Source organism: Amphiprion ocellaris, chromosome 19, assembly GCF_022539595.1.
Source record: "Amphiprion ocellaris isolate individual 3 ecotype Okinawa chromosome 19, ASM2253959v1, whole genome shotgun sequence".
Taxonomy (NCBI): Eukaryota; Metazoa; Chordata; class Actinopteri; family Pomacentridae; genus Amphiprion; species Amphiprion ocellaris.
Genome location: NC_072784.1, coordinates 23,367,337 through 23,439,425, shown reverse-complemented (window position 1 = coordinate 23,439,425; position 72,089 = coordinate 23,367,337). Strand labels below are relative to the sequence as shown.

At 39.8% G+C, this 72,089-nt stretch overlaps 4 protein-coding genes across 7 annotated transcripts; 2 read left to right on the top strand and 2 right to left on the bottom strand.

Moving 5' to 3' along the window:
• Window positions 1-901: 901 nt before the first annotated feature.
• Window positions 902-2,309, top strand: LOC111579447 (dexamethasone-induced Ras-related protein 1-like). Its single transcript, XM_023286744.3, has 2 exons — window positions 902-1,275; window positions 1,369-2,309. Exons 1-2 carry the CDS (start codon window positions 1,005-1,007, stop codon window positions 1,890-1,892), a joined length of 795 nt encoding a protein of 264 aa, XP_023142512.1. The 5' UTR covers window positions 902-1,004; the 3' UTR covers window positions 1,893-2,309.
• A 362-nt stretch (window positions 2,310-2,671) lies between these two features.
• med9 (mediator complex subunit 9) lies at window positions 2,672-4,257 on the bottom strand. The gene is made up of 2 exons (XM_023286731.3): window positions 4,142-4,257; window positions 2,672-3,948 (listed from the first exon to the last, which is right to left on the bottom strand). Exons 1-2 carry the CDS (start codon window positions 4,219-4,221, stop codon window positions 3,729-3,731), a joined length of 300 nt encoding a protein of 99 aa, XP_023142499.1. The 5' UTR covers window positions 4,222-4,257; the 3' UTR covers window positions 2,672-3,728.
• An 8,267-nt stretch (window positions 4,258-12,524) lies between these two features.
• On the top strand, window positions 12,525-54,369 carry LOC111579432 (ubiquitin carboxyl-terminal hydrolase 22-like). Of its 2 annotated transcripts, XM_023286729.3 has the most exons (14): window positions 12,525-12,987; window positions 13,841-13,873; window positions 28,152-28,284; window positions 36,263-36,376; window positions 36,475-36,576; window positions 44,900-45,066; window positions 46,505-46,664; window positions 47,288-47,393; window positions 48,543-48,701; window positions 49,698-49,824; window positions 51,098-51,189; window positions 51,638-51,700; window positions 52,193-52,342; window positions 52,427-54,369. In XM_023286729.3, the coding sequence occupies exons 1-14, from the start codon at window positions 12,868-12,870 to the stop codon at window positions 52,467-52,469; spliced, it is 1,569 nt and encodes a 522-aa protein (XP_023142497.1). In that variant the 5' UTR covers window positions 12,525-12,867; the 3' UTR covers window positions 52,470-54,369. The 2 variants fall into 2 exon arrangements, with proteins under 2 accessions (XP_023142497.1, XP_023142498.1); XM_023286730.3 differs by lacking the exon at window positions 13,841-13,873 and having other exon boundaries at window positions 12,526-12,987.
• A 3,674-nt stretch (window positions 54,370-58,043) lies between these two features.
• On the bottom strand, window positions 58,044-62,226 carry LOC111579434 (somatostatin receptor type 2-like). 3 transcript variants are annotated; one of them, XM_035955641.2, is made up of 2 exons: window positions 62,013-62,226; window positions 58,044-59,935 (listed from the first exon to the last, which is right to left on the bottom strand). In XM_035955641.2, exons 1-2 carry the CDS (start codon window positions 62,061-62,063, stop codon window positions 58,778-58,780), a joined length of 1,209 nt encoding a protein of 402 aa, XP_035811534.1. In that variant the 5' UTR covers window positions 62,064-62,226; the 3' UTR covers window positions 58,044-58,777. The 3 variants fall into 3 exon arrangements, with proteins under 3 accessions (XP_035811534.1, XP_023142500.1, XP_035811535.1); XM_023286732.3 differs by having other exon boundaries at window positions 61,710-62,224; XM_035955642.2 differs by having other exon boundaries at window positions 61,794-62,224.
• Window positions 62,227-72,089: the final 9,863 nt, after the last annotated feature.

Sequence of the window (72,089 nt, the reverse complement as noted above, 5' to 3'; positions counted from 1 at the left end):
TTATCTCTGTCTTTGATCAATCCATTAAAAAAAAATCTGTGATTACCTATACTTAATCAAAACACTTGACAAAAAAAAGTAAAACGTACTTAGATGGGCAAAGATGTGTCTCTCTATTTAAGATGAGAGTATTTTCTATCTTAAGCCACATTGATTAATACATATGAGATACAAATCGGATTGGACGTCTTGCAGGCACCAGTGTGGGTTTATTTATTTCTTTATTCTCCATTGTGACGTGATTACTCTCGAGGCAATCCGAGATTTCAACCGTTATGTCTTACTTGAACATAGACTAACAAAAATGAACATATAGCATGATATGCCAACACATAAAGTCTTGCGTATTGAGGAAACACGATGGCAGTATGAGGACTTTGAAAACTCACTTTCCTCGCTTTTAACATGTCTGGTGTGGCATGCGTTTGCAGCTGCGCCCCCCTCTGTTCCTCTATACCTGACATATACAATTATTTTCTCCTGTCTGCAATAACTAAAGACTGTTTTTGCTGCATGCATATAAGAGATTTATGCTTTTAATGCCATTTAATTCAATTAAAGCCATTTGGTTTATTATAGTGCATGCACTATAAGAAAACATGCCTGTTAAGTAGCTATGCCACTTTTTTTTTGTTTTACATTATTGCCATTTCATTTGTCATTATTGTGCAGAAAAATACGACGTTACAACCTTAAAACAATGAAGCATTACATTTAATAAAACAAATTCGTATCTTTACTGTTTTTCTGAGGGGTGGTCAGGGGTGACGCACAAAAACAGTCTTTGTAGGAACATTATAATTCCAGGTCTTGCTTCAGCTCCACAGGCTGGAGAGTGACGCATAACGCATTGGAGGCGCGGCAAATATCCACTATAAATTGTTCAGCCTGCTCTCCTCTGGCTTCAGAAAGAGGACGAGGTTAGATCCCTCACGTTGCTGAAAAGGATTTAAAACCAGCCCTTGACATAGCACCGTCAGCCACCGGGTGCATTTGCTGCAAGTATGATTAAGAAAATGCCAGCATGCGAAAGTGACTTCGATATACCAGCTAAGAACTGCCACAGGATGGTGATTCTGGGCTCCACCAAAGTTGGGAAGACAGCCATCATCTCTCGGTTTCTGAACGAGAGGTTTGACGACCAGTACACGCCCACTATTGAGGACTTCCACAGGAAATTCTACAGCATCAGGGGGGACGTTTACCAGTTGGACATTCTGGACACATCTGGGAATCATCCCTTCCCTGCGATGAGGAGGCTTTCAATTCTTACTGGTAAGATGAGTTTTGAAACCACTTTAAGCCTCTGTCATGCATCTCGTTAAAATGATATATGAAATTAAACGTGTCATTTCCTGTGTTTTCCAGGTGATGTCTTCATCTTGGTATTCAGTCTAGATAACAGAGACTCCTTCCAAGAGGTGCAGCGTCTCAAGCGCCAGATATATGAGACCAAGTCCTGCCTGCGAAACAAAACCAAGGAAAACGTGGAAGTCCCGCTTGTCATCTGCGGCAACAAGTGTGACCGGGACTTTTACCGCGAGGTTCAGGAGGACGAGATCGGGCAGCTGGTTGGTGGAGACGAGCATTGCGCTTACTTCGAGATCTCGGCAAAGAAAAACACTAACGTAGACCAAATGTTTCAGACTCTCTTTACCATGGCCAAGCTGCCAAACGAAATGAGCCCCGACCGGCACTGCAAAGTTTCCTTGCAGTATTGCGATGTCCTGCACAGAAAGTCCTTCAGGAGCAAGAAGTGCAAAGATGGGAACGCATATGGGATTGTGGCACAATTTGCACGAAGACCAAGCGTTCACAGTGACTTGATGTACATAAAGGAGAAAGCTGTAGGGGGCAGCCAGGCCAAAGAGAAAGGCTGCATCATATGCTAAAACTTTCTTTGCCATTGTGCAAGAGACATTTTGTGAGGCTTTCCAGAACTGTGATGGCAGCCAGCTTGCCAACAGAGAATATTAGCCAACAATAAACTGTGGACTTGAGCACCCCAGGGTATACTGAAACATCATGATCCAAACTGAGCTGAAAGGTGGGTGAAGTAGCTCAGCTCTTAGGCCCAGGCTATCCCTGAGTAGTGCAGTAGATGCTCTGAAAATAAATGCTGTCAGTCTGTCTCTTCATTAGCTTTGTGAGAGCAGCACTTAAGAAAAAACATGTTTACATTTTATTTTTTCAGACATGGTGGAATTGGAATGTTTGTTGCATTATGAACAAATTCTAAATGTGTATTTATTATGTCTATGTCAATTTTTGCATAACAAAGAAAATAAAACCACTTGTTACTTTTTATAGTCTGTCTTCCTCTTGTCTTTCCTGTCAGGCAAAACACATTGAAGTTGCAATACAAAACAGATCTGCCTAAAATGTATGTACACTCTCTTGAACACTTCATTCAGCAATTTCTCTCGTGGAAAATATCCGTGATTTGTTATAATATATAATTTGTTGCATCATTCTGTCACTTTACACACAAGCAGATGTTAAAACTACAACATGCTGAACTGAAAATTGATGAGACCCTAAAGCTGCTCATTACACTCTGGCTTCCTCATTGAATCTCCAGATTTTATATATAAAGAATAGAATGCCCACTGTGCATATTGATGGCTCAGTTGCATCAAAAAGACGCTTAAATAATTATGAAGAATGCAGATTGTAGCTCTTAAAGAAGTAATTTAATTACAAAATAGGAATAATGCAAGACAAGAAATGTCATACATTAAATCTGAATGTAGCATGTACATAGTCTTCTTTACTGACTGAGAAATTTAAAAATCTAAATTCTATTGGTAGAACTTGAAAACAGGGTGAATTTAGCCCATTGTGCTCAAATTATTTTTTAGCTGCTCAAGTGGTAACAAATTCTTGACCATTGACTTAATCCACAACCTATGCAGGTGCAGCTTTAAAGGACAATGATCAGACAGCATGACCAGTACACAAACATTCCTCTGACCAATAATTTTAAAAAGCTACCTTAAAATGCAGCTTTATTCAAGTGACAAAATGCCAAAGATGACAGGACAAAAATGAGAACAGGCTGCTGGTATTCCGGATACTGTCATGTTAGTTGAGGTTGTAGCCAGGCACTTGAATGTTCACAAATCTATGATTTGCTATCTCAGAGTTCATTTCAGACACCCAAGTATGACAGAAACTGAAACCTAATGTTTTGGATGGACATACAACAACGCGATCCTGTCCCCGAAAATATGTCAGCTTCACCAAGCTCCACAGGAGGAGTAGGACAGCAATGTTGTTAACTCTGCATTTCATATGTGTGGCACAGTACTGACTTCTGGTCTATGACTCCACTTTCCATTAGTACATTATCAATTCCTACGTATTGCATACGTGGTTGTTTCATGACGTCCATTTTATTGCAGAGATGTCTCGGAACAACAAATCACTTCCCCCACCTCATTTTAAAACAGATATAATTAAATAAATTATTACATTACGTGTGTATGTTCAGTAGAAAAACACTACAAACCCAAATTCGCATTCTCGCAATGAAAAACAACAACAAAAAACAAGGACAAAATAGAACACTGTCTGACATATAAAAACATCCCGCAGTATGATGCATCTGAGAAAATAAAAAGCAGCTCCTTTTCATTAACCGTCCATCCCGTGCTCTTAAAAGTCTTATCTGCATTTGGACTGTCCCTCGGCTTCCTCCAAGCAGCGTAGTAATCCAGTCCTGTGTCTCAAGATGCTTTCGGCACATCAAACATGCACAGACTTCTGTATTTCTGCAGCAGCTGGTTCTTGGTGCGGACCTGCTCCCGCAGCGTGGCCAGCTGCTGCTGCTGCTCCAGTGGACTGCTGTCTGTCCCGGGCATGTTGGAGATCTGCTCCCGAGCCTCCTGAATCTTTGCCTTCAGTTTAGCCAATTCCTGATGGACATCCTGATTGTCCTTGTCCATGCTTAAAAATAAAGGTAAAAAAAACAGCACGTTATTTTTGACACTTACCGATACACTGCCAGCTACAGTTATTAGCTTTAGCTAACATACCAACAAGAAAAGCTGCTCCACTAAGCGACCGTTTCAGACAAATAGATGTTGAACCATAAACACACAAGTAATACTTGCACACGTAAAATGGTATATAGTCTTACCATTTGATAATATCATGAACTAAAGGTAGCAAAGAACAATCCTCGCCCTCTTTTTCGAGCTTTGTTTGAGGTCCCGCCATTGCTCTGCTTGCTTCCCGGCGCAGAGTGCTTACGTTAGGCACCAATCTGATGACATCACTTCATAGCGACTGCAAATGGCCTAAATAGGTGAATAACAATTATTTGAATTTTCGCCTGTAGACTGCATTGACAAAGGGATAAAACACGTTTAAAACGCCAACATGAGATTACTATTTTATATTTGGTGTCAATCTTTGCACATTTTATTTGGCACAATTCAAAATTCATATTCCATAATTGAGCTGGATGTTCGTAGCAAATTCTTGGAGAGCAGTTGTATTCAGTAGTCACTACCAATTGTATTTAAATGGTATCACAAAATAAATTATCCGAAAGTACTAAACTCTTACCATGCTTGTTACTCTTTGCCCAAATCATAGATATTACAGTTTGAGGTAAGCCAGGTAAGATACAACCCCTTGACAAAAATGTCTATTTGTGTATGTGTTCAATATCAATATAATATGCGCACAAGATGTATTCTTTAATTAACAAATTTAAAGGGTAATTAAATCATGAACATCAACTTTGTTAGAATAAAAGTAAGTGCATACATATTGCCTAAGACATGTACATATATTGCCTTAAAAAGATGTTAACTTCTTTTGTAGGCAACCTCAGAACCTTTTTTTTGTTTGAGTTTGTATTTATATTATTCTATTTAAGTAAGACTTTCCTTAAAGTGAATTTCTGTATTTGAATGAAACCCCTGATAACCTATATTTCTGCCGAAATAGGCCACAGATAATCTATTAATACAGAAAACCAACAAACCTGACCTGTGTTGACTGTGAATAAATACTTCACATCCCACTGCCTAGCAACCTTGAGCACCTATACCTAAATTCAACCCACTTTGTCTGCAAATGTGACACATGATGTGCATATAGACTGAAACATGGCAACCTGTGTAAACATTACTGTGCATGACACGGCTCAAACATCGTCTAATGGACTATAATGTGTCATACTACATGTGTATTATACAGATAATTGAAGTGCCGTATGCAGGTCATACACTTCTGTCTGGGTATCCCGTTTGCTTGTTTGCACACATAGATTGTTCATATTGAAACTAGATTAAGGATATGAGATAAAAGAAATACCTAGCAAATATTGGGCAGCTTCTATACTGCTTCTTGTCTACCATATATCTGCCTCTCAAAGGAAGCTAAGATGCACAAATTCAGTAGCATAATACACTGGGTTTCCGAAAACATGGACCCGGCCTCGTCCATCTTTGTCTTCCATGTTCATTGACCCATATTCCTTTGCTATCAGGCCTCTGTCACCCACAGGTCTCAGGCATCTGACTACTGATCATAAGCCTCATTAGCCTGACAGTTTAAATGATTTCACAAGCAGCTGACTTAGTGTTTGACTTGATAAGGGTGATTTGATAACAACGCTTGATGAACAGCTTCACGGATTACACACTGTGTATATGATACAATTAAGAATCAAAAGAAGATTTTCTTTCAAACACCACAAAACCACATGGCAGGGTCACTTATCTCTGCTGTTGAAATGTGAGGGTTATATTTTTAGAGATTTTATTTTGTCCTGATCTTTTAAACCTGGCTGACCTATATATTTTCACAGCTATGTTCTCATCAAAGGATAGATTCAGTGGTTGATCCTCTCAGTCTCCTAACACTCATTACCCACACTGTGGTAAAGACTGCAGGAACAAATTCTCATTAGCCAACACAGCAGAGAGACCACCTCCATTACACATCCAGAGAGCATGTAGTGAGACTTAAATTCACATTAAGATGTGAGGCTAATTGAACACTTTCTCTGGTGATGCCTCCAACTGAGTGGTAGTGTCAAGATTATTATATGGCACTCAGTGCTTGCAGGAATTGGCAATGTGACTTTCAGTGTTACATACTGCTTAACCTGACTTAACTTGAGCTTGTACAGGTGACCTAGATTTGCGATAGTAGGGCATTGTGTTTCCCAAGCATTTTTTTTTTTTTACCATTTGGGCAATGGGGAAAGCTCTGACACATTGCATATATGAGTTCTTAAAAGTGGATCAGTTTTATCCTACGCAAACAATTGAATATATTCTACGGAAATGAAATGCACACTGTCGCTGTGAGTGGAATGATATTATAATTTGTCACAGAATAAAATGTTTGTCAGTCGTAAAGACAGTAAGACATCCCATCTAGAATGAATTGTTTGACCTTTGTTCGTCTGAACATTTTATTTTCAGTCAAATTCAGACTTTAAGTAGTTCACAATGTTTGAACAACATTGATAAAGTTAATGACACTGACGAAAATGACAATGTGAAAGTCTTTTTTCGTTTGCTTCAACTTGATATTCAAGCCACGTGGCCCCACCATTTTCTTAACTGTTCAAAAACAGATAATAAAATAATATTTTTCTTTTTCTTAGATGGTGATAACTGCTTATAGGATACATGTGAAGTTAAAAGCAGCTCTTCTTAGTGCTCTTCTTGGATAAGTTATTAAACACTGTTTTACATGTTATATTTGCAAGCATTACATTCGCCTTTCTTATGTCTTGTTTGTCAAGCAAACATCATGATTTACATCTTCTGCACACAATTTTTTAAGAAGAATTAATTCTGCCGTAGGCCTTTACTCATGAACTAATATGAGTTCTTGAGATGGGAACATTAGTCATCTCATGCCCTGGCTCTCCACACTATTCCATACTTTGCTCATCTCAACAGCAACAGAAGGAGGAAGGGGGAGTTAACTTTCCCTGTATAGAAGTAGCTGAAATTTATTGTTTGTCATTATGCTCTGTGAGAATATTTATCCCACAAAATTTTTACATACATACTGAATCACCAGTGACATCAATATATATCATTTCGTATTTCTACTTTCCATACATTGTAATGATAAGCCACATGCAAAAATGTACAGTAGATGCAGTAGATGAACATTCTTTATTCTGACTAAGTGTCTGAACTGAAGAATTCTAGATTTACACACAGTCTTGAGAAATATTAATCTGAGAATTAGTCTTGTTTTTCAACAAAAAAACAATAACAAGTAATTTGTCTCTTTTCACCATACTCCTCACAACTAACAGTGATTTGAAGCTAATTCTGTTTCCTTGCAGAAATTCCTATGTATGAACTCCAGTGCTAAAATACTGGCTTCCTTCTCTTTCTTATGCACAGCTCAGAGTAAATTTATGATTTATGGCTAACAAGGGAGTTGTTGATGCCTTTTGGGCCTGGGTGATTTCAGGATGCATCCAGCTGAACCCCTGCATAGTACTCCCTAAGTGACTTGCCATGCTCCACGGGCCTATCCCCTGCAATGACGTGAAAGGAAAGCCCACAGTTTCATGCAGATGTCTCTCCTTTCAACCTCTCTGGCAGGATGCAGATGTCTTGTCTGCTGATCTGTGGTCTTATCTAAGCATTGCAATATAAAGTACACAATCACTCAAGCTGCATTTCAGTAAAATAGATATTTTCCCAATAACACAAACGTGTCTTGTCTCACTAAATAACTAAATACAGTGAGTTTATTATATCTAAAAAATATTGGACATCAAGGCTGTACATTAGATTGCCTCTTGCTAAAGAAGAGTATCATTTGACAGGAACTTTATTCCCATCGTGTGAATCCTGAATCAAGGGAAAGTTCTCAGAAAGAGACTTTTACCCGTGTACTAAAACTAAAGTACCCATTCACCCTTTTTATTTTGTTCCAAAGTTGCCTTTAATTTGATTTAATAATCAGTGCTTCCGGGTCATAACAGGATCTTCTGTGGGTTTCTGTGCTTAGTTTTTCTCAGAACTGACGCTGGAGCTGTTAGATTATTAACATAGAATTAGCTCAGTGTCTGTTGTGTACTCATATTTCTTAGAAAGCTGAAGCTCAGTTCTGTGGAACTTTGACAACCTCCTGGTTTTTAACAGACATCTTTGGTGTCATAATTGCATTACAGCTTGTGTTACTGCTGCATAGCTGTGCAAGCATTGGACAAACAGTTGTGTTCCTGCTTGTTAAAATTAATAAACTGAGCACAGCAGGAAAAAGGCTATGACTGTTTGCAACCTAAGTGCTTAATTTGTTTGTGTGTGTGTGTTTGAATAAGAAAATATCCCTTCTCAGATGAAGGGCATTGGTATGGTTGTTAAATGCTATACATCTTTAAGTCATGAAAAATGTACCTTTTATGATATATTTTCTCCTAATCCTACATCCTGTGGACAGTTGAGTAGATTTCAAACAGTGCTGATAAGCACCTAACTGATTTAACTTTATGAGATATGCACCATTATGCCAAGGACCTGTCACGAAAAGTTCCTGGAGAAGAATATACTTTTCCTTTACTTAGTCCATGACAAACAGCTGCATACAAAACATATGAACTCTTCTAAAGCCTAAAACATTCCTGTTGCGTCACTTCTCTGCTCTGAATTCACAAGGGACCATTACTGATTAAAATATTTAATCTCTAGTTGTTCCTGTCTATTGTTGTTAGCCATCTGTTAATTTCTTTGTACAGACAAAAGTAAGAATGTGAAATTTGATGGGGAAACAGTAGTGCATGCAGGAAAGCCAGAGGCGTGTACAGACTTCTCCAAAACTCACTTCTCATTATGTAGAACATTCTTAAAACAAGACATATTAAATTATCTTTTAAGTTAGTAAACTGATATTTTAGCAATTAGAATATCTTATTTAAAAACTATAAAAAACTGGGGTGGGAGGTGGGGGAATTTTCACATAAAATCTCAAAATTTAAACTGTTCAAATAAATAGATCTACACTGCCCCCAAGTGACAAATTAGGGAAATAACACTTGGACCACTCCACAGTCATCGGTTTTTACATTTCTTGTCTTCTTTCATCTTTCTCTCTCTCAGTTCTGTTAGGTTCAATATATTTTATAGGCATGAATGTCAGGAAAATGAAATTGCCCACACATTGAGGATAATGCAATTAAAGAAGTGAGAAGGAGTGAGAAGAGAAAAGAAAAAACAATTTATTGAATAGGATGAAACCAGAACTGATGCTTCACAGAAATGACATAGAAGAACCATTCGTAGTTCCACAAACAACCTAATAGCAAGAGGATTCCAAAGAGAAAAAAACACTTCTTTAAATGTTTCAAAATAATTAATTGTGTTCCCACTTGGTTCTGTATTGTTAACATAACTTACAAATTGTTTACATATTTTTTAAGCATTAAAGCATCTCTGGGTTCCCGAAGATTATTACATATTTAACATTTGAGGTTCTAGACTGTTGGTCAGACAGAGCAACATATTACAAAATACCAGCTTAGGATTTGGGAAATTGTGATGGGTGTTTCTTCTTACTGTTTTCTGAGGTCTTATAGACCGAAGGATTAATCAATGATGAAAAGAAATATTAGTTGCAGCTCTAATTTTATGCTATTACCTGCTACCAAGCAAAATGACTCCAGTAAAAATGGAGAACATTTTGTACTTTAAGGAACCACATGATGTCATTGAAGAACCTCTTCCTAAACAGAGAGGTTCCTTGATAGGTGATGGTGCTTTGAAAAACCAAAAAGCCTTATTCTAAAACCATTTAAGAACCATTATTTTTCTGAGAGTAGGTAAAAAGCACAAGAAAATGGGACAAAAGGACAGAACGGTAATGTTTCCTGTGTTTCACATAAACTATGACTAGATAATTGTTTTTAACATTTAGTGAAATTGAACTATGTGTCCCTCAGTTTGTGATATGCAGTGTACATGTTGAGCAGAACTACATTCTCTGTCACCCTTAAAATTTTAAATCCTGAAAACTTAATTGTAAATGTAAATCATGTTTGCCAGATATCTATAAGTCAGCCTTTGTGCAGTAATTAGTGCTTAGATAATTGTGATGGAGTAAGTTTATACCTGTCAAGAAAATGCAGAATAAACTCAGAGTAGCTGTTTTCTCTTGATTGTTTTCCTCTCAGATACAGATTTAGCCTATAACAGATTCCTCTACCACCTTTCCCACCACCAGAAAAACATGAATATGAGAAGACCCTCTAAAGTTGTGAGGCAACAGAATATTCTCTATAATGTTCTACATGTTCTATATTTTCAGCCTGTTACCACAAATCTGATCCATGTGAAAATGTCATTTACGTTCCATGTATAAGGCACCCTAATATCTCATTATTGTTTTATTCATAAGGTCTGTACTGCAGTATGATCCTTGTAGTTAGAAGTGGACACTGCATTTGAGTGAAGGCTGCCATACAAACCTCATTAAATGTGATATGTTTTCTCAGCTTCAGCTAGTCAGGAGTTTGGACCTCTGTTGTTTTAAATAATGGGGTGTCACTCATTGTGCTATAATTAATTGATTCTAATTTCAAGCACTGCATTTAATTACACAGATTTTGATTTGTAATATTTACCCTTTGTACCAGAGGACTGTTATCACTTAAGGTCTTGCCTTTAATGTTAGTCATAACTGAGGTCCTAAAAGACACATGTGAGGTCCCTCCGGTCAGAGAAGTTGTGTAACCCCTAATTCTAATGGCACATCCAACCATACTATACTAAACCTAATTGGAAATGCACAATGTAAGATTTTATTACATTCTATCACTTCATTCTAACAAAAGGGAATAAGTACTGCATATCTACAACAGAATGAACTTCATGAAACAACTAACTATGCACTATTTTGGAAATGATAACGGCAGATCGAGACCAGAAATCCCAAGTCAATGATGAGTCACACATTTACATTGAAAAGAATTAATGAGGTTGTCGATTCTGGATTGCGGAATCTGATGTTCCCTGAAGGGCTTGGCAAAGTTGCCAAATTGGAGACAGGATCGTATAATGCCACATCCAAACACAATTCACCCCAAACATCATGTGGCAGATTGTCTGTCGTACCATGCTATCTGAAACAATTCCTTACTCTGCAAAAGGTGGAGTTGTGGACATTCAAGTGTGTGGCAATGGCCTTAACTTTTATGCCAATAGCCTCTTCTCATCTGTCTCTTGTCATCTGTGGCATCGCGTCATTTAAATAGAACTGCATTTTAAGGTAGCCTTCTGTAGTCAGTGGTCATAGCAGTGTCTGTGTACTTATCTGCTCAATGCCCTTTCAAGCCACAACCCACGAGAGCGTGGATTAAATCAAAAGTCAACAATTTGGCACCAGCTGAACAGCTCAAAAACGTCTGATGCACGCATTTTCTAACCATAACTTTAGAAATTAGATATTTAACTTTTTCTCTCAATCAGAAAAATGATCATTTGCAATGCTGACTTTTTATATTTTTGTTCAATGTACACTATCAGTTTGGACACACTTTCTCATTTAATGTTTTTTCTTTATTTTTATGACTATTTACATTCACCCCATTAAGAAGGCAAGAAATTCCACAAATTAACCTTGACAAGGCACACCTGTGAACTGACAATTTCAGGTGACCACCTCATGAAGCTCATGGAGAGAATGCCAAGAGTGTGTAAAGCAGTAATCAAAGCAAAGGGTGGCTATTTTGAAGAAAAGAAAAGTTTTGTTTCATGTTTTGACTTATTTCACACTTTTTTGTTTACTACATGATTCCATATGTGTTCATTCATAGTTTTGATGCGTTCAGTGAGAATCTAGAATGAAAACAGACTTGAAAATACAGAAAACCCACGAGAACTTGTGTCCAAACATGTACATTTGGGGACCAAAGGTGACTTTAAAGTTGAATCTTATATGCTTTGTGATTGTAACTGCACACATACGCCATATATCCACTAGGTGGTAGACTTTAATTGATCAATCTAAAAGGGTACTTGACAATAATTATACCTTCAAATAAGTATGGGTGATTTTTGCAGGTGTTTTAATGAAATGTTTATATTTGAATATGTAGGTGTCACCCACTCTATTTACAATAAATTGACATTTCTGCATAAATAATGTCGGAATACTGAGTACTTCAGTGAGAAAGAGAACATCTCTCGAAAACACAATTCAACAGCAGCTCATAATTTGGGGGCAATACCTTCTAGGTTAGTAATGATTTCAGAAGAAGCTCAACATTGCAATCAGATGAAATTTGCACCATTCAGAATAACATTGTCGTAAATCTCAGATCGGTTACATTTCCCGATTACCCTAGATGGGAGGTGTTTTTGTCAAGGCAACGTCAGCAATGCATCTAACGGTTTAACTTCAACATCCAGCCGTACGGGACGCGCTGTACTACAAACCAAGCTCACCCAACGTGCTCTAAAGTGAACGTAGTGACGTACCTTCTTTGTGTTGGCAAATCATGGCGCACGCTGGGCGGGCATTGTGAAGCTCTAGTTTGTTAGCAGGCTAACTAGAGAAAGAAAGCTAACTAATCGTGAGAGTGGAAGTGGAGCTAACGTTAAAGGAAAAGACAACTGTCAAAACAGCAAGGGGAACAGAAATTTTAGTGGCGTGATAATTCTGTTAGATGGCTGCACAATCAGATTTCTAGCAAGTTAAGCAAAGACCGTGTTTGTCAGATGCCCGAGGAGCACTTTGGATACTACATCGATTGTCCCATTTCCAAACGGAAACCATTTCTGGACAGACAGTTTGTGCTAGCTAGCCTAGCTAAGTGAACAATCCAGGAGACTTTTCATTGTCACCTAAAAACCCAAACTGAATGTTTTGTCTGTCATGAGTCCGGCCGGGTGCTCCCATGTGAACGGTTATAAGGTGGATAATTGGAAACAAAATCTTCGAGTCATATACCAATGCTTTGTTTGGAGTGGTACTGCTGAGACCAGGAGACGCAAGGTAAAAACACAGGAACTGCAACGTTAGCTTCGGAAATAGAAGTGAAATAATATTGATGTAGCACACAGACAGACACTGAATTGGAGTGCAAATGATGTCCCACATGAAGCACAATCACTGAATGGACAGAGCAAAATGAAGGTCTTGCTAAGACTGTCCTCATGCAGCAGTAATGTTGATAGTACTATGGATAGCCAGCTAGGTTATCACCGGTGAGTTAGCTAGCAAGACTCTGCTTGGTGAGCTGCGGATACTTAGCAGTAATAGTTTGTCTTTGCTATCTAAAACAACGATAATTAAACCTTTCTGTCTTCAGCCAGTCGGTTAGGTTAGCAGAGCGGTTAGGATGGATGACTAAACTTGGGTTCCCGAAGAGTTGTGGCCACGGGTTAGCACTACCACACCGAAAAGACCCATTGTGTCTGTCCACACGCGCGCGCGCGCGCGCTCCCACTGGGTCCACTCAAGAGCGGTTCTCTCAAGAGCATCCTATGTCAGTGTTTTTTCTGCCATGGTCATCCACTTACGATGCTGCAATTTCAGCTGATTGCCTTACTGCCAATTTGTTTTTTGGGCTCATCCCACATCTGCTCGGCCTACACAATTCCAAATTAGCTCTCTACGTTGTGATGTCATCAGTGAACTGTATTACAATTTCTCTCACTTTGGAACCATTTGTCTTCCTTTTTGCCAACTTCCTTCTTTTTGTTTGCTTTTGTGCCATGATGTTCACATTGAAAAACATAGTTTTAGTTTCAGTGAGGACTAGCAACAATTATTTGTCACTTGCTCATAAGAAATCCATGCCTTTCTTACATATGTCATGCATTTTTATGTCGTTGTGATAAAATAGGTGCTTCAGAGTGATGCAGGATGGACTGAGCTGGTGAGTTGATGCTTTTCGCCTCCTTATCTTCTCTGATATCACAGGTAGTTTAGATGAATACAAGCTGGCATTGCTTTCTCTCCTCCTGCTCACCCACCTGCCTCAGTGTGTCTTCATTTAATGGACTGACTATTAGATGTAACACAATCCAGCAGAAGGAATCAACATTCTCTGTTCTATTTGTTTTGATGCACTGTTGGAGCCAGAAAGATTACCTGGTGGGAAGGTGAAACATGAGTGGAACAGCAAAAAGCATATCTCCGTTACATTGTGGGCATGTCAAAGCAAATAAGTCAATCGTAAATGGTCTCTGAACCTTTTGCTGATATGGTGTTGTGGTGACATACTTTCCTCTGAACGCAGTGCTCACACTGCCTTAATTTTTTCTTTCAACACCCTGAAGTACAGCATAATTAAAACAGAAACTGCAGGGTGGCATTTCAAAATACATGACACAATCCTAAATATTTCTCAGAAAATGTTGTGGGTGACACTGCAACAATTTTATCAGTGTTTGATGAAAGTCAATTACACCTGCTTAATTTCTGTCTTACCCTCTGCCTTACAGGAATGCAGTCAGTAGGAGCTTAGTAAGTCTGTTGCAAATATGGGACTCATTAGAGGTGCTTTGTATCGCTTACTCCTTACTAAATACCAATGTTTTGCCCAAACTCCTGGCTATGTGTAACTGTTGCAAACATGGCTTAAAAAAACAAAACAAAAAAACTTTCCGTATCAATTTTTGAAACATTCCCGTTTTTCAGTTTTCCTGCCAACCTTACTTTTCGTCTCTGACGTTTTCTTTAGCCAGTCAGTGCATCAACGGCAATTACTACTTTTCATCTTTTATAAGCACAGTGACGATGTATGAGGGATATGGTGAAGTTTCACTTTCCACGTTTTTCATCCCCAGACATCTCTGTAATGCATGCATGCTACATGAATAACCATCTCCAGGTCAGAATCCACTAGTTGTCTTAGTCCTTAAGGATAAATGTCAGTCTTCCATTGGAACCATTTAGGTCATTTTGCCATAAGCAGGTTCTTATACACTTTTAAACTGCCTTTGGTAATATAAAGCTGAGTTGGACTCTATTTTTACACTCTGTACTCCATCACTCCATGTCCATGAATTTTTTTCTTCCAAATGAGCACCACCTGCTTCTCCTGTATACCCAGAGTGACCTTGGAAGTGTCAAGTATTCGGCATTTGGTCTTTGCTAGCTTTGTGTCATTGCACACAATACTGTATCCAATACTGAAATAGAAGACATGTAGCTTTACGTTCAACTATGGCTGAAAAGCAGGTCAAAAGAGAAAGACGAGCCCCTGCTTTTGTTCACTTATTTAAGAAATACCACCATGCACATACAGAATCATTATATATCCACAGTGGTGATGCTGTTGCATTTTTAAATACAGCTGTAGACAGAGTTGTTTGACAAATAGCATTTAAAATCAGGTTTGATTACAAGGGCCTACATTTAAGCTTCTGCTTGAAATGTTCTCTGTATTACTTAGTTGTGCTTCAGGATGAATATATTTCAGAAGCCTTGTGCCTCACACCCTCCGTACTGAGTCTCTTTACATCTAACTCATGTGAAATGCAGAACAGGTGTAGTGCTGCTCTAGTGGTACATAGACAGTGTATTCTCATGAGGTGAGGTAAGGCACTTGTGGTTTTTGTGCGGCCTTGAGTTAGGGCCAAGATGACTAAGACGGATTTATCATCAGATACTGGTAATGTAACATTGTGGATTACGTATACAAAATCAGCTTCTGTCTTTGCTATATCAAAATCTCATTTTAATTGATGGCAGTGACATTGAGAGGTATTCTGAATATTAGAATGGTTCATTGGGCAAGAGCTTGTCACTGCACTGCTAACTGCATATTCATCTTACAACAGTGGGAAGCACTCTAGAATAAGAGAGACACTTTTGACATAGAGGGAAGTTGAAGGACATTATCATTCAACTTGGTTTCATTTGGCAGTACCTAGTATCCTGAATTTCTGCATTTTCTTTTTTTCTCTGTAGTCTGTCCTCAGCAGCGTTCCTGCAAGCTCTCATAATCTCTACCTCAAGCGAAAATCAATTCCCAGGTGATGTGCAGGAACATAGATAGAAAACCTGTCACCTGCTCTGCACAAATAACAAAAAGAATGGCAGTGAGAGGAGTTTGCAGGAGAGACATCATGACCCTACGTGACTTAAAATCTGCTATGTTTAATTTTGGTGGCATAAATGTAAGTTATTCTTTAAACATAATGGCTCTAGAAAGAATGCTTCATTAACCTGGACATAACACAAGCTTTTACACTGACACGATGTGTGAAATTGTACAAATTTGTTATTTTTATGGACTATCAGGCCTTAAGTGTGATGTCCATATTTAATAAATATGTTTTATTTTCTTCTGCACAACCTATATCGAAATCATTGTTTAACTGTGTGACACAGATGCTCTATGAAGAAAACAATTCAGTTCAAATTAAGCAGTCTATTAAAGATGCCGCATAAAATGAGATATCAAGAATAACCAAGTATGCAGTTGTGTTTTCTCTTTGGTGTTCATGGGGATTTAATTCAGATAAATATTTCTTAATCTGATTTCACTTAGTGCTTTGTTAGTTTCTGTTCTGATTGAGGCAGCCACGTGTCAAGGGCTATCTGTTACTGCAAAAGTGCTAATTGGCATGCCTGTTAGCCAGAGGGGTTGCACACAGTATGGACAAAAAACTGTTCCAGATTTCAGATTAGAAGCTGTTGTTTTAAACTACACGCTTTTTTTTGTCTTCCAGAGTCCTTTTCTTTATTTTGGCCATTTCTAATAATCGATATGAAGTTTTGAGTTTTATGTCACATGTGTCTAAGCAATTTTCTGATCTTTTCTCTCTTCATTGAGATTGATGTTCCACCACATTACCATGTGCCATTTAAGTAGACTTGGACAAAAGAATGTCAGAGCAGCCTGGGGACAGAAACCTGCCCTTGCTTTTATTAATGGCTGAATTCATTTTCTTTATATAGATTTCAGCTGGAGACCCTAACTCCAATTATATTTATAATTTATGGTTTATAGAATGGCTATGGTGGTGGAGGGATAGTTTGAATATTCATGTAGGGTTTTTTTATCTAGGGGTTGCTCCATACAGCAGGATATGCTCAGTTCAGTATACTGGTCTACTAAAACACTGCCACAAAGAGTGACTGTGTTATGCAGTAAAACCAGGGCTTTCCCTTAGGTTGAGTGGAGACTGGAGAAGATGAAAGCATGGTAGGTGGGGTTGACAGAATTTTACAGCCATAACTGCTTTGAAAAATTTGCTGTCACTTAGATTAAAGGGATAAGGATCATGATTAGAGAGCTGGCTGAAGTCAACTTTTATTTTCTAGTTTTGATAAATCATATAATACAAGGAACCATAACCCCACCCTGTCCCCACAAGTGCCAACCTCCTTTCGGCGTTTGATGCAGAAAGGAGAGAGAAATCATTTGCTAGATGTTGCTGGGTATTTCAGAGGTAGGAAAATAGATATATTTTTAAGGATGACACATTTATGCTGCTGCCGTTCTTTCAGTTGGCACACACATATGCACTGAGGCAAGGCCTATCCCAGAGAGAGGTTGATTTCTTTGCTATGAGGAGATCTCTTTGTCACATCTGTCTCCATCACATCATAGGCCTGCTCCCTGACTCATCAGCGTACGTTTGTAGCACTGGGATCAATTCCTACAGACTCTTAACATTGCTTGCTCGTTCCTATTCTTGCGCTCACTCCCATGCTGAATCTTCTTTTCTTTTCCTTTCTTTTAGTTTTTTCTGCATGCAAACCTATTTCAGCTCACAATGCATGTTGCCTCTTGATTATCCCATTAAATTGGTGTGAAAAACAATCCACTTGTATTGTTTATCTTTCAGTAATTATAATACTGTTGTTATTACACAAAACAGTGACTGCTTTGTTAAACTGCCAGTTTGAGATTTTCATCCTGAATTCCTAGATTCTAGGAAATTCATTTCCAAGCCTCTAATATTCTCATTTTACGGTCTTCCTATTCTGTCCTTTTCTCCTCATCCCGCTGCCTCGCAGACAACACTTTGGGTTTGGTGATGTCAGGTGTTGGTTTCTGGCCCTCATCCAGTCCTGATTCCTTCATCTCTGTATGTTCCCTGTCACTCCTAGGTCTGGCCGAATGTGGCTTTTGGTCTGTCAGTCACCATGGCTGTGACTCAGTGACTCAGACTAAACAAATGGCAGAAGGTCTGTGAACTCCTCCCAGAGTAATTGTTGTCCTGGTGTGTCACCTTGGGATGTCCCTTTCGCATGTTATTTGCCTTCCGGTTTTTCAACCACAGAGGCTGGTGTAATATGTAGTTGGTATCGTATATCTTGTTATCTGTAGCATACTCTCTGTCTTCTTTATACTGTATTGCTAGATGTGCTTTCTTCTGTGCCAGTTTTTTTCTGGTGATATATACTAAAGTAGCAAAAATGCTTGGTGCCGTACTATACTTTAGTAATCTTCCACTAGAGAACAAATGTGTTTAAATAGATGCAACATGGACATAGGCACATAGGTAAAAGTGGAGGTCAAGGGCATGGGTGGAGTGCTCCATGAGGCCATTTATTGGACAGTGTCAGATGAGGAATAATGAGAACAATATTCATATGAATGACATTTTGCAGTGAGCCCCATCACTTAAGTATCAAATGTGAATTTGAGAGTTTTTTGGACTGTGGAAGACTTTGCGCTTAGATTAAGCTCATCTCTCTGTAAGCTGTATCCAGCTCAACTCTCAGCCCCTCCTTGCAAGACTCATTCACTCTTCCATTTTTTCCCCTTCCACTGACCATTTCTTCTCTTTGCCCTTCCTTTGACTAGTGATACTTCTCTTTTGAGAGGCTTTGGACAGGCATCAGTGGTACAAAGCATGCTAGTCATGGCCTGAGCCAGCCATTGAGGCTGCTGTCCAGCCATCCCTTTGCACCACCATCTGGCTAATGAGCTGTCAGTCACCCTCCAGTGGCTGACCAAGCCCAGAACCAAGAGGCAATCAATCTCTTTTAGTGTGGACACTCAGTTATTCCCTATTGTTAAAACCTTGGGTCCAAATGACAGCTTTTCTTAAGACTAGGCAATCTGTCTAAAAACGGTTGTCTGTCCTTGTAAAAAAAGAAGAAGACTGTGGCATTAGACCCTTCCAAGATAAATTATTACTTGGGTCTGCTTCATATAATCTCACTTTTAAAGACTCTGTAGTGCACTAATAGCCCCACTGTGCCTGTAATCAGTAGTGCTCATACACTTTCCTGCAGGTAATATTTAAGGCTCTGTAGACCCTGATTGGTGCAGTGGGAATAGAGAAGAAATAAATATGTGATCTGACGATATAAAAGTTGGGGGAGGCGTTTTCAAAACTTTCGTGCTGTGAGTACAAGGAGTCCCTCTCCATTATGCATGCGTGTGACTGAGTATGTATGCTACTTTAGTGGAGCAGCATGGTTGTAGGCATCTGCAGCATGGTTGTGGGCATCTGCAAGTTTTGACATGATTGTGCAGCCTTTAGTTAACATGGAGTGCCACTGTTAACCATCTGTGCAGACAAGTAAACACCCTTATGCATGAGCTACCTTCTTGCTATACATTTGCCAGTATTTTTACTGGTTGATTTATTTTGTAGCCTGTCTGTCTACCCACTAGTGAATCTAATGATGATTGACCTGGTGCTTTTGTGTGATGAGGCTTTCTGCATGGTTACCTTTTGACGTAGTATGGCTGTTTTTTTTATGCATGTGTATTTAGTGTGTATTCCATTAGACCATCTCTGAACACAAAAATCATGATTAAGTGCCAGATAGTGGCACAAACCATCTTTTTTCACTTTTTATTTAATCAGTTTAATTTTGTTTACTGGGGATGTCAAGAAGGTAGACTCCATAGTCTGGGGCTTTGGGTTTGGCTCCTTGGCGCAGTGTGACAGTAGGAGCGGAAACTGCACACTCCAACAATCCCACATGTCTCCCACAACTCAGATTCATTTGATTGAGCTGGGAATACATTGTCACGCAAAGACCACATGGCATGTCATTGTCAACAGAGGTTACGATGCGCTGATGGAGGACAGACGTGAACAAAAGAATAGAATAAGATTCATATTGTATACGTCTCCAGGGCAGCTTACTGGGAGTGCATATTGCATATTGGGTGGGGGAATGGGGGGCCACAACATCATCCTGCCAAGGCACTGACAGGCTGCAGCCCACGGGGTCAGTCGGCAGCACGTTTCTGGAGCACCATCATCAGTTTCCTTCCCCAGCCTCTCTCGGCTTGTTCTTTTTAAACATAGAATCAAAGAGGATTCTGTGTATCTATGTATGTGTGTCTGACTGACAGCAAATGTGTAAAAATGTCTCTGTGTGTACGCCTGTTTGTAGAGAGACTCTGTATATGTTTTTAGACAGACCATGCAGTATGCATGCCAGCCACTGTTAGTTTTGTTGATATATGAGCATGTGTATACTTAGAAGCATGCACAGGCTTATGAGTGTTAGGCAACATGGTGAGTCACTGCTCTCATATAGCCATGCTTTCTATTCTGTATTGACTCTCTCTCCCCTCCCCTCCCCTCCCCTCCCTGTTTAGTTTTTTGGAGCAGCAGGAGCGTGCTTAGTAGAGCCAGACCTTCGTCCACATCATAATTACCATTGCCATTCTTTCTCCTCAGTTACAGCTCATCACATTACAGGCTACATTTGAATATATGAATGCATTAACTTAAATGCTGAGGGAGGAATAATGCAGCCAGACTGAAAGAATGCAAGTGGAGAACCTGAGTTTGATGCATGAATTGTATTTTTAGATGTATGCTGCTAGGTTGTAAAACACAAGTTTCATAGCTGTTGGAACATGGTTGTCATTAGCTGACAGCCACTCACAGCTTCAGAAGGTCCATGAAGCATCAAATGCAAAATTAAGTTCACATTGAAGATTCATTGGAGAGCTATTCATTCAGCTAATGCCTTTCTGAATCTGTTCTATCAATCAACACCTTTGTACATTAGCAGGTCAGTTCCCCTCACACGGTAAGCAGCCTGACTGGCCCCTAAAGAGTGCATCCCAGATGGGAGATGGAGCATAGCGCAGCACGATCATGAGCTTGCTACCTGTCCAACACTTGTTCCAGTCATCTGAGCCAGCGACTGATCAATAGCCGATCTAATAGAACATTAAAAGCCCTGGGTGCAGAGAGATGCCGGACTGCTGACAATGAGGAATAGACAGCCTGTGAACCATGGTGAGACGGAGACAGCAGAGATAGATTTTCTGCCCACTAAGACGGTGTTCAGGTTGTGAGAAGGAGGCCAAGGCGTGGCAGTGGCAGGACGTCTTGTTTAGGACTTGGTGTTGTGGTGCAGTGGACGAGTGAGGATTACAGTGTCACTGCTAAGGTTGGATGGGTTGAAGGAATCCACTAAAACATACATTTAGGATTTCTGTTTTTTGAACTCATCTGTGGTTCAAAAGGTATGACCTGTCTTACACCTATAAAACACAATTCCTTCTTCAATCTGTATCCCTTTTCATCTCGTCTGTGCCCTTCTTTGTCTTTGTATGTCATCGATACAAGGTCTATTGTAAAAGTTTAAACAATCTGTAGTAGATGCCAGTTTTAGTGGTTTTAGTAATGTGAACACTTTGTTTCCTCTTTCGATCACTCATTATTTATTCCCTTTTGAAAAGCTTCCCTCTCTGCTTTGGTGCTGCGCCTTCTCTCACACATCCATTCAGAGCTGGCTGGCTAACAGACCGATTTAAATAAAAACAGAGCTTAGTGTCTGCAACCCTGAATATCCCCTCTACTGCAACGTCATGAAAAACTAGCCCATGCCTACTAATGCTCAGCCAAAACACAGACCTGACTGGGAGTTTTGCTGCCTATCTCCATGACACTGGCATTTGTGGTGCAATGTCACACCCATTGCCTGCCATGATGCAAGCAAATGAATATTGAATCCCTTTAAATAGCAATTTGAAAAAATACATTTGGGAAATCGGTAAGGCTGCAATTTAGGATATGTGTTCTACAGCATGATTTTACAAATTCACACTATGTTCCTCATGACAGTTGCACCTTTGATGGGATGGTAGCCCTCCAGCACATCTATTACACAGTAAATATTGAACTGAAGTAGACTGTAAAATGATTATATTGCAAATCAAATCACAATCACTATATCTGCCTGAACAATAACAATTAGACATGTTCCCCCAAATCATTCGTGCCTGTTATTCACGTTCTGTCTGCTGGTCCTAGCTATATATAGTTCTGCACGGTCCTGTTATTTCATTCCTGTACCCACTTACTCTCATACAGACTTTCTGACCATTTCTACCCACTCCCACAGGCAAGCATCTCACTTCTACAGACATTCAGGTCTCAAAGTAGCAGTTTTTAATGCTGAAAATCCGCCTGCCCTCTACTACAATAAATGAGCAACACTATTGGTGTTATTATTAGTATATTTTAATAAGATGCTGAATAATGATAGTTTGCTTAATGTTTTCAACATTATTCGAACAAAAAATGCACTACTGGTGGTTTTGACAAGTGAATATAATAAAAACAGAACTTTATTTTGTTGTGAACAGTTTATTTGAACACAAAGCACTCATGCATAGACCAACATTCTGATAGTAGCCTCATTGTTCCAACTGCTGACTTCAAACCATTCCTACCTACCTACCTACCTACCTACCTACATACTGGCTGCCCAGGTTGTTGTAGTAGTAGTCATTGATGTGATTCAGCTGCCTCTCCAGTGAGTCTTTCATCTCATGGATGGACTCAAACTTTGCCATATTGGACTGCAATATTTTTGCACTATTTTGTAAACAGATAACAGCATGGCAAATGAAAAATAGCAGCAAGTGGACCACCATCCTGAGAAAATTGTCAGTGTAGTTGGGACACAAACCACAGTTTTTTATTTTGAACTGTTTTTATAAAATCAGGACAAAAAACAGAGGGAGAAATTTGTGAAATTGGCCTTTCGAGATGAGCTGAATTGACAAGTTTTGTATCCAGGCAACCATATGTATAACTAAACTTGTAATCCCATCATTTCAGCTAAATCTACTGGTAAAATTGGGACTCAGACTGAGATTTGTAATTTTACCCCAAAATATCACTATATTACATTTTGGCTTGATCGCCTGTCACTGATTGTGTAGTAATGTCATTGCACTGTTCTAAGTTATGTGTTGTGTATTATCCATTGAGAAGAACATGTGACTGCCTGGCATAACCCCTTTATTTCTCTGGTGCAATAAGCTCAGGTTACACTATTAAATCTCCAGTCAATAGTTAGCAATAGGTAGACAATGCTGTACAGGACTGTTGTATTAATGTCCAATAGTTTTAGTTATTTAGAACTTTGTGTGTCTGTCTTGCAAGTTAGTTTCACACTGTGTACCAGAAATTTAAAACTGATAAATTTCCCAAATCCATAGCTTATTTTTCACTTTGTGCAGCTTCATCTGCTTCGCATCTCCTTTCTGTTGTCTTGCAGTGAGTGGGCGACTCATTGCGGCAGGTCTGCACCCTGAAAGACTTTGATTAGATTACTCTCGTTCACCGTCTCACTCCTTATTCAATTTCTCCTTCTCAAAGTCGGCATTCTAATGGCCTTTCTGATGCACGATCCCTCACCTTACCAAAAATACTGTTGAGGCAAAGTACTGAGCGTAATCACAGCGGAGAGACTTTGCATTAGCTGAAGTCCAAATTGTTTTTTAAATTTCCCAACTATTGGAATGTAGACAGTCTACTGTACATTTATTAGACTTTCAGGAGAGCAATTGAATTGTGAAGCTTCCTTATACCAAACAACATCAAGTGCTTGATCTGGGTGTCTGACATTAACATTTTTTTTTTTTTTTCAGTAGCAGAGTCGTTGATGAATCTGTGTCCTATCATATTTTGCATCACATTCTTGAGCAGTGATTCAACAGCCTGTTGTACATCTTCTGTCCTCATTACGTATAGCCATTTACCCTGTATCTCTGTGCGGTTCATGCTGCTTAGTTCGTTTGGAGTTGGTGCATTTATTTCATTTGTGCATAAAAAGTAAAACCTGATGGTGTGTTAGGGGGTTGTGTAGTAAAGAAGAGACCACTTCACAGATTTACCAAGATGGCCGACGAGTGACTGCTGGTGCAACTTGCTGCCGCTGCTCGCTGGTAACTTTTCAACTTTTTAGACACATTTTATGGTTTCATGACCTTATTAGACCCTGCAATTGTCCTCATTTGGAGCACTTTTATGATTTGCCAACACTACTGTTGGAGTGAGTTTTAACCAGCATTAACTCACCTGTCCCGGCTTGAGCCTCACCTGGCGTTTTTACCTGGACGTTGACGCTCCTGAGTCCTTGTCCACAATGCGTGCCGGTCGGACATACATCTGGTCTGTATGTGTCTGGCTCTTCCAACTGCCTGTTCAATTGCCAGTGACGGGCTTGCTCCAGTACTCGGCAGCTGAACTGCTCCGGCTGTCATCTGGCTAGACCTGCGTCAGTGGCACTCCACCTCCACCTGGACATCACCTTCCAACCCCGTCGGAGATACATCCACTGAGGATCCCGCCGGAATTTCCACCAAAACAGCTCAACAGCTAAAAACTCCATCTGGTCCAGCTGTTGATGCCCGCCACGCTCCACCAGCCAGGTTGTCGACCACAACGTGTTAGCCTGCCTCGCTCGGTCGGCCAGAACTCCCACTAACTGTGACAGCATTTCACTCAGTTTTGCTCTGCTCAATATCCACTGACTGACCAGCAAGGGACATCTCATCTAGGACCTCCTCACTGACCATAAGCTACACTTTCTTTGTTTAACCGAGACATGGCAATAGCCCAACGATTTTTCCCAGCTGAATGAATCCACTCCTCCTGGGTTTGTTTACACCTGTCAACCCCGTGGCTCAGGTCGGGGAGAAGGTCTTGCGATAATTTATCGCGAGAAGTGGAAAGTCTCGCCGGTGTCTGTGCCCATTCCAGCTCATTTGAATCCACTGTCTGCAAGCTGTCTGGTCCCACTCCCACCATCATTGTTACTGTCTACTGCCCCTCTAAACCGTGAATAGTGTTTTTTTAAAAGACTTTGCTGCTTTCCTCGCCCATCTATCATCTCGCTCACCAAACATAATACTGCTGGGTGATATCAATATTCACATGGACAATACCAATGTTCTTCTCACCAAAGATGTCACATCCTGTTTAGAAAGGTTTGAATTTTTTTTTTACCACTATTTCCACACACACCAAAAGACACATTCTAAACTTAATCTGTTGTTCTGGTGTCATCTTTACAGCCAATGAACTGCCCATAACTGACCACTTTTTCCTCACATTTACAGTCAAACTCACTCTTCCCATCACTGAGACACCATGTCTCATCTCATTCCGTAATACTAAGAACTTCAACCCGTCACTCTCACTTCAAGTGTCACTCTCACTTCAATCTATCCACCCCCGATGAATTGGCTTGTAATTATAACACAGGACTCCATAATATTCTCAAATCACTCTGTTAAAAACCAGATCTGTTTCTTTCTCCATCTCCGCCCCTTGGTTCACCCTCGATCTTTGGCTCATGAAAGCCAAAGGTCGGCAACTTGAGCGGCTTTACAGAAAAACTGGCCTTACTACTCACAAAGAAATGTACAGTAACCACATCCTATGTTATATGGACTCATCACCAACACCAAAACCCATTACTACTCCAGTATAATCTCTACAAATGATGGAAGCACCGAGTCAGTTTTCCCTACTTAACACGATCACCCAATCCCAGGACTCTGTCCCCCCTCACTTATACACAACCTCCTTCTGCAACTCCATTATGTCCTTTTTCACTGCAAAAATCCAGAAAATCAACCAGCACCTTGGTTCAGAAACTCACCTCAGCATCTCATTCGACTTTCACCCATCCACACGCTCATTCTCCTCCTTCCAGTTCCCCACTCTCTCAGAAATCACAGAGCTCATCCAGAAATCCAAGCTATCCACCTGTCAACTGGACCCCCTCCCCACACAACTGGTCAAAGCCTGCCTCCCCTCTCTGGTCCCGCTCATTTCTGTCATCATCCACTGTTCTCTCACCATTGGAACTGGTCCTACATCCTTCAAAACACCTGCCATTACCCCAATCTTGAAATAACCTGGTGCCGACCCCTCCAACTTCAACAACTACCGTCCTATATGTAATCTAAGCTTCATCTCCAAAATCCTGGAAAAAACAATTGCCTCCCAACTCCACTCTCACCGATGCCGCAATAACCTGTGTAAACAGTTCCAGACCGGTTTACGTCCATTTGATAGCATAGAAACAGCCCGACTCAAAATAACCGACGACCTCCTGATGGCAGCAGACTCCGGACTATTATCCATGCTCATCCTTCTCGACCTTAGTGCAGCTTTTGACACCATCTCCCATTCCATCTTCCTCCATAGAATGACATCCATCGGTTTATCATGCACACCTCTGGACTGGTTCACATCATATCAGTCTGGCCGCACTCAGTTAATTCAGTTAAAAACTTTTACATCCCAGCCATCTCCCTTCTCCTCCGGTGTTCCCCAAGACTCTGTTCTTGGTCCCATCCTTCTCATTTATCTTCTCCCCCTCGACCATATATTCCGTAAATATAACATTCGGTTTCATTGCTATTAGGGCTGGACCTGAATATTCGGTCGTTACGGTTGTACCCAAATATTTATTTTGAGATCTGATTATTCGAAAGACTCTGGTCACCTCCCACCTGGATTATTGCAACGCCCTTCTCTCTGGTCTCCCCCTCAGGTTCCTCCATGTACTCCAACTAGTTCAGAATGCTGCAGCCCAGATCATCACCAGGACACCTTCTCTCCATCACATCACCCCGGTTCTCCAATAACTTCACTGGCTCCCAATCACACAGACATCTATAAAACTATGCTACTAACCTTCAAGGCCCTCCATGTCCTCGCCCCTCCGTACCTCACTTAACTACTAAACATACCCAGCCGGACTCTCAGATCATCTTGCTCCCTCATCCTCACCATCTCTCCAGAGCCTTCAGCCGCTCTGCCCACCACCACCACCACCACCACCACCACCACCACCACCACCCCACCACCACCACCTCTGAAACTCCCTCCTACCCGACATCCGAAACATTGACACACTGGACATTTTTAAATCCCATCTCCAAACCCACCTGTTCAAACGATCATACTCACTCTGACTTCCATTCCTCTTTTTTTTCATTTTTTAAAAAATTGCCAAATTTACTTCTTTTAAACTTTTAACATATTTAAGTTTTATATTGTTAATGTGAATGTGTTGTAACTTTGTTTACTTTGTACAGTGAACTTGGGTGTTTTGAAAGGCGCCTATAAATAACATTTATTATTATTAAATAAGAAGTCATAACTGTGCTCTTGAGGCCTTTATAACACAATTATTACAACACAAAAGGTGTGTGCATCTGTGCTCACAGACCACATCTGTAATTCATTTGTCCCCGTTTTTTTGACCAGTGTCTGCCACACTTTATTCAGTATTTTTAGTTTTTGCTTTATTGTCTGATTTTCTGATACAGAGTAGGTCACCGGTCTTGCTAGCGTAACAAGTGTTGTTAGGGCTCCCTTTTGTCAATATTCTTGTAAAGCGGTGTGGGGACTTGTGCTCTAGTGCAGCCTGCTTTTTGCATGTTTGCCAGTGATGTCAGGTATTCTAATGCACAATTTCTCTGGTAACCTTTGACTGCTGTGGTCAAACCAATCACACATACGCTCCAACTGCTGTTACTGTGTGCTTCAGACAAATTCCACTTATATTCTCCAGTGTACCTGCCGAGCATTAAATCCCATCCTGACCTGCATGTGGTAGAGAGTGAAGGATTTTGTGTGAATGTATGTTGTTATTTATCAGCATTTGATTTGTCAGCAAACCCAGCGATCTTTAGTCTGTCCTTCATATCAGGTCTGTTCAAGCACCGTATCATCTGAGGTATTTATTGTGAGTGACTGGGAGATGCAAATCTAATTCAGTTGGCAGGGAGTTCCACTTTGTATGCTTATGCCACTTTACATTACAGCTCAGGGCTCTGTCCTGCTTCAAAGTATTTTCTCACAGCACTGACTTGTCCTCTCTTTTCTTGTTCTCAATTCATTTTCTCTTCTGTCCTCCCATAACCCCTCTGTCCTCCTTTGGATATGTCTCTGCAGGCCAAGTCGTGTATCTGTCACATATGTGGCGCTCACCTGAACAGACTCCATTCTTGTCTCTACTGTGTCTTTTTCGGCTGTTTTACGAAGAAACACATCCACGAACACGCAAAAAACAAGAGACACAACCTAGGTAAGCCACTCACTCACTCAAGGACTCACTTACTTATCATTGTTATAAATAAATATATCTAAAATTCACAACAGAGATATTTAAACAAATGTGTAGTAAACAGTAAATTTATTTGTTTTGCATTTTGGGGCAGCTTTTATTAGCACAGTCAGTGATGTGCGTGAACACACGTACAATTGTTCCTGTCATTTGAAGAGTTAACATATACAAGCATGCAGATTGTAAAATGTCTTAAAAAGATCAGGAAACTGCAGACAAGACAGGCTGATTTGGAAATGTGTTGAATTTCTAAAGCTGGATAAGCAACCAAGCAAGATATCCAGGTGACCTCTTAAATTCAACAAACTATTACCGTCCCATGAAGTATACAGAAATCTGAATCCCCAGATGTTTTCTCTAGCAATTAAGCTCATGAGTAGCAGTGGTAATGTTAGTTCAGATCTCAGCAGTTGCTTGTGTTTGCCTTTCAGCAATTTCTGTAATAAGATAGTTCAATTGTTAGCTATTTTATAGGCAAATTTGTCCTTAAATTTATATTTTGATATAATGTATATTGTTATTTTGATTTGATATATATTTTGTTGTTACTTTGCCACATATGAAAGTAAAAATAACTGTCAGTGCTACTAGTCTGACTCATCAACTGTAGGATGCAGGTGTAGGCCTGCCATTGCCTCCTCCTGCGAGTTGGCATTCTCCTTTCCTTTCACTATCTGCATATTGCTGTTTTCAAATTCCACTTTGCTATGGGAAATGATAACTACCTCCAAGCTAGCAACCTACCACACTAAGATTCTTTTTGCAGTGGCACATTGTGCAGTAAGGCATTCCTGTTGTATTCCACCACAACAATTCTCCCTGTCAAGGGGAAGCTCCACCCTAGATGACTGTAATTGAATACAAACAAGCCAGAGTGTTTTTTCCTCCTATAATAGAGTATAGTGAGGTGCAGCCAGACTGTTCTGTACTGAAGAAATGGTTACGTGAGACTAGTGCTAATGTGTGGCAAAAATTGTTGGAAAAAAAGTTGTTGATTCAAAAAGTACATAATAGTTCAGAACCACGTAAAACGTTTATTTGAACTTGGTAGCACAGACTTACTCACCTTAACATACCTCTGGAACTTTAAGAGATGTGGAGATTTCTTGTCAACAAACAAGCTTAGATTAAGCGTTACTTCCCAAAACACACAGTCGGTATCCTTAAGGTAAAGGAAACATGTTACTGTTTTCATTAAAGATTATAAATGTGTGTGTATCTGTGTGTGTGTGTATATATATACATATATATGTATATATATATGTATGTATATGTGTATGTATGTATATATGTGCACACACACACACACACACACACACACACACACACATATATATATATATATATATATATATATATATATATATATATATATATATACTAAAATTAGAAACAGGTGCACTCGAGGGGTAACAATGAGACACCCCTCAAAACAGGAATGGTTTTACACCTGAAGGCCACTGACATTTTTTTCCCTCCTCGTGTTTTCTGACTGTTTTTCAATAGTTTTGCATTTGGCCAGGGTCAGTGTCACTAGTGGTAGTATGAGGCAATGCCTGGACCCTACAGAGGTTGCATAGGCAGTCCGGTTCCTCCATGATGGCACATCAATACGTGCCATTGCCAGAAGGTTTGCTGTGTCTCCGAGCACAGTCTCAAGAGCATGGAGGAGGTTCCAGGAGACAGGCAGTTACACTAAGAGAGCTGGACAGGGCTGTAGATGGTCCTCAACCCATCAGCAGGACAGGTATCTGCTCCTTTATGCAAGGAGGAACAGGATAAGCACCGCCAGAGCCCTACAAAATGACCTCTAGCAGGCCACTGGTGTGAATGTCTCTGACCAAACAATCAGAAACGGACTTCATGAGGAAGGTCTGACGGCCTGACGTCCTTTAGTGGGCCCTGTGTTCACTGCCCGACACTGTGGAGCTTGGTTGACATTTGCCATAGAACACAGGAATTGGCAGGTCCATCACTGGCACCCTGTGCTTTTCACAGATGAGAGCAGGTTCATAATGAGCACATATGACTGACATGAAAGGGTCTGGAGAAGCCGCGGAGAATGTTACGTTTTCTGTAACATGGTTTAGCATGAGGGGCTGCACAGTGGCGTAGTGGTTAGCGCTTTCGCCTTGCAGCGAGAAGATCCCTGGTTCGCGTCCCGGCTTTCCCGGGATCTTTCTGCATGGAGTTTGCATGTTCTCCCTGTGCATGCGTGGGTTTTCTCCGGGTACTCCGGCTTCCTCCCACAGTCCAAAAATATGCTGAGGTTAATTGGTCATTCTAAATTGCCCGTAGGTGTGAATGTGTGAGTGCTTGTTTGTCTGTATATGTAGCCCTGCGACAGACTGGCGACCTGTCTAGGGTGTCCCCTGCCTTCGCCCGAGTCAGCTGGGATAGGCTCCAGTCCCCCCCGCGACCCTAGTGAGGAATAAGCGGTGTATAGATAATGGATGGATGGATGGGTTTAGCATGACCGGTTTGGTGGTGAGTCAGTGATGGTTTGGGGAGGCATGTCCATTGAGGGATGCACAGACCTCTACAGGCTGGACAACGGCACTCTGACTGCCATAAGGTATCACAGGATGAAATCATTGGACACATTGTCAGACCCTATGCTGGTACAGTGGTCCTGGGTTCCTCCTGTTGCACGACAATGCCTGTCCTCATGTGGCAAGAGTATGCAGGCAGTTCCTGGAGGATGAAGGAACTGATACCATTGACTGGCCCCAATACTCACCTGACCTAAATCCAATAGAACACCTTTGGAACATTATGTTTTGGTCCATCCGACACCACCAGGTTGCTCCTCAGACTGTCCAGGAGCTCAGTGATACCCTGGTCCAGATCTGGGAGGAGAAACCTCAGGACACCATCCATCGTCTCATTAAGAGCATGTCCCGATATTGTCAGGCATGCATATAAGCACGTGGAGGCCATACAAACTACTGAGTACCATTTTGAGTCGCTGCCAAGGAATTTCAGAAAGATGGACCAGCCTGCCATATCATTTTTTCACTTTGACTTTTGGGGTGTCTTGAATTCAGCCCTCTGCAGGTTGTTAATTTTCATTTCCATCAAGCGATGTGGCATGTTTTCGTTCTTTACACATTATCCAGTCCATATCAATGTAGATATCTAGGTTGTTATTTTTTCCCATTAAAATATGACGTATTTTCAAAGTGTTCCTTTAATTTTTTTTGAGCAGTGTGTATGCATATGTATGTATATATATATATATATATATATATATATATATATATATATATATATATATATATATATATATATATATATATATATATATGTATATGTGTGTGGATAGATGGATTTTTTTTTTTTTTACTTTTATTAGGGCTGGGCACGTTAATATGTCATTAACGCCAACAGTTATTTTATCGCGCGTTAATACAGTTTTTTTTATTGTTATTATTGTGAAAGTCCGTTGGTCACGGCCTCTGGATACACAGACAGACAAACCATGGATCACAGGGGAGGGCTGGATGTTAAGTACTTGGGATAGGCGTTATTGCATCTCACTCACACTAACAGTGGAGGGAGGCTTCGGCAGACTGGTTGGATACAGCGTGTGGGAGAAATAGAGATAAACTAAAATAAGACAAGCTAACAAATGCAGCAGCAAATTAGTTTGCTATAGACTGCATTACGATTAGTTTTGTGGAAGATGTCGGTCTGAGAAACAGTCTTAGGATCTCATCAAATGATGGCACATATGAGCCTCAAGCTGCATCACTAGCGGGTGACCATTCACAGGGACTATACTCCCCGACGCATAGACTGTTTATGCTGCTCCCTGATAAAAGATAAATATTTCTGCTGGTACCTGTTCAGAAAAAAATAAGAATACAGATTTATAAATGTTAACTTGCTGTTGCTGGGAAGGTTCCTGTTTTAAAGTTATGATTGTTTCTCTGGTACCTTAGGGTAACTTATCTTTCTATAAGAAACCACATAAAACGTTAATGCCCTTGCAGTGGCAAATAGCTTTGGTTTTATTTAATTTGACTACATTAATGTTTAAGTTGAGATTTACAAGAAATATTTTAACTGCTACTGTGTAAAGGGAATACTGCTGTTAAAAAGCACTTTCTTTGTTTAAAATGTTTGCACAGCAAATGTTACTGTATTTGTGTTCACATAGCAGTACTTTAAAAATAAATAGGCAGAATACTAGGGCTGCAACAACGAATCGATAAAATCGATAATAATCGATTATTAAAAGCGTTGGCAACGAATTTCATTATCGATTCGTTGTTTCGCGCGATTCGTGCGTCACTCGCCATGTCGCGGAGCGTCTACTTCACCTGCAGAGCTTTGTCAATGCTGGCTGACTGAAATAAAGTTTGTTTTTTTTAAATAACTCCACCTGTAGAGCGAGTTGAACAGAGCGAGGTGGCGGCAAAGCGAAAGTAAATTCAGAGTAATTTCAACCAAACATGACCGACACGGAGAAAATAGTCAGACCGAAATCCTCAAAACTGTGGCAGCATTTCACGCTTCACAAAACAACAAACACGCGTAGCATGCAAGCTTTACAAAACTGATATGATGTACGGGAGCACCACGATGATGATGCAGCACCTGAAACGGAAACACGTTGGAGTCGCCAATGAGGATGAAGGAGCTCAACAGCAGGTAAGTCACTACATTATCCTACGTTTGTTCTGTTTTACAGTGAGGAAACGTAACGTTAGTCTCTCTGGTAGCTCTCCTGATGCTAGTGTTTGTTAGCTGATTGATGACAGTGACAGGGCACGTGTGTGTGTGTGTGTGTGTGTGTGTGTGTGTGTGTGTGTGTGTGTGTGTGTGTGTGTGTGCGCGCGCGCGCGCGCGCGCGCGTGTGAAACTTTTTATTTCACTTTAATCAGCTTAAGCAAGGTTTGAATATGCTTTATAAATAAACGTAACTTGCCCACAATGGTGATAATAATTTAAAGATTAAGCCTCAAGTTTTAATTTTCTCACAAAGTCTGAGTGAAGACACTGGTCTGTGTTGGAGTGAGGCAGGATGAACTGCATTTAGACCAAACAGGGGTTAAAGTAACTTATTTAGTATGTAGTATTTTTTATGGTGCTTGTCCTATCTATCTATCTATCTATCTATCTATCTATCTGTCTATCTGTCTATCTGTCTGTCTGTCTGTCTGTCTATGTATCTATCTATCTATCTATATGTGTGTGCGTGTGTGTGTGCGTGCATGCGTACTTTGTGTTTTGTTCTTTGGACTACTTACTTGCCTTAACCTAATACTGTAAATAAAACAAGATAATTACTGAGTTGTTGTAAATTGTGCTATAATACATACTCAAACTATACTATCTTTCTCATTTCATGAACAGCAAACAATGACAGGCTTCATGATGAGCAAGACATCATGTCCACCACAGCAAGCAGCTGTCCTGACTGAGAGCATCCTCAACATGATGCTCACTGGCATGAGGCTTCTGTCGATGGTTGAAGACGAAGGCTTCGCTTCAATGATCTTATTTGCTCTGTCAGTCCAAATCTTCTCTTTCTGAATAAAGCGGCGGAAATTAAAAATGTGTTGTTTTTTTATCCGATTCATCGATTAATCGAAAAAATAATCGGCAGATTAATCGATTATTAAAATAATCGTTAGTTGCAGCCCTACAGAATACACTACTTTAAAATTCATTATTTATTTTTATGTATAACAATGTGATGAATCGCAATTAAAAATGTTTGTCATTGCCAGCACTAATATACACACACGCACACAGATACACTATATTGCCAAAAGTATTCGCTCACCTGCCTTGACTCGCATATGAACTTAAGTGTCATCCCATTCCTAATCCATAGGGTTCAATATGACGTCGGTCCACCCTTTTACAGCTATAACTGCTTCAATTCTTCTGGGAAGGCTGTCCACAAGGTTTAGGAGTGTGTTTATGGGAATTTTTGACCGTTCTTCCAGAAGCGCATTTGTGAGGTCACACACTGATGTTGGACGAGAGGGCCTGGCTCTCAGTCTCCGCTCTAATTCATCCCAAAGGTGTTCTATCGGGTTGAGGTCAGGACTCAAGTTCATCCACACCAGACTCTGCCATCCATGTCTTTATGGACCTTGCTTTGTGCACTGGTGCACAGTCATGTTGGAAGAGGAAGGGGCCAGCTCCAAACTGTTCCCACAAAGTTGGGAGCATGGAATTGTCCAAAATGTCTTGGTATGCTGAAGCATTCAGAGTTCCTTTCACTGGAACTAAGGGGCCAAGCCCAGCTCCTGAAAAACAACCCCACACCATAATCCCCCCTCCACCAAACTTTACACTTGGCACAATGCAGTCCGACAAGTATGGTTCTCCTGGCAACTGCCAAACCCAGACTCGTCCATCAGATTGCCAGATGGAGAAGCGCCATTCGTCACTCCAGAGAACGCGTCTCCACTGCTCTAGAGTCCAGTGGCGGCGTGCTTTACACCACTGCATCCGACGCTTTGCATTGCATTTGGTGATGTATATGGCTTGGATGCAGCTGCTCGGCCATGGAAACCCATTCCATGAAGCTCTCTGCGCACTGTTCTTGAGCTAATCTCAAGGCCACATGAAGTTTGAAGGTCTGTAGCAATTGACTCTGCAGAAAGTTGGCGACCTCTTGGCACTATGTGCCTCAGCATCCGCTGACCCCGCTCCATCAGTTTACGTGGCCTACCACTTCGTGGCTGAGTTGCTGTCATTCCCACACACTTCCACTTTCTTATAATACAGCTGACAGTTGACTGTGGAATATTTAGGAGCGAGGAAATGTCACGACTGGATTTGTTGCACAGGTGGCATCCTATCACAGTTCCACGCTGGAATTCACTGAGCTCCTGAGAGCGACCCATTCTATCACAAATGTTTGTAAAAGCAGTCTGCATGCCTAGGTGCTTGATTTTATACACCTGTGGCCATGGAAGTGATTGATTCTGATTATTTGGATGGGTGAGCGAATACTTTTGAAACATTGCTATTATAGCGGGAGGGAGTCAGATGTCATGGGTTTAAGATACTACTATCCTCTTCATCCAGCAGCAAGATGGTAGGAGTCGTAGGCTTTTGTAGTCTACAGCTACCAGAAACCCTAGTTTCAACCGTACATGCTGATTATGCAAATGCAACTAATGAACAAGATTTTTATACTACTCCAATGAGGACAGCTAAATATAGACACAATGGAGACAATAAAGTGGCTTCGTAGTTCTTTTAATGGATTTAATTGATTTAATGCCTTTGAACAGTTTGGTCATACGCACATGTGTTGATCTCATTTGTCATTCTTAACTGGCTGGTAAGGAGAGCACGGTTACAAAATGTAGCTATGCTTCACCAATGATAAGAATGATGACACAGAAAGGCTATCAAGTTCATCAAGTTTTTGTTTTATTTACTAATCTCATGCATTATATATTTGTATGTTTTCCTGTTTCATACACATGCGATCACTAGGGAACATGTACACGCAAAAAAAAAAAAAAAATGTCACAACATACACCAGTCAGAATTTATACATGTGTTAGCTCATTTTCTCAGTGTGGGTAGCACCAAAAACATAAAAATGTCCTGTTAAGCTAAAAATAGGTTGTCGCGGCAACAGAGCTGAGATATTGCTGCTGTGGAGTTTGAGAATGGAAGAAAGTGGTGTGTGTTAGTAGGAAACACAGGTGGGAGTGGGAGACAAATGTACCTATCAGTGCTCCCCTCACATCTCCTGTAACTGTTCTGTACAAGCAATGAGATGGTAACATACTGCAGTGATTAAAAAGTGTAGGGAGGAGAAAGCTTTTATCTTAATGCTGTTTGTGCCAGTGAGGTTGGACAGAAAAATAAAACCCAATGTGTATTACTGTGTAGGGAAAATCTATTTGTAATTACAGTGCAATCTCTCTCCATGTCTCTCCTTCCTTCCCGCTTCCAGCAATAGACTTATTATACGGTGGAATATATTGTTTTGTGTGTCAAGACTACATATATGACAAAGACATGGAGCAGATTGCCAAAGAGGAACAGAGGAAAGCCTGGAAATTGCAAGGTATAGCATCCTGTTTTCTGTCTGAGAAATTAATACAGCCATTGAAATTAGTCTGTCTGATATGTGGGTGCCATCACATATGTTTTTTGTATCCACAGGCATAGGGGAGAAATACACAACATGGGAGCCAACCAAGAGGGAACTAGAATTATTGCGACACAATCCAAAGCGGAGGAAAATCACTACAAACTGTACCATAGGTGGGCAATAAACTGCACTGTTGAGTCTGCACATCTTAAAGATCATAGCTTTTCATCCTTAGACAGTTGTGCATGTGTGTGAAAGTGCTATAGGGTTTCTCTATTGCTCCCTATGTGTACATGTGCCTGTTAGTCCATGGGCCAGACCAGATATTGGTACCATCTCAGGTGACCAAACCTAAGTGGTACTAAAACATACATTGGGTTAATATAAGTACATTAGAATATGATAGCCTTTCCACACTGGCAGCTTTATCACTTATTTGAGAAAAGGTCACATTCACCATAACCGTGGTATTGCACAATTCATTTGACCTATGAGGCCACAGTTGCAAAATTACAACATTTTTTTAAGGTTGTCTAGCTGTACCTATTTCTGCCTGAATGTAGACAAACACTACATATCCCAGCACCCCACACTCTGAACTGCAAAATTGCAACATTTTTGGCAGGAAAATATTAATACTGTAAGGCATACCACATTCCAAGTTCAAACAACATGTCTTCCACTGATGCCCCAGCTCTCTCTTTAGGAACAATTTCAATAATTTTTCAATTAAGTATTTGACCTGTAGTATTTTTTTTCTTCATCCTTAAAGATGCTTAGTGATAGACAACTCAAATTATTTTTTTAAAAGTATAATACAGTTGAAGACAAAATTATTAGCTCCCCTATGAAATTTTAGGGTTTTTTTCCAAAAAATTCCCAAGTGCTGTTAAACACATCAAGGGATTTCAATCACAGCTTTTCCAAACATCATAGTTTTATTTTAGAGGCTTACAATATTTTACTTTGCATATAAAAACAAAATTATTTAACAAAAACCAAGAACTACCAGGGTCAAAATTGTTAGCCTCCTTTAGAACTGACCTTTTTACTGAGCCAAAACACAAAACACTGTTGTGCAATCAAGTGCTTTAACTTTGTAATGCTCACAGTTTTCGATCGATCGATCGATCTATCGATCTATCTATCTATCTATCTATCTATCTATCTATCTATCTATCTATCTATCTATCTATCTATCTATCTATCTATCTATCTATCTATCTATCTATCTATCTATCTATCTATCTATCTATCTATCAATCAATCAATCAATCAATCAATCAATCAATCAATCAATCAATCAATCAATCAATCAATCAATCAATCAATCAATCAATCAATCAATCAATCAATCAATCAATCAATCAATCAATCAATCAATCAATCAATCAATCAATCAATCAATCAATCAATCAATCAATCAAGTTAAAACTGAGGGTTGTCCTACACCCTACACACAGTATAAAAACTTAAGGATTTGATCTGTCATTTGAGAAAACATCATGAAAAAAAACAAAAAGAATTGTTGATGCTTACAAAGCAGGAGAAGGTCTACAAAGTTATCACAGCATTTCCAAGTGTCCAGAAGTGGAGTGAGAAGTCTAATGAAGAACTTCAAAGAGAGCCACACAGTACAGAACAAGTCTGGCAGAGGTAGGAAGCCAAAGACTTGAAAGACTCTGGAAAGAAAACTTGTGAGAGATGTGTCTAAAGATGCCTGAACAACCACCAAAACATTAGTTAATGACTTTACTAAGTCAGGAGTTGTAGTGTCAATGAAGACAGTCACCAGAGCCCTGCACAGAAATGGACTGAACCCTAACCCTCCACTTCTACAGAAGAGACACCTTCAAGTCAGATTGAAGTCTGCTGAGGAAAACCAGGAGAAAGATTATGAAGACTGGAAACGTGTCCTTTGGTCAGATGAAACCAAACTAGAGCTCTTCGGCCGTAGAGAAGTTGCTTATGTTTGAAGAAGGAAAGAAGAGGCATATAACCCAAAGAACACCGTCCCCACAGTTAAACACGGTGGTGGCAGTATCATGCTGTGGAGATGCTTTAGTGCATCTGGAACTGGGAATCTTGTCAAGGTTGAAGGAATCATGAAGAAAGTAAGATATATGAAGATTTAGAAAGAAAACCTCAAGCAGTCAGCTGCTAAACTGGGTCTGGGTCGTCGCTTTGTCTTCCAACACAACAACGACCCAAAACTTACATCACTCCTGGTGAAGATCTACCTCCAGAAGACCAAAGTGAACGTTTTTTGTAGTTTGTAATGAGAGACTCATTACAAACTACAACAAATTACTGCAAGCTGTTATCCAGCAAAAAAGTAACACAACTGACTATTAGCATCATGGGTGGTAATAATTTAGACCCTGGTAGTGCATTACAAAGTTAAAGCACATGATTGCACAATAGTGGTTTGTGGTTTGGTTCAATAAAAAGGTCAGGTCTTAAGGGGGCTAATACTTTTGACTCTGATAGTTTTTGTTTTTTGTTAAATAATCTTGTTTCTGTGCGCAAAGTAAAATAATGTCAGCATCCAAAATAAAACTACGATGTCTGGAAAAGCTGTGATAAAAATTACTTGATCTGTTTAACAGCACTTGGGAATTTTTTGAAAAAAAAAAACTTAAATCTCATTGTGGATCTAATAATTTTGTCTTCAACTGTACATGTGATTTTTAGGGATTTCTTTCAATGGTGCAAAAATGCAACACTGGGCTTTAATACACACGTGGACAAAGTTGTCGGTACCCCTCAGTTAATAAAAGAAAAACCCACAATGGTCATAGAAATAATTTGAATCTGACAAAAATAATGATAAATAAAAATTCTATGAAAATTAACGAATGAAAATCAGACATTGCTTTTGAACTTTGGTTCAATAGATTATTTTTAAAAATAAACTCATAAAACAGGACTGGACAAAAATGATGGTACCCTTAACTTAATATTTTGTTGCACAACCTTTTGAGCCAATCACTGCAATCAAACGATTTCTGTAACTGTCAATGAGATTTCTGCACCTCTCAGCAGGTATTTTGGCCCACTCCTCATGAGCAGACTGCTCCAGCTGTCTCAGGTTTGAAGGGTGCCTTCTCCAGACAGCATGTTTCAGCTCCTTCCACAGATGTTCAATAGGATTTAGATCAGGGCTCACAGAAGGCCACTTCAGAATAGTCCAATGTTTTCCTCTTAGCCATTCTTGGCTGTTTTTAGCTGTGTGTTTTGGGTCATTATCCTGTTGCAAGACCCATGACCTGCGACTGAGACCAAGCTTTCTGACACTGGGCAGCACATTTCTCTCTAGAATACCTTGACAGTCATGAGATTTCATTGTACCCTGCACAGATTCAAGACACCCTGTGCCAGATGCAGCAAAGCAGCCCCAGAACATAACAGAGCCTCCTCCATGTTTCACAGTAGAGACAGTGTTCTATTCTTGATATGCTTCATTTTTGCGTCTGTGAACATAGAGCTGATGTGCCTTGCCATAAAGTTCCAGTTTTGTCTGTCCAAAGGACATTCTCCCAGAAGCTTTGTGGCTTGTCAACATGCAGTTTGGCAAATTCCAGTCTGGCTTTTTTATGATTTGTTTTCAACAATGGTGTCCTCCTTGGTCGTCTCCCATGAAGTCCACTTTGGCTCAAACGACGACGGATGGTGGGATCTCACACTGATGTACCTTGACCTTGGAGTTCACCTTTAATGTCTTTAGAGGTTGTTCTGGGCTCTTTTGTTGCCATTCGTATTATCCGTCTCTTCCATTTGTCATCAATTTTCCTCCTGTGAACACATCCAGGGAGGTTGGCTACAGTCCCATGGATCTTAAATTTCCAAATAATATGTGCAACTGTAGTCGCAGGAACATCAAGCTGCTTGGTCTTATAGCTTTTACCTTTAACAAGCTTGTCTATAATTTTCTTTCTAATCTCCTGAGACAACTCTCTCCTTCGCTTCCTCTGGTCCATGTTTAGTGTGGTACACACCATGTCACCAAACAGCACAGTGACTACTGTAACCCTATAAATTGGCAGACTGACTGATTACAAGTTTGTAGACACCTGTGATGCTAATTAGAGGACACACCTTGATTGAACATGTCCCTATGGTCACATTATTTTCAGTCTTTTCTAGGGGTACCATCATTTTTGTCCAGGCCCGTTTCATGAGTTTATTTTTTTAAATAATAAAATGTCTGATTTTCTTTGGTTCATTTTCATAGAATTTTTATTTATTATTACTTTTGTCAGATTCAAATTATTTCTGTGACCATTGTGGGTTTTTCTTTGATTAACCGAGGGGTGCCAACAATTTTGTCCACGTGTGTAGGTGCTACTTATTTAAACAGAAGGCCCCATCACTGGGTCATGAGTAAATTTATCAATTGTTCCATCTATATAATAGCATACAATGTCTATGCTGTATATATATATATAGGTTATGGAATTAAGGTTCAAGGCTAACCCTATTAATTTTGTACAAGATTAACAGTATACTAACAAGTACTGCACATTGACTGCATGCAACAAGTGTGATGCTCGTTTGTGCTTCAGAGATCAAAAAACTGCTGCCTTAAGTTTCACATATAAGGAGACACTAAGGAGAAAGTCATCCACCAATTAATAGTCCTCAGACACCAGAAATCATTATGATGTTCAACCAAAGTCCAACATGTAAATATGAACTAATTGTAGAGGACTGATGCAATAAAAATTCCACTTTTACAAGTTCATAAAAATAAAATAAAGTTGTAATAACATAATTTTCTTACAGTTTTTTATTGTGTGGAGGTGCATTCTAGCATGGATCGCAAATAGAGTTTTGACTCATTAAATTAATTTGCATTTTATTGTGCCGTATTCAACTATTTCACATCAATACAATTCTTTTTAAGATACATATTTTGATACTATTGAATCTTCGATGCCTAATCATCTGTGGACTATGTTAAAAATAAAGTGGTAATGTTTGCCTACACTAAGAGCCACTGTTGCAATTTTGCAACGTTTTCATAAAATCCTGAAAAATCCAAAAAAAATGAAAAAGTCTCATTATTTTCTTGATTAGAGGCATGCTAAAAACAGTTTAAAATGGAAAAAAAAAATTACATCAATATCATCAATGGTTGGGTTTCAGAGTTAAATCTTGCAGTGTGCAAAGATCACATCTAATATAAGTCAATAATCAAATTAAACTGTGAGAAATATGTATATAATATAAAAAATTAAATGTCAGACCCAAACGAACGCATCTTTACATGCTTATTTGATAATTGTGTATTTGCCTTCACTTGTTTTTTTCTATAGAAAGCGTTATTGGTCGGTAGGTGTACGTTTGTTTTCAGGTCCTTTGCAGAAACTGCTGAGATGTCTCGTCATGTAAGTTGTCTTTTACAGTTCCAGTTAGGTTAATTAAGCTCAATTAGGTCAGTTAACTATGGTAGTATCCTTTCCTTTTCTAGGATTAACTTGGAATTAACATGGATGGCTGCTTTTATTTTATATGATACTGATACATGGAAGAAATTACCCCTATCTGTATTTTATTTTTTTTTGTCTCATTATGACCCTGTATCTGTATCTCAGAAAATTACTTTTGAATTTGGAAAAAACGCCCGCACAGCACAGCGGGACAGCATTGATTAAAGAGGTACTCGGAATTAAAACTGCAAAAGCATTTGAAAATTCAGCTTAGTAATGGAAATGGATATAGTCTTTGCAACAGTGTTTTTGGCATATGATCAATTCTGGTAGCAGTCTGTTATAATTGGGTTACATTTTGAACTTTTCATCACTATTTTGTCTGTTTTGACACCATTTAAAAAGGTATTCTGAATGTTTAACTGGAAGTTATAGTCTGCTGTATCATACTGACCAAAAATCACAAGATATGGTTCGTCTTTGGTTTTTAACTTCAGTAGAATTTAACTTTGAATCTGTTTGTCAAACTTTCACTATTCTGTTCCGTCTGTCCCGCTTACAGAAAATCTTGTTACCATAGCAACGAAATCTTTCTCAGTCTTGTTATAGTATTGTTCTGTGCTGTGAAGTTCTTAATACAGATGATGATGTGTAGCATGTGACGTTTCTTATTTTTTCATAATGAGGAAAAATCCCATCGAATTCCGTCCCGTTGCATTGATAGGACTTTTGGCTCTGACCCTTTCATCGTGTCCATTAAACCAGTGATAACACATGTTTAGCTGTGAGTCTGCAAGGGCTATCATATCAAAATGCAGACTAGAGACATATAGCAAGTTAAAAATACCAAAAAGAATTGGTCACCTCAGGTGGTACCGATACCTGACGTTTTAGGTCCGGGCCCATGGACTATATGGAGCAAATGTACTTGGGGTCACTCGTGCATTTAAGTGTGATACCCAAGGTCAACAAGGCTGGGCAGCCCCACAGGCAGTGCACTGGGAGAGGCAGAACACAATGTTCCCTCTCTGATAGATGCACAACACAGCATTCCTGAATTTGTCTCTGTCTCCCCAGAACTTGCTTTCCCTCTGTTCTGTTTTTTTTTTCCAATTATCTGTTGCTTTGTTTTTTTCTGTCTCTCTGTGTTGTGTCTCTAATTTTGTCCATGTACTGAATTCACTATTCTCTCTGCACCTTTTCTTCTGGTATCCTGCACTCCCTTATATCTTCAAACAGCTTCTTTGGCCTCACAGATTGGGCAGTGTCTTTATCTATGTGTGCACGCCAGGATTAGTCTAAAGTGTTTAAGCTCTTACTGAGCGCTCTCTTCCAGAAACAAATCTTGCTCAGTTGGAGTAGAACCAAGACCTTGCTGTGTCTCACCTGTTCTACTGGCTATCAAAGAAGGGTTTTACTGTCTCACACTAAATGAATTCATTCATAGTTTTGGGGTCTTTTCCAGGATACACACAGTTTTTCTGGCAAACCTGATCCAACTTTCTAGCCAGGTTATACAATGTCAGTGGCTTTTATGTTTACTAATTGCCCTTGTATATTTAGATGCATGTGCTACAGACTATAGAGTAGATTTAATTTTAAATGAATTAATCTCTGTATTTTCAACATTAGTATACACTAAGTAAAACAATGATGATAACGAAACAGTTCCAGCTGAATCTCAAACTAAGCCCATCGAACTCTCTGCAGGATGTGATAAAATTGTGGTGAGCCATAGATCAGGGCAAGGCTATAAAACCATTTCTAAAACTTCAAGTGTTCCCTGTAGCCCAGTGGTTCAATAATTGACGGCTTCAGAAGTCCTATGGTGAGACAGCCATCTTTACAGCATTCCAGAAAACGGACTTCTATGGTCGAGTTACTAGACGTATACCACTGCTGATCAAAAGACATATGACTTCCCACTTGGACTCTGCAAAACATCATTTAAAGCACTCTAATAGCATGGGGTAAAGCATTTTTTTGGTGTAATGACAACAAGTTGGAAATTTTTTTATTAACCATGTGTGGCACACAACAGGCACTGCTCATCTCTTAGCTAATACCATTCCTGGTACGTGATGGTGGCAGCATCAGGCAATGTGGGTATTTCTCAGTGGCAGGAACATGGAAAGTGCACTAGAGTGACAGTTCACCTTTTCAGCATGACCATGACCCAAAGCCTGAAGCCATGGCAATGGTGAAGTAGCTTTGGAATAAATCCCTTACCGTCTTTGAGTTGTCGCACCAAAGCCCAGGCTTAAAACTCACAGAACGTCTGTGAAAAGACCTGAAAATAGCAGTTCACAGATGGTTCCCATGCAATAGAGTATCTGGCAGTAAGAATAGGATAAATTGCCCAAATCCAGGTGAGCATGCTACTGAAGACTTACCCAAACTGCAATTGCTGGTAAAGGGACTTCACAATGTAGTGAATTAGGGGTCTGAAAGTTTTAGTAAATGAGAGATTACATATTTGAAAATGGTTGATTAAAAACTTTCATAACTTTCTCATTATGGGTTAGTAAGCATAGGTTAATCGAAAATGGCAGTTTTACAAATTTAAGATTAAATCAACAAAAGTGTGCAAAAAGGGAAAGATTCTGAATACTTTCTGAATCTTCTGTATGTGTGGTTACATATAGGGCTGTAACTACCAAATATTTAAAAAAAATTATTGAAGCTGGCAATTATTTTTCTAACCAATTGTTTAATAGTTGGGCGTATAAAATTCTGAAAAAGTCCGGAAATTGTAAAAATGAAAAATATTGTTTTCTATCACATCACACACAGAGTAGCAATAAATTCTCACCACTGACAACCTGTGACAAGGTAGTGTTTCACGTTTGGTCATATCTGACAAAAATTGGTTAAGTCATTAAAATACCAAAACAATTTGCAAGGTTCTTCTGGTTACCTATACATTTATGCTCGCTATTTCTGATGGTGTCTAAGAAGTAAATTCACCACAGTTAAGACTTGGTCCAAATAAAAAGAGAATGATCAACTTACTGTCATACCGTTGCCATGTTATTCTCATTTTTGTCTTTTTCTTGTCCTGCAGGTTTACGAGGGTTAATAAACCTGGGCAACACATGTTTCATGAACTGTATTGTTCAGGCCCTAACACACACACCACTGCTGCGAGACTTCTTTCTCTCTGACAGACACAAGTGCGAGATGCAGTCAAACTCCTGTCTGGTTTGTGAGATGTCGCAGCTCTTTCAGGAGGTATGCATTATTTGTGTATGTGAACTTAGTACATAGGTTTGTTAAATGCCGCAAAGAAAAGAAAAATGTGTGGTTTTGGTTAACACAGCCATAATTTGGGAGTTTTTTTCACAACTGTGCAATACAGAATATTTTCTTGGAGTGTAACCCACAACAGAAAGCTGAGTCATTGTTGCGTGTTTTGTTGGGTCCAAAAAGAAAGGCAGATTGGAGGGAAAAAATGCTGCCTGAAAGTATGTACTGAGCCATATGCAAGGGAATAAGTAGAATACAATAATTACGTTAATACTGTCTGTGCAGATTATGTTACACAGCCATTCATAGCCTTTCCCAGTTCTTTGCTGCAAAAGTTTGGCTTTGCATGTTTAACAAACTCATCAACCGAAAGTGTTGCATAATGGCTGCCTGGCCTGCTCCCACACTGCTTCACTTTCTTCTTACACCCTCTCACTTATTATTATATATAGACCCACAGATGGCAAGTGGTGTTATAATGTATAGTGAGTTGATTCATCACCACCCCCTACCCCCCACAACACACGCAGACATGCAGAGCCCTGTCTGTTCAGCTATATAACACATGAAGAAGGTAATTGCACACCTCTGTCACCCAGAGAGGCAGATGTTGATTGACTCTGTTTCTGTCTGAGACAGAAAATTTAGGGTCATTAATATTTTAATTCCTAACATATGCAGAGTTGCTCATGTCCAACTCGCTTTTTCTCTCCCTCTTTTCTTCGTCCTCTTGTGGGATCTTTTGTTTGTTAGCCACCTTCAAACTGTCGAAAAGGGGAAGAGTCTGTAAAATTCCAGAAGAGACAGTGGCGTGGCATGTTTTTCCCTCTCACAGCTTAATCACACTTCAGAGAGAACTGTGGAGAATAGAACGAGATGTGCGCAGCATCTGCGTGACGACAAATGAAAGCCCTCTCCGGCATTAATGAGCTCTCTTTGCAACTTTATTGTGTTGTTTGCACTCTGCCAGCTCTCAGTTCTCCTCAGCTCTGTTGCTTTCTTACCTGCATCTTTTGACCCTGAGCTGGATTGTCACACATTCGAATTCCCATGGCAACACAGAGACTCTGCAACACTTAACAGATGGATGTTTTTGCTCCAAGCCCTCCCCTTTTCCAGCCATCCACTTTGATTTCTCTGTCTTGCACCTCACACTTCCCCTCTCTGCGGATGAGCTGTCATTATAGCTGGTGCTGTTCGGTGACATGTTGGAACTCATTCATATCTGACGAGACCAAGAGAAGTGATCAAAATAGTTGGATCACCTCCACTAATAGAACATTTGTGTAAATTACAGATGACTGTGAGTAATGTAGCAGTGAAATTGACAGCAAGGTAATAACACGTAAGACTTGGAAAAATAAGTTAACCACCTCCCTGTTTCATTCCCACCTCCTGTCCTATCTTTCCACTCTGGTTTCAGTTCTACTCGGGCCACCGTTCGCCCCACATTCCCTTCCGGCTGCTGCACCTGGTGTGGACTCATGCACGTCATCTCGCAGGCTACGAGCAACAAGATGCCCACGAGTTCCTCATCGCAGCATTGGATGTACTGCATAGGCACTGCAAAGGAGACACCATCAGTAAGCTTCACTTGAATCCCTATGGACAATAACTGTTACGGCCAGCGCCTCCTACCCCGGGTGTGTGTGTTAACTAAATATTGTGGCTTATGCAAATAGGGCTGTGTGATCCCCACTCCCTGGTTGGGAGACTATAATGGTCAAACATTGTACTATGCTGTCCTTAAACACATTAGGCTTATCTGAGTCATTTCTCACATGGACATTCTGGAATATTTTCTGGCGGTCTAAGACAGCAGTTTCACTGAATGGGAATAAGAACAGTGTCAGTTGAGAGTGAGTGGCCACCTTCTGCCTCTGATCCAGCATCTGGAATTATATATTAGATCTACCCATGGAGCACACTGCCCTATTTTTCTGGAAACACACTGAAGGAGACTGACAATGGTGTGTACCAAGGGGACAGCAAGCAAGCAGTGTGAGGAATGTCAATTGGCCCTACTGCAGTGTAATAGCAGTCTGAGTCACCCCCAGACCCAGCAGTAATGCTTGCTCTGATTGGCTAGAGAGAATCCACAGTTGTAAAGCAGCAGAGAGGTGCTGCTGCAAAGTAAAGTGAGAAAGTACCAAAGAGGCTGGTGGAGGTGGTGTGTGTATTTTACTTTCTGTTCTGTGTCCTGCAGGAGACGACAATGGGAAGAAGGCCAACAATCCAAATCACTGTAACTGCATCATTGACCAAATCTTCACTGGGGGCCTACAATCGGATGTTACCTGTCAAGTTTGCCAGTAAGTTTGCGTGTTTGTCTAATGTGTTTGTGGTGTTTTAAAAAAGTATAAAGATGCAAAGGACAATTTGCTGAAACAAAATCTCACCTTAGGTGTTTGCTGCCCATTCATCTTGATGCAGCATCACATGACCACTTATACACCTCATCTCTCTCTTCCTGCATTTACTTATTCATCCATCTCTCTCTGTTGTCCTCCAATACTCACCTCTCACCACTGGACTGATTGAAGTGGATGCCACCCATCCTCCTACAATGAGAGAACCACTGGTTTTATCTTCGCCACTGCTCTTATTCAAAGGCCCAATCCCAGCAGAGCTGTTTTAATGGGGCTTGTCTAGACAGCAGCGCAATCCAAGCGTTGCCTGCCTGCCCCCTAGAGCTGTCCTGTCACATTAACGCTAGCACACTGCAGTGAACTGCAAAGCACCTTGCACCGACTAGCAGGCAACCCGAGCCCACATCACTGCAATGTTACCTGCATCCACAGGGAAAAGAGACACTGCTGATGGAGTACTAGTGATGCTGTTTTGTGTATCATTCTGACAGTGAATTGAACCCCTTTATAATAATTGGAATCTTGTTGACAACAGATTGTTAATGGATAGGCCTTAAGCAACAGAATACAGCAGCTGAGGCTTCCTAACAGAAGTGGTACCATAATGGTGCCATATTACTGCAAGGTTGCTCTCACATCACTGTAAATGCCTATTTGCCTTCTTAGCCACCCGCTGGTACCTCTGGGTATTACAAAACCATGACTTATCTAATCAACAGTAATAATGTGCAGAAGCCCATCTTTGTGTGTATATCTTTATGCATACTCGTGTCATTCTCCACTGGAGGCCTCCATTTTGCCCAGGCTAAGTCCGTCATGGTCATTGGGCTGTAATAAGACAAATTCTTTATGCAAAGCCAATTTTCTCTGATGTAACACTTCATTGAATTGCAAATTGGCCTGGAACAACAGTTTATATATTATACACATGCACTCATTTGATCTCCCAGCAGGCTTAAACCAAAACAAGATCAGAGTCTGCAGAGGCTATGTGAATTTAAGCTGATGTACTACCATCAGTGTCATCATCTGTCAGGATTTCACATTACTTATTATTGTTACATACTCTTTGGACTCTATTTTTTTCTCTAGTGGGGTTTCCACGACGATAGATCCATTCTGGGACATCAGTCTGGACTTGCCTGGCTCATCCACACCTTTCTGGCCCCTTAGCCCTGGAGGGGATGGCAGCACAGTCAATGGAGAGAGCCACTTGTCAGGATCCACCACGCTCACAGATTGCCTGCGCAGGTACACCTTCAGACTAAGCTGGCACAAGACAGGTTGTCTTCTTTTTCCACTTTTGCTTTTTTTGTGTACATCTGTTAGAGCTATCAAAACAGTTTCTCGGTCATGTAGGTTAGGGAATATTTTGTAATGCTCAATCAAAGGTGTGTCTTGCAAAAAACACAGTATTCAGATGCAGCTGGTGTATTGAGCTACTACATGTTGTCTTCCTCTAAGTTGATGGACAATAAAGCTGATGGTATTTAAGCCTTATTGGATAGAAATAAATCATGTTCCTAACATTTTAAAAGAAAGTGAGGTGTTACCACTCTATTTTCTTTCAGGAGTAGTCAAAGGAGTAGTCACTAATTTAATTGATCCCTTCACTTGTACGAGGGGTCACATATGGTGTCTGCTCAGGCACAAGAATTCTGTTATTTCTAGATCTCATCTTCTCCCATCACCAGATTGACAGATCAGGTGTGACCTCTCATATTTCCTCCACTGCCTCTTCATTCTTGCAATTTCTTTCCCCCTTCTCCTTATCTTTTTTCATTCCCTCTCCTCTCCACGTAATTCCTTTTTCTCCTGTGCCCTCACTCTCTACCTCTCACATTTGTCTTATCCTCCCCCTCTCTTTTTCTCACCTCCTTTCCTGCTGACTTTTTTTTTTACTGCAGCTTCTTGCACACCCCTAGTTGCTGCAGCAAGTGTCTTAAAGGTACAGAACTGGTTGGTACTGTTGCCATGGCGATTGAGGCGTTGGCAATACTAGCAGGGCTTTGGGTTGGGTGAACTGACATACAATGGGACTGCACCAAAACCCTGCTGGCTGGCTTATTATACACACCTTCAGATTAACTTAGTGCATACTCCAAGTACAAAGCCTGAAATGTACCATACAGAAACCATTACAGCTTTCTTCCTCTTTCTCCTAGTTTCCAGCCCTGTGCATTTGCATGTGTTCTTCACTCTTACACATCCTCTCTTTTCTCTTTTATTCCATCACTCACTCTGCAGGTTTACGCGGCCCGAGCATCTAGGAAGCAGTGCCAAAATCAAGTGTGGCAGTTGCCATAGTTACCAGGAGTCCACCAAACAGCTGACAATGAAGAAGCTCCCCATTGTAGCATGTTTCCATCTCAAAGTGAGTCAGTCAGTGACAATGTGCTGCAAATTTTCTCTCATTACCTTATCTGTCACTGTCTAACAGTTTGACTATTTAAGGGTACACTGAGCTTCACAGCATTCATGTCTAATTTTGTCAAAACTTTGTAAATAGGGCTCTGTCATGTGGCTGAAACTTTTTTATTTATTAAGTTTTATTAACTTTTTTTTTATTAAGAAAGCATTTCGTGCATAGCTCAGATTGTGCAGTGGTTCAGCTGTGTGCTGCATTGCTTGTGTGTGGTGGTGTTTAGAATCAGAAAAGCTTTTTAATCCCTGCAGCGAAATTGCTTTGCAACAGGTGCTCAAGATTGTGGAAATTGTAAAATTACAAAACTTCAGCAGAAAGATGAGGAAGTTCATAAGTGCATAGCCACAGCTGGTACAGAATCCTGCCATATCTAGTTGGACAGTTTTGTCCAATTTCATGTGATTGAAGTCTCTGGAAATCATGAAGTAATGCGGAGCCCAGAGTCCTGTGGTTTAAATAGCATCCAGAACTTCCTGGGTATGTCGAATAGATGTAGCCTCTTTGCTAACACTCAGTGTTTGGCGTGCAGAAATGTTCTTTCAATGTCATATGACCAAAGTGGCACCATTTATTGTTAAAGAAGGTGGCAAGCCTTTCATCTCTTTCTTTGCCACCCTGGGAATTTTTTCCTTTCCACCCAATCTGTCCTGAAACCATTGATAGTAATGATGGAATACGATTTCACTATAACCAAATTGATTGTGAAACACATAACACTACACTCACGGAAGTCATCTTGTTTCCTCACCGAGGCTGTTGGCTTGTCCATCTTATTGTCCAGAGATCTCACATCTCTCATTTTAGTTGTTGATATGTTACATATTGCTGTGTAACACTTTCATCCAGTGTCCCAGGACACCTATGATTTTAATGACTCATACAGTCCTCCACTGTCCATTTTTTATTTATCAGAAAGTACTAGAGACCTATAATGTATTTATGATATTCATAGGACCAGGCTGCACAAACATTGTCTTAGATAAATCCAAGTCTGTTATCTTGTTATGAATGTGTAAAAGTGTGACAGCCAGGGTGGAAAACATGCATTTCCACTTTTCACTAGATGTGTTGGGTTTTTTTGTACATTGTAATGATGATGCCTGATATTTCTAATGTGTTTCTTTTCCCATCTCTCCCATCCCCCAATCCTTCTCTTTTTCTTGGTATTTTTCTGCCCCTTCCCCCCTCTCCTGTCTCCTTGTCCCTCTCTTGCCCTCTTCAGCGATTTGAACACTCTGCTAAACTGCGGAGGAAGATTACTACGTATGTTTCCTTCCCTCTGGAGTTGGACATGACGCCCTTCATGGCATCCAGGTGAGATTACCGCAGATGTCAGTATTTTTATGTTTGTTTGCTTTTTTACTGTGGAGCAGAGCCTTACTCTAACTTCCCATGTATTGCAGTACATACTGTATTGCCAGAGTCGATGTAGGAAAACAGAATTCTCTTGTATCCAACAGTAGCTCCTTAATTTATTGCATTTTCATCTTTACAAATGCACTTATAAGCTGCACATACATGCAATTATACAAAAGCTGTTTTATTAAAGGCTCCCAATAAATATACATCCATGTCAGTAGAGCATGCAGCAGCAGTCATGCCCCACCCCTCAGTGTTGCATCTATTCAGCTCTGTTCATAGACAGAAGATCTTCTTTCATAGATGGTATTATTCTGCCACCTAGTGGATTTTTGCAACAATGTTGCCTGTTTACGCATGCATGTAATATTGAAAATGGTTTGGTTTTTTTTGTCTTTTTCAGTAAAGAGAGCAGAATGAACGGGCAGTATCAACAGTCGGTTGATGTATTAAACAACGACAATAAGTGAGTAGTAGATTGGGTTACAGCAAACTGATTTATTAACACTCCATTCTCAATAGTTGTACAACAGCATTGATATGATAGGAGAAATTTCAACTGTAGCACAGCAGCAGATGCTAATGACCGAAAACATCCGGCTGTGACTTCCCCTAATTAAATCAGTTTGAAGCCTATTAAAAGCTGCTTAGTTTTCTTCATCCATGACAGTTACAATAGCTTTCATTTTCCAGGACATTTACCAAGAATTTGCTATCTTAATCACACTGACAGGTTGCCTTGTGGTAAGGACACAAGACGCTATTCAAAATTCTCTTTTTCTTGGTCTCTGCAGTGTAAAAAATTACCTTAAAGAGCAACAATGCAGGGTTTTGAACAAAATCAAGCCCTCATGTACGGGAAGGATAATGGGGCTTTGTGAGATACTGATGTCAAAGTCACATAACAAAGGACAAACTTAAAGAAGCATCACGCTTCTTTATTTACTTTTATTTCCAGGTATTCCTTGTTTGCAGTGGTGAACCACCAAGGCACATTAGAGAGTGGCCACTACACCAGCTTCATCCGCCAGCACAAAGACCAGTGGTTTAAATGTGATGACGCTATTATCACCAAGGCCAGCATTAAGGATGTACTCGATAGTGAAGGGTAAGAGTGGAAACAAAACATTAGAAATTCTTTAAAATGTCAAACTGTGTGCGATCTTAATTTAGTTTTTCTTTCTCTCTTCAGGTATCTTTTATTCTACCATAAACAGTTTCTTGAATATGAGTAGTCTTTGTGACCACTGACCATTAAGAACCACTGCTTCTAACAAGAGAGTCAAGGGACTGGGGGACAGGATGACACGCAAACACACAAACCTACCTGAAACTTTTTGACTACCAGTCTGCTCTTCCAGCTCTGGAGGACAAAAATCAAAAGGCGTGTAAAATCATGCAACCTTTTAAAAGAAAAGAAAACCAACAAGCACTGAGCTACTTCTTGGCATCTACTTGACAAAACTGAATGAAGAGGAGAGAAGGAGGAAGAGTGTGGTGCTTTCAGTTCCAGGCTTGTAGAGGGAAGAGGCCCCACATCCCTCTCTCTCCTTCCCCTTCCTGCTGCAGGGGCAGAGTCTAAGCGTGACTGACTGTCATGTTGATTGGGCACATCTGGATTTTTCTTACAGTATTCTGACCCCCTTCACTTCCCACACACCCTCCATTTTTCTCCCATGGTGCTCTCATTTCAACTGACCAAGCATTTAACTTAGTCATGATGGAGGACAGTATGTTGTCATATGCATATAGGACTGAACGCAAAAAAAAAATATATATATATAAATCAGTGTATTATGAACTTTGCAAGAACATTTTTAAAGGTATGGTTATGTTTTTATCATTTGTGAGTTTAGTTATGAAATACTGTATGAATCTAGTATACATCTATTTTTTAAGAGCAAAGAAAACATGGGAGAGCTTAGAGACGCTGCCTTTGCCAGTTGCTGGGGTAGCGCTGCCATGGAAACTGAAAAGATTTGGACCTGAGTGTTCTCATGTTCCATTATTTACTGTGTTGATTGTTTCATTTTTAAGTCTGGTTGAGGGCAGGGAATATCTATTTTTTTAGGGACTCATTGAATTTTGAGTTTTTGTTTACGTTTTTTTTCAGTTTTTTTTTTTAATGTTTTCAGTACAGTCATATGTCCCTCGCTGTCCTGGTACTGGAAATGTTTTATGGATGTATTATACTTTCATTCTCATGGAATTTTTGGTATAATGATGGTGATGATCAGTTGGCTCATCTTTGTTGTTTAGAAACTGTATGATGAATGTGAGATTTGGGTTTCATATGGCATTTTAAAGAGAAGACTCAATACAATATCAGGTCCTATAATATGTGAGGATGATGTGTTCTCTCCTAATTGAACACTCTGAATGTTCTGTGCAACAAAAAAGCCCATTTAACAACACTGCATGCAATTGGGCTCCCATGATCTTATAATATGTGAAAAATTGCCCTCAATAATGGCTCAAGGCTTGCTGCCTGCCCGTCATGACTTCTTGTTCTGTAGTTTAGGGGTTTGGGGATGGGGGAGGTGATTGTGTGCGATTTATAGAGGGTAAGACATTGCACATATATGGGCACTATGCGACCATAGCCTGGCTCTCAATCCATCAGTGTTAATCTTCTCCATGGCAACTGTGGCTGGTCTAGACCAGCGTGGTTTGTGGTATGTCTTGCCTCTGCAGTGCAGTAAACATAGTACTCTATTCAATCAGTATGCTGTCAAGTGAGACTTTAATCACAATACACATACACGTCAGGGTGTTGTGGTCACTGATTGTGTGTGTATGTATAAAAAAAAAAATTTTTTTAAACTATACCTTCAAATAATACACGAGGGCCCGTACCTATCACAAAGTAATGCCACATAAAATACACAGCCCCTGTTTGTGTAGCTGCTCAATAATTGAAAACAAACATGCATATCCTTTGGTCTGCTGCAGAGCCTCGGCTAGAGGGAACCGATGGATTTCAGAAAGAAAAATCAAGGTGCAGTGGTCACACTATTGTTTTGGTCATGGAGCAGTTAAGGCTACCCAAGGACATTCAGGGACACAGCTGAAACGAAAAGGAAGAGAAGAGCTTCATTATCTGTTTCAGTGATTAAACTCGGAACAAAACTGGAATGTGTACGTGCTGTCTTTTGTCTTAATATCCATTTACACTTTCTCAGTAGGGCAATATATTTCCCAGCGTAAGGCGCTGTAGGGCATCTGAACCGTACCAACTCAGAATGTGGTATTTGAAGCTGTATTCTGTACGGTCCCTGTATTACTGCCAAGGTTTTCTCATTGTAGAAGACGAGGTGATGTAGCGGAAGGAAACAGATTCGTTTTGTCAAGAGCCCATAGCCTGAACACAGTGAAACACGTGCTCACATGCTGAGGTAAGTGTTGACTTTCTGTTCTTTGAGCAGATGCAGTTATGTGGGTGATTATGGCGCCACTTTGTGGTCACACCAGAAGCACAACAGTTTAAAGAAAAAAAGCAGCGAGATTGTGGGCAATCAAGGCATGTAAACACATTCCAGACTGAAAAAGTGAAGACATGAAAAAGCTTTACATTTAAAAAAAAAAGTTGTTTTTTTTCTAGTACTGTTGTTGGGACATGCTTCACAATTTAAGGTCATTAGAAGATTAATATGACCTGAAATATGTGACTGAAACTTGCATCATTGCTGTGATTTGCAATGACATAATTATTTTGGGAAAAAATGTGATGTGGAAAATTCTAACTTTAATTTGATGTAAGCATATCTTATCATCAATTAAAAGATTTTTAAGTAAATAAATTTGATTTAATTTTAATATTATATAGCATACATGTACAGTTTGCAAATGACAATATTCCACAGTATTGTACCATAAGAAAATTACTTTTTATTTATTTTCAACACAGGTATACACAATCTTTGCTCAACAAACCTGGTGTGTCAGCTGTTATTTAACAGAACAGAAGCTGGAAAAACATACTTGCTATAAACTTTCTACAGAAACTGTAAAACCCACTAAAAAACACATTGAACTCAAACACTAAGGGAACAAATATCAAATAGGAAATGGGCTATAAAATCTTATGACATGAAGCACTATGACAAAAACTTTTTAAAAAATCGTATGTATAGGCATTATTTTACAAAGCCTTCATTAATAACAAAGAATAACATTTCTCTTTATAATATCTGCTACTATGATACATAATGCAATATGTCTGGTTAGCTCTGGCTTACATTTTGTACCAAACACTAATACAAAACTTTACACTTTTTTCTGGTTTATTGTAACTGAGGTGTTTGGTTTCAAAGCCTGGGGATTCTGATCCTGATAGACCCCTCATTTAATTCTTCTTTTTTCTTCGGTCATCCAAGCAATGTCTACATTCATAATTCATGCCTTGAGTCATCTCTATTATTAACATGCTAATGGTTGTTTCTATGCAACCAACTGTTGCTACAGAAATATGGGACACCAGATGCATCCCATGTGTTTCGATGGTAATAAGAAGTTGCAGCCCCCCATAATTCAAACACCATGCTTACATTAGTAGTAACGTATTCATGCCGGCTAGAGGTTGCTAGCTGGGATGTTCAAATCAACTCAAAACACACACATAGTCACTGATCTTTGTGCAGTTATCAGAATATACCATTAACTTTGATGTACACTATATTGCCAAAAGTATTCACTCACCCATCCAAATAATCAGAATCAGGTGTTCCAATCACTTCCATGGCCACAGGTGTATAAAATCAAGCACCTAGGCTGCAGACTGCTTTTACAAACATTTTTGAAAGAATTGGGTCGTTCTCAGGAGCTCAGTGAATTCCAGCATGGAACTGTGATAGGATGCCACCTGTGCAACAAATCCAGTCGTGACATTTCCTCGCTCCTAAATATTCCACAGTCAACTGTCAGCTGTACTATCAGAAAGTGGAAGTGTGTGGGAATGACAGCAACTCAGCCATGAAGTGGTAGGCCACGTAAACTGATGGAGCGGGGTCAGCGGATGCTGAGGCACATAGTGCCAAGAGGTGGCCAACTTTCTGCAGAGTCAATCGCTACAGACCTTCAAACTTCATGTGGCCTTGAGATTAGCTCAAGAACAGTGCTTCAGCAGAGAGCTTCATGGAATGGGTTTCCATGGCCGAGCAGCTGCATCCAAGCCATACATCACATGCAAGTGCAATGCAAAGCGTCGGATGCAGTGGTGTAAAGCACGCTGCCACTGGACTCTAGAGCAGTGGAGATGCGTTGTCTGGAGTGACGAATCACGCTTCTCCATCTGGCAATCTGATGGACGAGTCTGGGTTTGGTGGTTGTCAGGAGAATGATACTTGTTGGACTGCACTGTGCCAAGTGTAAAGTTTGGTGGAGGGGGGATTGTGGTGTGGGGTTGTTTTTCAGTAGCTGGGCTTGGCCCCTTAGTTCCAGTGAAAGGAACTCTGAATGCTTCAGCATACCAAGACATTTTGGACAATTCCATGCTCCCAACTTTGTGGGAACAGTTTGGAGCTGGCCCCTTCCTCTTCCAACATGACTGTGCACCAGTGCACAAAGCAAGGTCCATAAAGACATGGATGACAGAGTCTGGTGTGGATGAACTTGACTGGCCTGCACAGAGTCCTGACCTCAACCCGATCGAACACCTTTGGGATGAATTAGAGCGGAGACTGAGAGCCAGGCCTTCTGGTCCAACATCAGTGTGTGACCTCACAAATGCGCTTCTGGAAGAATGGTCAAAAATTCCCATAAACACATTCCTAAACCTTGTGGACAGCCTTCCCAGAAGAGTTGAAGCTGTTATAGCTGCAAAGGCTGGACCGACATCATATTTAACCCTATGGATTAGGAATGGGATGTCACTTACATTCATATGCGAGTCAAGGCATGTGAGCGAATACTTTTGGCAATATAGTGTATATGAGAGTGCTTCCACATGTAGCCTAAAAACACAAGGAGAGTGATCTGATTTTAGTAACAGACAGCGAGGCACAGGCTGTCACGGTGGCATGAGGACTCCTGGAGTCGCACTGTGATGATGATGATGACGACGATGATAAAGGAACACCACAACCTTTTGGGGATAAGTGTTCTAGCCCTTCACAAATTTACATCACTCAGTGACGCAGTGTCAGAAACCACACTTAAAATGTAGCTTCCCAAATATCACAGAATTGTTACTGTCAGTAAAGTAAGATTACTATGAGGCAGTAGCAGACAAGTTTAGTCCCTTATATTATCAAAAAGAGGGCCACAGTAGCAAACTAAACATACTCCTGCTTACGTTAAAGTTTCTTCATGGCTTCAAAACTTCAACATTAGTGACCCATCCTCTCCTTAAAACTCTACTCAAATACAGGGATAATGTGGTCAGTAACCAGGTGACCTCTGACACATTCTGCATCACTTCAGAGAGGATACAAAAGGAGAGTCAAATCATTTTTCATAAAACATTATCTGAACAGCTCTGAGATGACATAAAAACAAGAAGATGAGTCACTATTCAAGAGTCAAAATGAATTTAACATCACACTGTTCAACATTTTTGAATGAGGGGGTTACTCTAACATCTGCAAGCAGTGACAGCAGCAGTATTATGTGATATCCATAAATATCCACTGTATATAAGCAATGATATGAAGTAGCTCACATGCATTCAGTCCAGTATAACAGGCAGGTGACATCACAGTAGTTAATACTATACACCACTGTAGTAGAGTTTCTAAACATCTTAGCAGCACTTTGGTTAGAGACTGTACAATTTGCCAAGCTATTACCATTAATGGAATGGAAAGCAGGGAAAAAGTGAAAACAGACTCAATATTTACTAAACATTGTTACTCACATTTACATTTTATACATTTTGTACCGCAGGTAAAAGGTCTCACACAAATTAGACAAAGCAAAGACCGCTGTATTACAGAACATAATGACAAACACAACAGCACTGGCATTCATTACTTTCAGAGTCTAAAAAATAACATTATTTATTTACAAGTCACCCAAATAATTAAAAATTAAATATCCACCCATTTTCTCTAATAACTTGCAGTTTTATTAACAGTATGCTGTTTTACAGCAAATCATCACATTGTTATTTTGTTATATTCACAAAGTAAAGAAACATGGAAACTTGGCACAGGCCCTCTGCTGTAAACTATGTATATAATCCTGGGTGTCCAAGGAAAATCCATGTCACCCAGGGGACCACTGGCAAGTGGGTGTTGATGTCTGTTCAAACTTACCTAAGAGTCAACACTGAGGACTGAGAAGAGTCAAACAGATTTCATTTACAGCCTATAGAAAGCATTTGATTGCACTTGTGATCATATTAGAATGAATTGGTTTATATACTGGGGAATGTACTATAAATAACAATGGAATCTGACATTATTAATTTCTGTTGTTGCTCTGTTCCTCTGAATAAGTTAGTTCACTCTTGAATAATGTCCTTTCTGATGTCTCATTAGAGAGACTGGCGACTGTTTCTGAGAGAATCTGTCTGCTAGTATGTGTGAGTCTGATCACCTGCGTCTCAGATGCTTGTCTGCAGGTCACCGTTCAGCAGAGTACTCTGGGTTTCTGTGGGGTCATTCATCATGTGTAATTTGTCCTGCCGGCTATCACTGCGCTCAGCCTCATCCAGCCCTCCTACCTTCTTAAGACACAAAACGTTCTGGAAACTCTTCTTAAAGTTCTCGGATAGGAAGGCATAAAGGATGGGATTGGCACAGCTGTTGGCATATCCTAGTACCACCACAAATGCAAAGGTACTTCTCAGAATGGGAGTGGTGCTGATGGTGCCCGTCACTGAAGTGACGTTGAAGACATAGAAAGGCAGCCAGCAGAAAACAAACACTGCCACCACAATGGACACCATCCTGGTCACCTTCCTTTCTGAGCGCTTCCTCTTGGAGGATCCCACACGAATGCCTGAGGACTTCACCTTAATGATGATGAACAAGTAACAAAGGCAGATTACCATAAGGGGCAGGAAGAAGCCCAGGATGAAGGTGTAAAACATGAATGCAGTGTAGTAAGCCTCTTGAGGCTCAGGCCACACAATGGTACAGAAGCAGCCGTCTTGCTTTGTAATAATGCCGCTGTAGATAACGATAGGCAGATTAACCACCAGCGACACCCCCCACACTGCGAGGTTGATAGTCTTAGCCATACGGGGCTTGCGCCACTTTGTGGACTTTATGGGATGCACCACAGCCAGATATCGATCGATGCTCATAACCATCAGACAGAAGATGGAAGTGAACTGGTTCAGGGAGTCGACAGTCATCACTACTCTGCACAGCACGGGCCCAAATGGCCAGTGGACCAGCGCCAACTGTATGGCGATGAACGGCAGGCCTAACATGAAGAGGACATCAGCCACTGCCAAGTTGAGAATGTAGATGTTGGTGACAGTCTTCATTTTGGCATAACGCAGAATGACGTAGATGACAAGGGTGTTCCCACAGAGCCCCACAGTACAGACCAGAAAGTACATGCAAGTGATGACCACCGTGCTGGTTCTGTTATAGCTGTGGTCTGTGTAGTTCCCATGGAGGTTGGACTCATTGCCCTGCACAAAGCTGTCATAGATAAGGTGCTCTGAAAGGTTTGGAGGGGATGATGGGAAGATCCAGGAGTCCATGATACCTCGGTTTCTCACAGTCTCACAGTGGTTATGGCATTCCGCCTGCAGACAAGAAAAGCTTTGTCAGTAATTATATGAAATGTTCTAAAATAAGTGATTCTTCCCACCATGAGAGTTATCGTCTAACAGAATAAAATCATTATTCTGCCTAATATGGATTTTTGTACAGATTTTTTTCCTTCCCAGTGGAAGAAAATGGAGCTTGAAGTCATCATGGTCATCAGATAGACCATCTGATGTCAGATGTTAGTGAATCACCCTAACTGATCTGAATGAAATAATTGGTAATCACACGGCATTTTGCAATAATACTGTATGCATGAGTGACAAAATACAGGAGCGTGTCTTCAGCGCTTTTAGATCTTTCAGTTTACTTGTTTCCTTTTCCTGGTCACAATCATGGCCAGCAGGCCCTACAGGGAACTGATCATTTCTTTTGAGAACAGCCCTGATTGATAGCATGTCTAAAGAAGAGCAGCTCAGGATCTGAGGCAGTGCTTTCTACCCGAAGCCAAACCATCCCTGAGTGTTTATTTGGTCAGGCTCACTGCTACCAAGGGAAATTACTTCACACACCTCACAGCCATAAGCTGTCCCAGGGGAAATGCTTGCACTTCACATATTGCTAAATGATCAGCTGTGACAGGTTACAACAAATTCTTTGCTGACACATTTTTCCAATTTATTACAGGGTTGGTGTGGATGCAAATTATTGGCAGCCAAAGTAACTGAATGAGGGAAAACACTGTACTGCCAATAGCCTCACTGCAGTCAGACTGAAGTGCTTGTCAGGGAACAGGAGGCAAACATGATATGACAACTTGGTTTGGTGCCAATAACATGAAAGGTTTTGTTATGCCTGTTTGTCATTTTCTCCATAGCAAGATACGGTGAATTGTGCCCAGAGATTTGTATTTGATAAATAGATGACCAAATGTTACTAAAAGCTCAGTGACAAATAAATGTCTGTTATCTGAGTCCGGTGGAAAAACAGAATATTCCATAATGCATCATTTGGAAACAGTGGAACATGTGTTTGGCTTGTGTGAGAAAAACAGTATGCTAATTATCCCTACAAGAACAGAGCAGACAGATGACAACATAATGCCCTGTGAGGCACGTCAGTTGCTGATGTGAAAAGTAAATGAAATCATGAATCACTGTACACTGTAAGTATGACTTTTTTTTTTTTTTTTTAACAAAATTCTGAAAGAGTATGTTATGTTGGAACTTAGTTATAATGCTGTATTTGAGACTCTGTGCAACAGGTATGTAAACATCAGCCTAGAGCCTGCACTGTCCAAAGGAAGAATACACTTTGCTCTACATACAACCTCTTTATTTTCTCAAATGGTTTGTTTCTCCCCCACGACTTAAAGCTACGATTTCTCCTCTAACTTTTTCTTCGAGCAGCTACCAGGTTTAAAAAAAAGGACATTCAACTGAATAAATTATTTAATGCTCAAAGATAATGCCATAAAAAGGTTGTGGGAAGCAAAGTGAGGTCAAGTCAGTCATTAACAATGTTAGCAAACTCTGTACGCAATCGCCTGAGAATTTTATTTGCTTTGTAGAGTTACGAAATGGCACAAAATCATCATAATACGAGTTAACAAAATTGTGCGCAACAAACCGATCAGGGAATGCGGTGAATGTGCAGCTGGCAGCTTAAATGATCCAAGTCGCTCAGTGCCAAATGATGCCATACGTAAATCGAATAATCACGCCATCCTTCAATATACTGAGTTGTTTTTGTACGTGCTGACGAATGTGGCAGCTGTGATAATCCCTCTAAAGTAATTTAGCACCGCCTTACCTGAACCTGGGTTTAACCTCACTATCCACAAATTTCGCCGTTTCTGTATTGATGGAGGTATCTCAGTGTTTGAAGAAGATTCACCTTCAAATATTCCTTAAGTTTGCTTCACCGGCACCGAGGTGTAAAACTCCATCTTAATAATCCCATCATGTATCGTGAGATACACACACGGAAGGAAAGGACAAAAGGCTCCGAATCAGTCGTGGGTACGATGCGCGTTGAGACAGTCTCCAGTTTGAGGGCGCGGAGATGTTAAAGGACGCACATGAACTGCGCCGAGGAGGTGCTGAAGAAACTCACCTCAGCGGAGAGAGAGACGGTTTCTTTTAATGCAGAGATCCAATCCTGCATTCAGACAAAGCTGATTTAGCAAATACACACTTTATTGCACCTTTGCTGACACACGCTGTTTTGGCAGTGACAATGAAATGGACTCCGACAGGTCAATCTAAACTGACTCATCAATTTACCAATAGATCCTTTCGGCATGTCAGGATTGGGGCTCTGAGGCGTGCTTATCCAGGGCATTGTTCGCACCGAGTAGTGTGTCAGTGTCAACGGTTTATTAACAAAATAAAATAAAAGAACAAAAAAAGACAATGACTGTGTTGACCAGGAATTGTCAAGAAAAAATTCCTTCACTTTAAACGCAAAACTTAATATTAACGCCATTTACGCATTTAGGGACGCTGATCAACGTTCGGCTGTGGTTGAAAGGGCAGTTTTGAGTATGGCTGATAAACGGGGATTGGGGAATTTACTAGTATTAAATTGCTGGTATTGTTATATATTATTGGGTGTATAGTGTGCACAATTTTCGATTTAGTTTGGGATTTTTGTAAAATTACAAATCAATCAATCAATAGACATTCCAAGATTATAGAAGTATTTTCTTAATTCAACCATGCCTTTTATACATTCTCCAGATGGGAAAACTTACTGTCAAACTCTGATGTTCAGAGTTTGACACTAAGTAAGTATACCCAAGATAAGTGACAGTTTGGACTTTAATAAAGTGCTGCCAGTTCAAAGATACCACTGACTGCAAGTCAGTGCATCTGCTTTACCTTTGATTTAGTTCTCAGCCTTTGGAGGCAGCACTGAGATCCAAATCACATGATAATGAAACACAACTCAACTTGAGCATGTTTTTGCTTGAATTGTTGCATGCACAAGATACAAGTGTGGGGAGATGCCCGTTTGGACTTAGTAGTTTCTCCACCTTGTGTTTGCTTCATGCTTTCTTTGCTCAGCAGCAGTGAATTTCTTGCTTTTCTCAAAAACAGTTAATTATGGTGGCGATTAACAACCCCAAATCCATCTCTTCATCAGCCCGTGAATCACTGTATACCACATGCTCATGTTTTCCCCCACTTAGCCCTTCACCCATGGACGGATTTTTACCCCCGTGTTCTGATGAGAGTGCAGTCCTACCTGCTGCACAGGCAAGACACTTTTCAGTACAAATACACTCTTTAGTTGAAGGGTGTAAACTGTTTTGAAAGTAAAGAGGTGATTTTTTTTCTGTTTACTATAATTGTCGCAATTTGTGTTGATCAATGACGCCATTGTTTATTTAAAAAATTGCAGTATATAGAGTTTTAATGGCACAACAAATTGTTAGACATTGTATTATTAAATCTTTGGCAGCATGTGTTGACTAAATGGTGTAGTAGGATAGTTATGGTGATCTGCAAGTGGGTAAAAAACAACTAAATAACACCCTTCAAGTTACACATTGCCAGGGACATTAGTCAAGATGATGGCTTGCTGGGTGCTGTGGTGCTGCTCAAGTTTAGTTTTACTGCTGGATAAAGGTGGGCGTTTTGCCACAATGGCCATGTGACCACTGTTCTGTCAAGCCTGATGGCCTCACAGTGTAGTAGTGCTCATTGTGGATTGAACCAGCAATCAATCTGGCACAAATTACGTCTGAGACTTACATCAGGCATAAAACCCATAATTGTGTGTCTTTTGTGAAACAGGGAGATGTAGCCTTTTATTTGCCTTAAAACATAAACTTTATCACTGAGGCAGTGCATTAGCACTTTTAAAGCACGCCTTGCTTTACACAAATATCCATGGAAGGATAATGAGGTACTTGGTATACTGTATTGGGGATGCTTGTCTGTTTGTCTTGCCTTTAGAATTAACTGGGGCCCACTGAAGACTGTGATTTAACATTATTCTTTGGTCGAAAAGTGCTTAAATGAAAGAGAGAAGACTAGAACATCCTAACTCTCAAAAAAAGCCAATTTTACAAAATTATAGGACTCTGCTATTTTCTCTCACTCTCTGTGTAGAGATTCTGGACTGACATAAACAGAGAAGGTGAAAAGGTCAGCATCAGCTTAGGAAGACAAAACAATATTTTACTGGTAGTTATCTTGCCACCAGAAACAATCAATGACACATTTACTTGATTTTATGTAAAATACAATGTGGGTGAACTACAGTCTTAAAACTATTTTACTGTGACATTTCAATATTGACATTTTGGGTCGAATTTACCTAATGGCTTTGAATGATCTGTGGGGTCTTGACTCGCTGGAGAGCTCAGGTCTTCATTTGCTTTCTAATTACAAAGCCATGATCAAGCACCTCTCTGATTCAGGTCCTGAACTGAGAGCATTGATTTTATATCCTGTTGAAGTAAACTGATAAACAACTGATAGCCTGAGGCAGCTGTAAAATATATAATGATTACCACCAAAGCTTTTGGCACTTTTGTAATGATTCTGCTATGAAAGAAACAAAATAACAAGGTGTTTTGCAATATCTTAGCAAAGAACAAAGGTATTATATTCTTCAGTGGCTTCAAGCAAACCTTTTCTCATTTTAAGGATCATTATGAGAGAAATAAGACTTGGAGTTGGTGGGCGTTAGTTTAATGGATCAGAGCACTTTGCCTGTTTTGGTGTTGTTTTTAACTGCCTTGGGTGCTTTGTCGTGTAGGTGCTTGGGAATTTTAAAGATGACTGCATCATGCTGACTTTCCATCCACTTAATAAATCCAGTTGATCGTATTGGATGAGGTGTCCTCATTTGCTGATCACTGTGTTGTTTGACTGGGTTACAAAAGGTCACAAATCAACATTTTAATTTCCTAAGATATGACTCTCTCAGACTGCAAATTTTCCCTGACCAACATTCCAAAATCCCCAAATCTTTTATTCAGTCAGTCATATAAAATAAATAGCAGTAGGAAATCCTCACCTTTTCCCTCACCTGGTGCAACAGAAAATGATTATTTGGTTGTCAAAATAATTGATTAAGTGATAAATCTTGATAGAGTCACATGTTTTAAACAAATCAACAGTGTAGAGTTGCAGCTAAGCTATTTTAAGGCAGGGCAAGGTTTTTGTCTAACTTCGAAATATGCCATTTTAATACACAGTTTTTACTGTTAAAATCAATGATTAGAGGACTTAAAGCCATTACTGGTGTTGCATGTTTTATGTCCTGAACACAGTACAAAAGCTACACTCAAAAATTTTACCACCTCATCGTGACTCTTATCAACAAAAGCAGTATTGGTCATAGGTCTCAGCATACGTGTGCTGTCTCCTTCCTCTGTTCTCTTTGCACGTTGCTGTTTATTTACATAAAATGAGTCTGGCTGCTGTGATAAGGCCTGCTGAGGTTGATTCTAACTCCTAGGAGACACAGTGGATGGGTGATTCTGGAGGATGTTGATCTGTCTGTGTTTAGTGTTTTTCCCCAGTTGATTGACTCAAAGAAGGAGCACTAAGATATGCAGAAATTTGCTTTATAGCTAGTCTTGTGTAAAAATAGATTTTCAGATTTGAGTGTGAAAGTCTATTGCTGACCGTGGCCATTTGGGAAAATATTGAATTTTCGTTCAGTTTCACAGTCTACATCAGCTTTAGCCAAAAACCATTCTCTTGTTTTGAATTCCTTCTGGCATGTGTTAACTGATCTCCAAGACTCCAGTACTGTGAGATATGCTTCCCTTAGGCAATATTATTAGGAAGCACTGTATTAATTTCCATTGTTATGCTGACGACACTCAATTGTATTTATCTATGAAGCCAAATGAAACTAATCAGCTAGCTAGACTGCAAGATTGTCTTGAGGACATAAAGACCTGGATGGCCTATAATTTCTTACTACTAAATTCAGACAAGACTGAAGTCATTGTATTTGGCCCCAAACATCTTAGAGAATTGCTTTCAAAGCATATTGTTACTCTGGATGGCATTACATTGGCCTCCAGTACTACTGTGAGGAACCTCGGTGTTATCTTTGACCAGGACATGTCCTTTAACTCGCACATAAAACAAATCTGTAGGACTTCCTTTTTCCACCTGAGAAATATTGTGAAAATCAGGAACATCCTGTCTCAGAGTGATGCAGAAAAACTAGTCCATGCATTTGTTACTTCTAGGCTTGACTACTGTAATTCCTTATTATCAGGTTGTCCCAATAGCACATCTACAGCTGATCCAAAATGCTGCAGCCAGAGTACTGACGGGAGTTAGCAAGAGAGATCATATTTCTCCTATATTGGTTTCTCTTCATTGGCTTCCTGTTGAATCTAGAATAGAATTCAAAACCCTTCTTCTGACATATAAAGCTCTTAACAACCAATCTCCATCATATCTTAAAGACCTGATAGTACCATATTATCCTAGCAGAACTCTTCGCTCTCAGACTGCAGGCTTACTTGTTGTTCCTAGAATCTCTAAAAGTAGAATGGGAGGTGGAGCCTTCAGTTATCAGGCGCCTCTCCTGTGGAACCAGCTCCCAGTTTGGGTTCGGGAGGCGGACACCCTCTCTATTTTTAAGACCAGGCTTAAAACCTTCCTTTTTGATAAAACTTATAGTTAGGGCTGACTGGGGGACCCTGTCGGGGTGAGCTGGTGTTTTTATTTGCAAAACTGACTTCCCCTCTTGACGTCCCTTTAGTTTGCCCCTAGTTGCTATAGGCCTAGGCTGCTGGGGGACCTCTTGATGCACTGAGCCCTTCTCTAACTACCTTTGTATTTATTATATATACCATTATTGCATTACATTCACTCTGTTTCTTTCTGTGTCCTTTCTCCGAGTGTCCCTGGTCCCAGAGCTGGATGCTTCAGATGTGTGGCTGTGTTTTATGGTCCTTGTGTCCCACCCCCCACCTCTCCATCTCTACCTCTACACCTCTATCTCTACCCCTCTACCTCTTCCCCTCTACCTGTATCCCTCTATCTGTATCCCTCTATCTCTACCTCTACCCCTCCATCTCTACCCCTCTACCTCTTCCCCTCTACCTCTATCCCTCTATCTGTATCCCTCTATCTCTACCTCTACCCCTCCATCTCTACCCCTCTACCTCTTCCCCTCTACCTCTATCCTTCTATCTGTATCCCTCTATCTCTACCTCTACCCCTCTATCTCTACCTTTCTACCTCTTCTGTCCCTCTCAACCCGCCTGGCCAGCAGGCAGATGGGTCCCCCCACATTAGAGCCGGGTTCTGCTCGAGGTTTTTTTCCCTGTTAAAAGGGTGTTTTCCTTGCCACTGTCGCCTTTTGGCTTGCTCTGGGGGTCAGGCATATGGGTTCTGTAAAGCGTCTCGAGACAATTTGACTGTAATTGGCGCTATATAAATAAAATTGAATTGAATTGAATATAGCTGAAAGTTAAGGAAAATGCTGCCAAATCTTCCCGTTTTTTAAGATATGTTGCTAAATTTTTCTCGCTGTATGTTTTTCTGAGTTAACAAAAATGGTGGAAAATATATAATAGATTTAATGATTTTTCTTCTGTTGTTTGAAATTTTCACAAAATTGTGATTGCTAGTCATCTTTGGGCATTTTTTGGGGCATTTACTTTTTTGTCAGAGTTTAGTCTATTTTTTTGTCAGCCCCATGCTGAAGTACTCAGGGTGTTGAGTACTTCAGCATGAGTGAATTCTTAAACAAATGGAGCTAAAGTTATGGTTCTTGGTTTGGGTCTATGTTGTCAACAAAATGTCTGGATGATGAAGAATCATTTAATATTAAATACAAATCATGCTCAGCGAGAATATTACTAACCATAGAAGTGCTGGTGACATTTGACAAAACAGCATGTAAAATCTGATTTAATTACATCTGTAAGGTTGTACTTCCTCACCTGAAATTCAGTCAATGAGCTTGTAATTAAATTTGTAGGTGAAGGTGAGGTGAGTAGTGAATATTTATATATACACTACCATTCAAAAGTTTTTTATTGAAATTCAAGTAATTCAAATCCAATGAATAGCTTGAAATGGTACAAAGATGAACTGCTAGAGATATAAAAAGGGCAAGGTTACCCAAAACTGAAAAATAATGTACATTTCAGTATTATACCAAAAAAAGGTCCTTTCTTCAGGAAACAAGAAATGGGTTAACAACTTAAAGTTGTTCTGAAGCAATGGTGGTTGATCAAGCCTTGAAAGTTGATGCTACCAAGTCCTACAGGTGTCCCAACTTTTCTTGATTACTTACAACCCCCTCTGTCTACATGAATGTAGTGTCGGAACACACCATGGCACCATACCCTCCAGAACATTATTTGAACAGTATTGTACTGCAGAAAGTAGTGTGTTGCTATAAAAATGGAGAGGAAAAGGCAATGAGAGACAGACCATCATAACATTTAAAAATTGCAAAGGAAGTCAAGCTGTCAGTGAGTACAGTTTTCTTCACCATCAAAAGGCACTCAGAAACTTGAATTTTGTAGCTGCTGTTCTATTTCTACCTGTTTGTGAACTATATCTGACAGCCGATCGGTTACTACTGCATACATTATTAGTGCTGCAAAATGACATTAAAAAAAGTTTGACCAGTATATCCTTAGAAGCTGCAACTTAAATTACAACATAAAATAAAGTGACATCACTTGGGGGATGTAATCACATGAAAATATGCAACAGATTTCAATGCAATGAAATTGCAATGCAATTTGATGACTGAAACTCAACACTGGCTTGTCTGTGCTCATAGAGCATCAGCGTCTCGTCACAGCCTGTTGTCTGGCATGGAAACCAACCACTGCTCACCTTCTGTTGTTGCAGCGGAGCTAAAAACCTGCATTTTTCAAGGCTGTTAAGTGTGATTGATTATGCTTGCTGCAGATTGTGTCACCAGACCTCTCTGAGGTTCAATTCAAAATTCTTTTTAATTTCCTTTCTGGCACGAATTGCAGGCAATGTAGCTCTTCCATCACATTCATTTTCACAATATCAAAGGTGTTTTATGAGTAACACAATGAACATTGTTTGAAATCAGTGTTTATTGTGTATTCTTGTTTCTGGGTGGCATTTTTGTTTTTCTTTAAGTTTCAAGTCGTGCTATGTTTTCCTGCATTTTCATTTTGATTATGCATACACTACTTTTTTCTTTTTTTCTTTTTTTTTTTTTATTTACCAATGGAACACAGCATTTGTTTGAACAGGAAGTCCTACTTTCAGATTTTAAGATCAGTGCCATGTCTCATCTTGGGAACCAGTTCATAACTTTTAGGTGTATGTGAGTTGGCATGCCAAAGTCTTTATTTCAGTTAATGTCCAGGAATAGTATCAGTGTAGTCCTGAGTGTTAGCCCACAATCATATTTTCTTTGTATGTACTCAAAGTTTATCTTCTTCTTCTTCTTAAAAACTGTTTTAGGGGTCCTTGATATTGTTTTCATTCTCTTTTCAAGAAGGCTTCAGAGGGAGTTTTATGAACTTCGTAGTCACAATTTTGGCATTGTCTATCTCATACTCTCTTTCAAGTATTAATGGCTGGTTGCCTGGTTATATGTCTGGTAAATAGAAACCCTTTTGGGTGATGTGAATTTGATTTTGAAGTAACAGAAACCAGTGGAATCAGTCATTATTTGGGATTATCACTGACTGAATTCAAAATTTTAATAATAACAACAATAGCACTAACAACTATAACAACAAAAATAATTATACTACAACAACGAAAATAATTACAATAAACACAACAATAACAATGATGACAACATTAGTGACAACAGTAACCACAACAACAAAAACAATAACCACAATAACAACAATAATAACAGTAACAACCGTAAAAATAAAATCATCATCAACAACAATAACATTAATAACAACAATAACAACAGTAGTAGTTCATTTTCTGTTGTAAATTATTCACTATTGCACTGTAGTATGTTTTGTTATAAACATTTAACCCTCTGCACTCAAGTAGTTTATGAGTGTTTTTTGCTCCTGCCATGTTTTCACTCACTGCGGGCTCTTTAAGTCATGCAATTCTATTGAATCAGCCCAGCTGTGGCTAGAAATGGATACAATTCAAAAAGGTCTTCTGTACCGCATGTGTAATATTAAACTATATCATTAGTCCTATTAAACAAAAACCAAAGAAATAAAGTTGAATTTATTTGATAATTTTTTTTACAGCAATTATAAAACCGGGAATCAACATGTACAATATTTTGTCAAGTGCTCACAAGTGCTACATTTTTTGGAAATAAAATGGTGACTACTGTAGATATATAATAGAGTATTAAATATAATTATTTCAGAATTGTCTCAATACTTGTGTTCTATCTGCACTGTGCATATACAGCCTACAGTTAAACACAGTTCAGTCAAAACATTTCCCAATTGTTGTCATGTGACCTGACAGAATTTAGTGGCAAATGATTTCTCTTTTGCAATGTTTAAAATAAGACATACCGATTAAAGAGATTTTGAAAAAATATAATGATTTTAGGCTTGGATTTAATGCATTTTTCTGATGGAAACCCACATTGTTTCTGCTTTTATAGTTTCTGACCCTGAAAAATGGTATGATTTGGGCAATTTTTAACAAAGATAATATGCCTTTCAGGTCTGCCGGTGAGTTTTGATGTTCACAAGGTTAATTAATTTCTTCAGACTTCCCACTTCAGAAAGCTTTTACACACATGACATGGATGCCTAACAGTGCACATCTTGTATCATGTAATATTTACAGAGCAAATGAGCAGATGTACTTTAAACATGTAAACGGTAATCAGTTGTGAATCAGTGTTGCATTCTTTAGATGAACCTTTGTTTCCTTGTGGAAGTGCTCACATGCACACTTTTCTGCTTCACAACTGAATGTGGGTTGTCAAGCTGAGAAGTGGAGCTTTTGGCCACTGCAGCTTTCTAATCTTATGAAATCAATTTTCATAATTCTTTTCAGAGCCCAGGTAATGTGGCTTACAGAGGGTGGCAGACATTGGATAAGATATCTCAGGTGGGCTCTGCCTGAATGAGTTGTCAGTGGTACTGACCGCCTTACTTGGCTGTCTATGATTCAATGCAGTGTCTGGCAGCACTTCCCCTTCAAAATTCTATTCTTAGGATAAAATAAACAAAGCCTCTTGGTTTGAAATAGGTCTTAAAGTTTGTATCCAACAGTTGTTTTGTTTTTATATCACTTGTCATTTTATATCTCAAGCTCCACTGATTCCAAATATCACACTATGTGTTGTGCAGGGCTTCTTTTAAAGGATGGAAAACTGCAGCTGTAGTGCCACTAACCATTTTTATCAGCACTGTACAATGAATATTGGAAACTTACTTTCTGTCACTTCAAAAGCCACTGAATTCTGTTTAATATCCTGAGACACAGCAGAATGTCTTCATTCTTTAACTATCACCAAATTATTTTGGGCTACTTACAAAGTTCAGGATGTTCATATAAAAAATGTTTAAAACAGTGCTGTTGTTGCTGGGCTGAGAATGATGGCATATCATTCTGAGTACATTTTATTTATAATTTGCCTTGGGATTGCAGGGAAACTAATGGGGTGAATAACACAACAGTAATTGAAGCAGTTCTGTTCTTCTTAGATAAATCAAATCTTGCCACAAGTGAAATATTCATAAAGCTACAGACATCTGACAAACTACAGGATTGCACAGCATGATATCTGACTGTAAACATACACCAAAAGTCAACAGTTTGGACACACCTTCTCATTCAATGGTTTTTATTTAGTTATTTTATATATTGTAGATTAATACTGAAGACATCAAAACTATAAAAAGAATAAATATGGAATTCTGCCGTAAACAAACAAGTGTTAATCTTCATTAATAATCTACAATGTATAAAATAATACACATAAATAAAAACCATTGAATGAGAAAGTGTGTCCAAACTTTTGACTGGTAATGTATAAATTAAAAATACACTACACAAAAAAAGTGAGTACATCCTTGTGCAATATAACTTAAATGTCAAATGATTGAATTTTGTTTCACCTGCAGAAATTACAATGCTTTTAAGTTGAACTATAGGTTATTTGATTTTGTGTATAATTAAAAGGTAACAGTTTAGATTTACTATATCCAAATACAGGACCCAGAGCAGGAACTTAATACAAAAAAATCTTGAA

Coding starts and splice junctions, on each gene's coding strand:
- LOC111579447 (XM_023286744.3), top strand. CDS start 1,005: ATGATTAAGAAAATGCCAGCATGCGAAAGTGACTTCGATATACCAGCT. Junction 1,276..1,368: donor GAGGCTTTCAATTCTTACTG/GTAAGATGAGTT, acceptor TGTGTTTTCCAG/GTGATGTCTTCATCTTGGTA.
- med9 (XM_023286731.3), bottom strand. CDS start 4,221: ATGGCGGGACCTCAAACAAAGCTCGAAAAAGAGGGCGAGGATTGTTCT. Junction 3,949..4,141: donor GTTCATGATATTATCAAATG/GTAAGACTATAT, acceptor TTTATTTTTAAG/CATGGACAAGGACAATCAGG.
- LOC111579432 (XM_023286729.3), top strand. CDS start 12,868: ATGAGTCCGGCCGGGTGCTCCCATGTGAACGGTTATAAGGTGGATAAT. Junction 48,702..49,697: donor CTCACAGATTGCCTGCGCAG/GTACACCTTCAG, acceptor CTCACTCTGCAG/GTTTACGCGGCCCGAGCATC. Junction 51,701..52,192: donor GTATTAAACAACGACAATAA/GTGAGTAGTAGA, acceptor TTTTATTTCCAG/GTATTCCTTGTTTGCAGTGG.
- LOC111579434 (XM_035955641.2), bottom strand. CDS start 62,063: ATGCAGGATTGGATCTCTGCATTAAAAGAAACCGTCTCTCTCTCCGCT. Junction 59,936..62,012: donor CCGTCTCTCTCTCCGCTGAG/GTGAGTTTCTTC, acceptor TCTTGTCTGCAG/GCGGAATGCCATAACCACTG.